This window comes from Bacillus rossius, chromosome 13 (assembly GCF_032445375.1).
Source record: "Bacillus rossius redtenbacheri isolate Brsri chromosome 13, Brsri_v3, whole genome shotgun sequence".
NCBI lineage: Eukaryota > Metazoa > Arthropoda > Insecta > Phasmatodea > Bacillidae > Bacillus > Bacillus rossius.
The window spans coordinates 26,382,922-26,455,010 of NC_086340.1; the positions used below are offsets into that span (position 1 = coordinate 26,382,922).

Consider the following 72,089-nt stretch of genomic DNA (forward strand, 5'->3'; position numbering starts at 1 on the left):
CTACAGCACTACCACAGAACTGCAGACATTAATTTTTAAATAAAAATTAAGACAATGGTTTTAGCTTGGCGGTTAAAAATTATTATATAATTAAATAACAAACATTTATGGTTTTGAAAAACTAATTTAAAGGAAGACTGATTTAAATTTGTGAGTTCTAGGTAAATTGAAAGCTCTTGTTCGTCTTTCAAGTAGTATGTCTACAGGCTTAAAACTCGGTAGGGATATTCTTTATATGACATACACATTAACTGAACATGGGATTTTCCTAAAACCAGCCTCCAAGGCGGGTTACAGGAGCGTTAAAAATTTTTAGGGCTTTAACACCTCCCCCGGCACATTTTCCACCATATAACCCGACCTATTGGATTGAAAACACGCCAAACAAAAAAAGAATACATTTTTCAAATTTTAAAAATTAAGGGTCATTAACCCCTCCCCTATCCAAAGGGGAGAAAGTCGAACCCCAGGCACATTTTGCATCATAACCCAACTTTGGAAACACTCTAAATTGAATATTACAGTTTGCTAACGAATTACATTATTAATAAATATTTATAATTTAGCTATGAATGTGAATTACATTCTGATGTTGGTAGAGACAAATCGTTAAAGTACAATAAGCGCATCGTAGGCCCTATCCGGTGAAAGCTCCCTGATAAGTACGATGCCTGCTGGTGCTTCTAGTGTGGCATCACCTATAAGCCTAAGGCTCTGAACTAAAGCACGCAGTCATCTCATCGTGCATAGGGCAGCTACGATATTTAAGCCGTGAAAGTACATTATATGGCGGAGAAATGAAGATAAAGGTGCAATGTAAGTCCCTTGGGCAATTTCAAGAATCTGTAGTGTACTGGTCGGTGGTCGTCTCTCGGGGCGTGCGCATCTCTCTCGCGGGCTGTTGGCTGGGAGTTCCCTGCGACCTATTGGGTAACCGAAGGCTGGCAGTGCGTGTTGGTTTTGTGTGCGTGCTGGGGGCGGCCTAGCAGCGCCAACTGCTACCGACCGCGTCCCGCGGGTGGCGGATACGGGAGCCCAGCCCGAGAGTTGCAATCTCGCTGGGGTGGCTGTGAATAACCAATAGCAGTCCGCGGACCAATGGCCGGCCTGCGGAGTCGTTATTACGGCTGTCGGTGTGAAAGGTAGCCTGAATGTAGCTCGGCGCGTGGCAGGAAGCAGCTTCGTCGGCGAAGGCCCGCAGGGGAGCTCGATGTGCCTTAGTAGCGAAGTGTAGACGAACTGCGGGCTGGAACTTGCGGAGCTGTGAACTGCTGCGCGCGCAACGGAATTGAAATGCACCGGAACTCTGAAGGAAGACATCAGGAACCTTCAGCTGGGGCTGCTGTAGGTGTGGCAGCAGTAGCCTCGAGCGGCGCGACCTTAAACCGTCTCGGGGATTTTGGGTGGCGAGGTTGGTTCCCTCCCCCCACCCTGGCTTGAAAAGTACTGCTGTTGACCTGAAGAAGGAAGATGAAGATGGCGCAACGTCAGGCTGCCTTTCGCTCCGAGAGCCAGCAGTTCGAGCCGGTTTACTGGCTCGTCTGCCCACTCTGTCTTAACTGTGGCTGCCTGGGCAGCTGTGGCTGGGCTGACGTGAAGTCGCCCGCCCCTGGGGGCGCATGCGCCCCTGGCTAATAATAACCCAGGAGCTCCCAACTTTAAATGCGGGCCGCAAGGCCCAAGCACCCAACTCCACCAAGGTTGATTTTCAGCCCCTCCAACTCTTCTTACCTGGACCCTTCTTCCTCTTGTCCAGTAGTTACCTGCTTGCTTATTGCATGTTAATTGATCCCCGCATGAACCGGCCCAGGGTTTTCCCTGTGTCTATGCAGGTTTTACCTGGGTCACACTTAGCTAGCTTTTAAGCTAGGCGACCAATGGGGCGTCAGTCATGGCGCCAATCGCAGCCATGGCTGGCCAATAAACCCCAATAAGCACATGATGCACGCGCCCTTGTCCTGCATGGTTAAAAACCCGCATGGTAGAGTGTATAGGCTTCGGCCTGAGACACACTTAGGTCCTCCCCTAACCTGGACCCTCCCCTACACACTTAGAATTAACTTAGGCTAGGAAAAAAAAAAAAAAAATCGTAGTGTACTGGATGTTTCATGTCTAAACATTATTACGAAAACATGTGATTTAGTCATTTTCACTCTTATAAAAATAGTTTGAAAATGAAATCCTTAAGAAGAACTACTTATCCATCCTCAGCGTGTTCTTAAATGCTATTCGTTAAACAGACCCCACGCGAGTATATTGAGCAGTTTTTAAATTGTGGGGCTTATAACATCCTATTTCTAGCTCATTGCGACTGAAACATTTTTCTCTCTCTCAATTTTGTTGTTTCCTGCGTCAAAGTCGGACACTACATTGAAAAAGTTGACGAAAAATTTGCCTACAGAGGTTCAGATATGTATATTCTTAAGGCGGTCTCCCACACTGGGTTCGATACTTAATTTCTTGTAAATTTATTTCAATAACTCTCCTGCATTTTCTAAACTCTCTTAAATTTTCGAAATTTAAGGGCCTTCCCCCTCCCCCCAGGCACATTTTACACCATGACCAAACTTTTTGCATCGGAAACACTCCAAATTGAAAAAGCATTAATTTTTGAAATTTGTAAAGGTTGGTCTTAACCCCCCCCATGAGCACATAGACTCCAGGGCAAATTCCCACCATGGCCCGACCTCATGGATACACAAAAAGCATGGTTATCACACATAGCTCGAAATTAGGTTTGATGGTGGCAAGGAACGTTTATAATTCAGGCAGCGAATTCTAGCAGCTGGCGTAAAAAAGTATGTGTGAGATTCACGTCCAGAAATTTTGGTATTTGAAGAGAGACTATTTTATTTATTAGTTTATTCATAACTCTCAGATTTTTTTTTCCCAAGAAGTCAACGTACAAATTTTATGTCCGAGTTTCGTATAATCAGTTTATTTGCAATATCATGAACAACATGAGAACACATATGAGTTGCTCATTACTGAGGTTAGATGTTTGAAAATCACTGGCTAGTACTGAGAAACTCGCTTAAATTTTTTTGTACATACATACTATCTTCTTAACACTGACCAAATGCTTAAATATACAGATAGCTATAAATTTTTTAAGTAATACTCAACTAATTTTTCATTCCAAAGGTAAGTCTGCCCCTACAACTATTGGTAGTGGTGGACTTTGCTGGGACCTGGACCATATACTTTTGCAAGGCATCATATTTTGGAGAGAGGCATTACCGTGATGTCAAGAAGGAAGGGGGGGGGGGGGGGGAGGGGGGGGGGGGGGGGTGAAGAATTTTTAACCCAACCAGGCACTTAGATTTTAATTTTCAATGACAGTTCTGCTAACTAAATTATATGTAAAAATTATAACAAATGAATAATACAAAAAATTTCAATGAGTATAGATTTTTTTAAAGATTCAAATAAATTACATTGACATTGAATAATAAACATGATTATACAATTTATACGGCCAAGATATATGGTGAATTGTGATAAAATCAAAATAGCGCCAAAAAATATGTGAAAATGCCGCATAAAACACCAAAATGCAAGTTAACACACAATATAGCATTGAAATCCAAGTTACTATCATGAAATTAATTTGTATTTAACGAAAACTTAATTCAAATTATAAAAAAAATTGTACCAAAGTGCATGCATCAGAAAAATTAACATAATTTGTTTTATTGCGCAAATCATAATGGATCACTTTTAAATCACAAATGCTCACTAATCATTTTTGTTGTTCTGAATGTATCTGTTTCAGACCAATTTATTACAGATTATTTTATCATAAAAATGCAGCATACAAATTTTACCACTATTTTGGCAGACCAAGATGAAAAAAACTTCTTTTATAAAAATAAAAGAAAAAAACCTTGTTTTAAAAATGAAATCGGGCTAAAAATAAAACTATAAAAACTTGTCGCTAACAATTTAATAACAAACATAGGGTTGTTGTTCCCCAGCTTGTCCGGCCCTGAAACTGCCCTGGCTAACAACCTTCATGAAAGCATGTCTGGCATTATGCTAGACATCAGCGAATTGTGTAATCATTTAAAGGACGGCAAAAGAAGTTTACGGCATGGGAATATGAGCCATTAATGACAAAGCTAGTTTTTCATCCCATATGAGGGTTGTCTGAAAAGTCTCCGTCCTCAACATGAAGATGGCAGCACTCGTCAACGAAGATTGGGGAATGTGTTTAGTCATGTTTTGGAATATGCTGCCTGAAATTTCAGCCAATTTGGACGTGAATTGATTTTTTAACCATTGTTTTCGTGAGTCGATTTTTGTGAAAATGAAAAGAAAAAAAAATGTGTATCAAAGATTCATTAAATATTTGTTTTTGAAAGGCAATATGCCTACGCTAATTGAAGACGAGTTGGACGGTGTGCACTGCGACTTTGCGCCATCATTTACCACAGGGATATTTCAGGCAGCTCAATTCAAACATGGTCACACCAGCTCGGGTGACGATGAACGTCTGCGACACCAAAAACCGCGAAGGGAGAATCAGCTCCAAAAAAATGCAAAGACTGTTTGTTCCTTTGGCCGGAGAAAAAACAGAGATACTGTTTTCTAGGCTAGTCATGGAATTGTCTTAATAAATTATTTTGGAAACAGAATAACATAACTACGCATCATTACTTGACAAGCTGAAGGCAGAAATTGCAAAAAAAATGTCAAATTTGTTTCACCAGAACAATGCACCAGCTCACACCTCAGTGGTTGCCATGCTGAAAATCTACAAACTGCGGTTTGAACTGCTTGACCACCCTCCTAACTCACCAGATATAAACCCAACTGACATTTTTTTTTGTTCCCTAGGCTAAAAGTTACACTCAGAGGACATACATTTTTACTGAATGAGGAGGCATCACGTTCGTAAACAACTATTATGCAGAGACTCATGCAAACAATTGTTAAAAAACAACTGCTCGTCCAAAATGGCTGAAATTTCAGACAGTATATTCCAAAACATGACTAAACACATTCCCCAATTTTCGTTGACGAGTGCTGCCATCTTCATGTTGAGGTCGGAAACTTTACAGACAACCCTCGTACATCATTGCCTATTTAATTTATCACTTTGAGGAAATCAATCTACTGAAATTTTCTTGTTGACTTAACAACAATGTTTTTTTTTTTTTTTTTTTCCAAAAAATAATAAACAACAATATTCTGAATCTTTTACAAACTTCATTCAGAGTTTTGGGGGTACATCCCATTTCAGAGTATATTATTTTATATATGTTAAATGTTTTTAGAATTTTCGAGCAGCAATGCTGCTCTTGTTGTCTTCGTAGTGTAATTTGAATTAATTTTTTTACTTAGTAATTAATATTCCTCCCAAATTTTTATAAGTTTTATTTCACTAGACTTTCATTGCTTTCTGAACTTGTGTTCAAGGGGGAAATGAGAAATGGGAAAGGCTATAAAACACTGCAATTTAAAATTGTGTTTAAAATCCTGATGGAATCCATTAGATATTTATTTTAAAAACCAAAAAATACACAAAAAACTATATATGGATACAAAATACAGATTCACCAAAACTCTTATATTTTTTCAAAAAAATAACATTGATATGTTCTGATATTTATATGTTCATGTGTTACATGAAATGTAAACATAAGATTTCCATTTCAGTTCTGAAAATATTTGGTGTCCAAATTACTCATTTGCAAGCCATATATCTGATGTACAATCTCCACCAGGGTATCTGTAAAATACAATTTTACATTAAGAATCAAAAAAATAATTGATAGCATACAAATATACAGTTCAATACATGCAATTTATATGTGTGGAGATTGGTGCATATTTTTCTACCTTATTTTTTTTTTAGTTCACATGATAAACTGTATTCTGCTTACATATTTCATAATAGTCAATGTTGAAATACACATACAAATTCTGCAAGCTGTTCACTAATAGTGTGATAGTTAAATGTTGCATGCTTTGACAGTGTTGTACTGAGCTCTATGAAGTATGAGTTGTCAAACTAGGTACATATATTTCCATCAACAAGAGTGTGAGATTCCTTAGTTTACCATATTTTAGTCTCATTACATTGCACGGAGAATATTTAATTTCTAAACTAATTTAAAGCTGTAATGATTTAATAAACAGAAAATTTAATGTGTAAGATTACATACAATTTATTTATTGAAAACTAAAAAATAGTTCAAAACTATTACAGACTATACATTACTCCAGATTTATATGTATATATACATGTGTGTGTGTGTGTGTGTGTGTGTGTGTGTGTGTGTGTACACGTAAATCTGCCCCTCGAAATAACTAATTCGTTCCAGGAAAACATAGTGTTAATCAAATACTTTTTTTCCATAACAGTACATGTAATCAGAAACAATTTGTTTTCCAATCAGGTAAGTGTGCCTGCTGGCTACCAATTTAACAAAGACACTGCTCCAGTTAAAACTAATTTACAGTACAAATATTTGTCTAAATACACTTGAAGTATATTTAAATAAATGTGAATAACACTTTGAGATTAAAAAACCTAACATTAAATTTAAAAAAATTCTAGTACCACATTGTTTACATAATATGGCATAGCATTCCTAAGTAGGCGCTAAAATTTCTGAGTTACAAAACAATAATGTTATTAATATAGGATATATATGCCAGTTCTAATAAAAATTAAAAAAGCATAAATTAACATGATCTATTATTAAAAAGATTATTTAATTTTTTAACGTAATAATTACAGACTCTGTACATGTGTAACTGCATTGATTTGCCACTAGCGTGTCCTAGTAAGCATGATGTTAACTAACCCTGGAAGCTTTTAGCTTTATTTTCCAGAGCTGCTGCTCATATGTGGGTTGGCATTAAATAAATTCTGGCTTAAGACATGGGCATCGTCTGAGATAAATATGCAATGAAAGAAGCGAATAGCTGTTAAGAAATGAGCAAAGTATTGTTTGTTGATTAGTCACATTCTTAATTCGTTGTATTTAATGCTACACAAGTGCTGTTGCCGTTGTGGGCGCACGGAAATAAAAATTAACAAGAAAACAACGCTATTTCTAATCTTTTATCGTGCTATTTCAAATCATGCCGTAGTTTATTGGCGTAGTTACTTCAAAACTGCGCTGATCAAACAGTGTTACTTTGAGGGTCGGGTGTCTATGGTGACGATTCCTTGACACCCGTGTCTGAGCACCATGACCCCCAGGTAACACGGTGGTATTGGAAGCCATGATGAGCACCTTTTCCACTTCAGGGTGACTCTGCAGTGGTTCTCTGCTGCCTTATGCAGTATGGACACAAAGTGACAACTAAACACCAGTCCTTGATACCAGAAATTAAATTTTCTACCAGTGAAAAAAATTACCAACCAGGCTGGGAATCAAACTTGAGTACCTCGGGTTTATCAGCCAGAATGATATAACCACTCTGACAACACGGTCGAACACGCTACCGTTGTTTAGGTCGATTTTGTTTCAAGAATTCATCCACCGTGTGTCAGATTTACGCTCACTGTACAATTGACAGAAAGCTTATCAACGAAAGGCAAAAGTCAGAATAAAAATATCAAAGTAAGCTTTTGCATTGCACTGCCATGCACACAGGCTTTTTATGGGGAAAGATTCAAAATCCTAACAGTGGGCTCAAAATCAGTGGGCACCAACTCAGTGTCCATCAATTTGAATCATGCCAAAGACTGCAATGGAACAGCTAAAAGAAAGACACCTTGTTTCATTTTAAAATTACATTTTTTTTTAACCCAGAATCCCTACATGGGATCAATATACTACTCTATAAATATGTGTTAAATTTCCTACATTTCAAGCAAGAAGACAAAACTTTACCAAAGGCCAGTCCGGAAACTACAAACTTACCTCATCTCGTGCGCTAGCACTGGACCATCGGGTTCTCCACCAAAATCAATAAGAAAATTTTTATCAAGTGTAAGTCCTCCCTTTTCTGTGTCCACGTCTATTTTCACAAGCCAAGAACCTCGCCTGCAAAAACAAAATGTCATATAGTAAAGAATAAAAACAATGGCTAGGTGAGATAACTTACAATAGGTGGCGTGCAAGTCGTATCCATGGAATGGGTGTCTGTCCTGAAGTTAAAAAAAAACTGGTTAGCAATTGGATAGAAAATCAAATTGCAGCTATATAAAGGAAAATCTAAATACACATAAAAATTAATGTTTGTTTGTTTGTCCCCCTATGCATTCCTATAGCATTCACCCTATTGCGATGAAACTTTGGTAAATTGTTATGTGCATGCCAGCAACATATTAAGGTTGACAGAGAACACAATACCATTTAAAGAGCAGCACTTCTTACTCTCCTGTAAATTTTTCAGTTGCGAGTTAGGCTCGTTTGGTTCTGACGTGCAGATTACGTACTCGAGTCAAACTTACTGTTTCGTTTCAGGATAAAACTGCTTGTCCCACGGGGAATAAAGCGAGGAAGACACGTACAACCGCTTCCCGTCCAAGCTGAGCTGCAGCATCTGCGGCGCGGCGTGCAGGCGTCTGCCTTTCACCTCAGCGGGTTCCGGCTGCTCCTGGGTTCAAGCAGAGACGCAGTCACAACTGCGCACTCAACATACGAGCAAACACACAGAGACCAATACTGGAGAGCGTGGCACCATGCACCACAAATGTCTATACGTTTTGCCTGGTTAAAAATTATATTTCTGATTTTTTTTTGCTTCATTTAGTTTTACAGATTTTTTTAAATACATACTACTTCTGAATATTCTGCTTATTTGTTACTGTTTCTTTTAAAACATAAATGTTAAATTAATTTACGTGCCATAATTATGTAAATTTATTTCAGTATTTTTTTTTTTTAATTTGATACAGCTTATGATTTGGAGTTGTGAAACAACTTTAGAATGCTTAGTACAATTAGGGAACAAGCTCCACGGGTGTGTTGTTGGTGCCCCTGGATTATGTTGCTGGTGGCGGCCACCAGGTGAGCGGCGAGCACGGCAGTCGTGACGGCGCGCAAGGAAACGAGTGAGGACTTGACGGGTGACCACGGAGGCGAGCGGACGTTGCAGCTGGTGGACTTCGGCTGCCTGGGACGACGATGAGAACCCGGCCTACTGCGACTGCCGGGGCCGAACGTCGTTTGAAACACCGAAACAAACCGTGAGTCACGAGCCGCAACTGGATTAAGACGTGAGAGACCTGGACTTTTCCCACCATTAACTGGTCAGTTTTTTTTTTTACTGAGGGTTTTTTTTGGTGCCGAGGAAACGGATTGAGGATCCCTGGAAGCCGAGGCAGTGAGCGGAAGGGAAACAAGACGGTGAATTTTTATGTGAGAAGTATCTTGTCTTTCGCGCGGGTGCGTGCAGAGTTGTTGGACAGCCCTGGCAGCCAAGTTGTGTGTCATGCACACAGGGCAGGTTCCACTGGCATCACAGCCTCTGGTCGGAACTTAAACATTGTCCTAATTTGTTAGGGGGCCCTGAAAAGAAGGACTGATATTTTCGTTGATCGTAACCGATCCTTTACCAGCCTGTAGCGGGCTGAATAGTTGAACACGCTTTGGCTAAAATAAACTGGAATGACGACATCAGAGAATAAAGGAAATATATGGGCGAAGAAACGTTTAAAAGAATTTATTCAATAATTTACGAAATGGTACCACCCCAGAAGGAGATATATGAGCTCATGGATTTTCACACAAAATCATAAATTTTGTGTAGTGTTTGATTTTATTTTCTTTAAAGATACCACTAAGCTTTTAGACAAAAACACTACCTAGCTAAGATTCTCAACACACAAATAGGGAAAAAAAACTTGCATCAGTCCAATAAAGGGCAGACCGCATGCCCAGTAAGAACAATGTATCTATTTAATACATATACAGTAAAGCCTCGATTAATCGAGTTAATGTGGATAAGCTAAATCATGAATAACATTGATGTATTCGAAAATCGTCATGTTTTTCAATTGACTTAGAGGTACTTTTTTTTTAATAACATTATCCCAGCTTTTTTCTTCAGGGTAAATTCTTTCATGTCACTTCATGATTCACTTAACCAGTAAATTTCATCATTGAGGTTAATTTTATTAAAGCTTCCGACAATGGTTAGTACATAAATACGAACCTTCATTAATCAAAGTTTAGTTAATTGAGAGTTGTATACCAACATTATAACATTATGACATTTTCTCACAGAAAATATATTTTTAATCACTACACAAAATTATTGGCGTGAATAATCTCTAGTGCTTAAAAATTCTTAAGAAGAAGCTATTCATATTTGGCACCAGATTTATAAAATATAATTTAACCATTTATTTATAAAATAATTTTTGTAGTCACATCTCTTTCCGCTAGGTTATTTTTTACACTCTTGTTTGTAATGTTAGTATAGAGCTGTCTGGTAGTCTCTGGTGTATTTGGTAGTAAAAATACAATCCTTTTAAAACACACCTAAAATATTTAAAAGCCTAATGACCATTGTAAATAATCCATACAAATAATTTAATAGTTAAAAATAAAAAAACTGTACATTGCATGAATTTATTTTAAAAATAAAAAAACTGGTTATTTACATGGTTATGAGTTCAATTACATAATTTAAAATTTTTTTATCCACTTGATTGGGCATCATGTAAAAACTATTGAAAGGACTGTTCTAGAACTTTTTAATAGATGTTAATATAAATTGCTGCCAAGTATTACAGATTTTCCGTATTTATAACGGATTTATACCTACAGTTTCGAGACAGCGGAGTGATGCTTATATATTATGGAAACAGAGAAAATTAGTAAAACGTCAGAAATAATGTGTGTCTATCAGTGTTTTGTACAATAAATCTTGCACGTATAGCCGGTTGTCTATTGGTCTGCTAATGTTATGGCACAATAATTTTGGCAAAATTGAATTTGGCAACAACTAGTTCAGCTTATTACATGTGCTATATAAACAAAATTTATCCTCAAAAAGAATCAAGAAATTCAAGCAAGCAATGCTTGGGTTATCAAATTTAGAAGGAAACAAAAATACCTTTTGAAAGAACTTTAAGAAAAATATAAGTCCTGATATATTTTTAGTTTTTTTAAATTAATATTTTTATAGCTTCATACTTTTTGAAACTATTTAATAGATGAAATAACTCATTACTATACCCAGTTTAGTTATTTTGTTAAGTCCAGTATTTGACGTAAATTTTATCGAGTTTTCTTTACGTGCGTTTTATTGCATGCGTAAATATGATTACTGGTGGATGTGCCTGGGAGTTAGTATCACTGGTCTTATATAAATTTAAGCACTAGACTATATATCATTATGAAATTTCACCCCTTAGCAAGGGTGAAAAGGTAGTCAGTCTACAGACATAGAATTCAGCAGCAGTTGAAAATAAAAATATATATTTTATCAGCTGAATGAGAAATAAAGTATTTATATTTCATTAATATTGCATAAGATATTAAAATTGCTAATACATATCGGTTTCTTTACTTGAGGTCCTAAACTATTTTTTATGTATTTGTCACATGCCCACCAGCATTTGAGGATTTTTGGGGTGGGCATGACACATAAAGGCCAAGGACAATGTGGTCACTATAATTTCATGGTCACTCCCCCCCCCCCCCCCCCCCATAGCAGGAAAGCTCAACCTGAGTGGAAGGACTGCGCATCCACGATTGGCTAAAAAACATTAGGGGACTGTACCACATACTTGCAGTGATCACCACAACAGATACAAACAAAAACACATTAATTTTTTTAAGTCAAATTATAATAATTATTGCAGTTACAGGCACTTCTTTAAGGGCGTTGAAATTTTTGTATGAAACAAAATGTGCACAAGAAATAGAAATTTAACCGGATGTCTTTCAACGCGCATGACCATTACTCTACACCCACGAGCCAAAATTGTTAGAATGGCAGACCTGCATGTGGTAGCATACACAAGTAGATATTCCCTTTTATGAATATCTGTAATGTACTAGACAAATTAATGTACCAAATGAAACTTTATGATGGTGAAACTATACTGGAATAATTTTATGCACTTAAATAGTCATAACAAGAAACAATAACTTTAATAATAACAATAATTTAGTAGCAAAAAAAAAATCTTATAACAAAGAAGATATGTTGAAAAAATTTGTTGATTCTCTTCAATATTAAGAATGCTGTGTCATATTTTATTTACTTGTCGAACTAAAAGTTTCATTCCAAAAGTTGCACATTTATAAACTTTACAAGAAATGCAAGAGCACAAGGATGCAAAACCCAACAAAAACAAGAAAACCGAAGTAGTTGATAAAACATACATGTCACAAGCATCATCATAACTAAAACTTGAAATTTTAAAATCGTAGAAAAATTTTCTTTATCAGGCTTTTTTTCATTGCTAATATGTATTTCCCCATAAAACATGTGAAGTTCTTTATAGTTTGATTTTCTTTCACTATATAATAGTTTAATAAGTGTGAACATGATGTATGATGAAAAGACAATCTTACCCTTATATACACTTAGCTTCTGCATCTATAAAAGTTTTTGGAACACTTCAACTTCAAATGCAGAAAGCAGAAAAATAATACAAAAATTCTGAAAGTTCAAAGTGGGCCAATGCTTGTGTTGCATTTTTGTATCTTGCATAATTTATATACCGATATATTAAAAACCGTTATTTAAAGCTTTGCGGCTTGCGCTTCTTGCTTTCTAGTGTTTCTTGCGTAGTTCATTTACATGGAGTAAGTACCATAACTTTTATTTTTTAGATAGACTGTATGAAGTATGAGAAATCACTCTAATTATAATGTTAATAACCGCGACAGTAAGCACCTTCAGTTCCTCGTCTTGTACTACTTTGACAGGGCCTCCTTTCAGAATGCTGCCTCCGAGGAACACCTGACCAACCAGTTTTGGACGGCGACGGTCCGTTATGTCGTACTGCCTTACGTCCCCATGAAGCCAGTTGCTGAAGTAGAGGAATCGGTCGTCAAGGGACAACAGAATGTCCGACACCATACCTCAACAAAACAAAAAAAAAACCAAACCTATTTTAACTGACATGTAAAACTATATTAATAATATGCAAATTAGTAATCTGCAGGCAAAGAAGCGCTTGTGTAATTACCAGATATTCTTAGTTTGTGAAATTAATAAATTAATTGTCACAGTCAGATAACATGATGAGAGGCAATAAGATAAGATTGTAGCATTGATGGACTGCATTTATTAAAATGGGAGCACCCCGAGAAAACCCAATCACTTGGCGAAACTCCAGGCGAGATGTGAGTCGTCTGACCACTCACACTTTGTGCAACCGTGCTACCATTTGAAAACTGTTCATTTAATGTATAGGATGGTGATGTCAAGGATGCAACTCGGTCAATGAGACAAAATAAATTCCCAAAGTTGTAGTTTTTCATCTAAGGCCAAACAACTAGCATCTCGGGTCGGACCTAGAAGTGAAAAGCTTATGCTGTGACAACTACAAATCACACGAGTGTCCTTTAGTCCTGCGCAAAACCAGTCTCTCTCTTTTTCTAGGTTCTATTTGCATGTTAACAAAAAGGATTGTGCCATATTTCTAACAAATTACCAACATTTTGATAAACTTAAGATTATAAAATATATATCACTCCCTAGTTACAAAATTTACATGCATCTTAAGTAAACTTTCAAAATTGGATTCATTCACAAGCTTAGCATAACGTTTGTAGACCAAGCTGCCCAAAGAAAAAAAAACTTATCAACACCACTGACCTAGAATGCTAGAATATGATTATGAAAATTAAGTTTCAAGTTTTTTACAATGGTTACAGGCTATGTTGGACCTAAAAAAATGTTTGGTTCTGTGCTAAAATATTTACATAGCCACGGCAGCCACTAACTCTGAAGGCCAAGTAATAATTAATTACACAGTCTTATATTAAGAGTACATTCTTATCACCTTTCTTTTTGAACACACTTAAAACAATTACATTTGTTACTATTTACTATGTTGGAGTCAACTCAACAGGATAAATTGTTCAATTTAATTTTTTTTGGTTGATAAAAAAAATTCTTATTATGAAATTCTATTTAAGCTGCCAAGTGTCAATAAAACCAACAAAAAAAAACTTTTAAAATATTTTGGCATAGGTATGAATTTGGTACTGAACGAACAAACAAGGAAACAAATTAACTGTGGCTTACATCTCGTAGACATTGCGATCATTAAGATGAGGAGAGTTGATATGACAATGGAGCTTCAACGGAATGAATAACTGGTACAAGTACATTATGGGCAACATTACGATTCCGGTTATTTTACTCTGCTTTAACGAAGGCAAAATTTTAAAATTAAAATGTCAGAAAATTGTTAAGATCTAATAACTGTTGACACCAAGATGATTTCTTACAAATTCCTATCTCTTTCCCTAAACAGTAATGTATGTCAGTGTCTTACCATACATTTTTGGTGCAATCCAGCCTTCTACTTGCTTCGGAGGCACACTTATCACACGTTCTGCCGCCCAGGAACCACTGTCTTCCTTATAAAACCTGCAAGAAACAAAGTGGCTGAGGCTTTATTACAATTTATCACTAATGGAAAAATTTGTTGCCCTTGCTGGAGGTATGAAGAGGGGACACCAGCAGGCCAATGAGAGTTGGCCAGTTACCGGAGACCAGACCGTGTCGTGCAAACAGCGCTGCCTTGTCTCCGAAGCTGCGTTCACGCTGCCCCGCGCGCCGACGAACTGAACTTGTACGATGCCACGCTGCCGGAACAAGTACCAGGATTAATTCTACTGGACTTGGCCTTTGCATCGATGTACTATTTAATAGACAAACTTAGCCCAACGAGCTGTATCAAGAACATAGAGCAGATCTACGTCAGAAGGTAACCAGCGTCACGAAGAATTCTTTCACTAGTCACCAATGTGATGTACCAAGGTAGTTACGTTGATTGAAGATATTCTGTAGCAAATAAAATAAGGTACATTTGAAGCGGAATAACAGAGTGAAACTGTTAGAGCGGAACAGTGTTTGTTGTAGATGTAACTCCATGCTAAAAGAAAGACGTCTTTTCAAGAAGGCAGTCACAGGTACATTGCCAACAAGTAAGGAAACAATGAAAATTGTGGCAAGCATAACATAGATCGGCTGGCTAAGGAGTACGCAGCAGAACGTTAGTACTCTATGTTATGAGAGCAACTAACACTATTCCAGCGCTTAACAGAAACGTCAGCCCGTGAACGACTTTTGATGTTGAGTGATAAACGCAGTTTCTTGGCGTTAATGGTTTGTGTGGGCTAGAAGCGTTCTCCGCAGTTGCGAAATTACTCGCCACGCAAGAAACAGAGGACGTCGAACAAGTCACGGGACCAAGCCACAGTGCGAGTACAAAGACAATGTTTGCCTTGGGGCATCATGGGAACAAGTTACCATGGTCATCTGTCGAGAGCTGGCTACTAGACGGTCCACATCTTGCCAAGTACGTCGTCATTCCTGGGGGGCCACGACCAGGGGACAACCAACGCAACGGCGAGTGCTACTGTAATCTGCACCCACAGTGCTCGAGGGGTGTCTACTGAAAAGATATTGCGGTAAGACAGTTAGTTGCACGGAATTTAAGTAATGTCTTCTTTTAATGAACTTGAGTCATGTTTTCGTAGATTTTAATAAAGCTTATACGTTATTTTAAAGGTAATTGAAGTTGTAATATAATAAAATGAATATAGATGTTATTGCTGCTATAACAAATTTTGAGGTAATTTTTAAGTAATATCAAGTAATAGTACAATTGTGTGTTCATTTATTAATGTTGGAAACATTAATAGTTTTCATTAAAGTAAAGTTGTAAAATAATATTTCAGAGGCTTAAAAATTTTATTGAGTATTCTTTCTTTCTGCAAATATATTGTATTTCTGTATATTGTATATATTTTAAAAATTGTTGTATTTCTGATTGTTTTGAAAATAAACCAATATTTACGCTTAGCACCTTTCTTGCTCGTTATTTAAGAGCTACGTCTGGTGTTGCATCTCCCCTGGTACAGTGCCCGGCAAGAATTTAATTCTACATTTTAATATACAGAATTAAACTGTTCAGGAGAATTGTGTTGCATTTTCTGTTTTGCCTTGGATTTTCGTATTATTACGAAACTCAGATTAATTTACCGCTATTCATCACAAAATATTGCCTCTACCCAAAGTGTAAGAAGACCTGTGCAGAAGATTTCCACTAACCTGAAGATATTGGAATGCAAAGCACAGCCAACGTAACCTTGCGCCTCTTTGGGGTCGTGAAGGAATCGTACTTCCAGAGGCGCTATACCATCTTCTCCTAGGTCAATAGTTTGTACCAACTTCTTCTCTTTCCAAGAGAAAAAATTCAGCGACTGGCCATACAAATCTGTAACACAGGAGCACTGCCAGGCAACTAAACTAAAAAGTAATTTAAATTTTTTTTTTAAATTTCTGAAGTATTAATTGTAAGTTTCAAGGCCAATCCTATTAAGTTTTGACCATGATAGCTTCAAACTCTTATTTATCAATTCATTTGCATTTGTTGGACATACCTGAAAGTCAATAAATCCTTGATTGGTAGAAACTGTCTAGACAATGAGGCCAGAATAAAATTATATTTTATGGCTACCCACTTCATAATTTTTTTTTGTCTGCTGCTCAAAATATTTAATCTTGGTTAACATGAAGGAAAAAATCTAAAAGTTTGCCAAAGGCAGTCTCGGTTCTTCACCCAGTATAGTTAAGGAGCTAAACTTGCACAAAGACTTAATAGTTGCTGAATACAATTTCACTAGTTGATGTGTTTATTATTACTTTTGCTTGAACAATCACAATATGAGGTTTATGAATGGAATAACAAAGTTATCATTTTCTGTGACATTTTGCATCAAAATCAAAGGAACTCCTGTTGCCTTGTCATTTATGTCATGGTAGTGGCTAAATGTTCAGTGACTAAATTTTCAGTGACTGTATTTGAAAAATGTTGGTAAAAATAAAGTTGGATCATATGGAAGATTGATTGTTTGAATAACTACAGGATACGAGGCTACAAGTATATGAGGCTACATGACTCTTAACTGTCTTTGGGCCCATTCAGTGCCGATTAAAATAACCAATCACTGTTTGATCAAGCTAGGTCATGAAATGGAATGGTAACTTTACAAGAAACCTTTTTTAACTTTTGCAGTGAAATCAATTGCAATTACCTCAGCTGTCAAAATTTGAAAAAATCAGAAAGACACCCAATGTACCGAACAGTGTTTGTAATTAATGATCTGTTATTTTCTTCACTCCTAATAGATTCGGTGATATAAATGTTGTTTTTTCTAAAACAAAATACTAACCCAAGGATAGTTTTGTACTTTTAGTGAGTTCATATTCATATCAGATATTTTAACATTAGCTTGATTCAATGAAGGACAAGGATTTTATTATAAAACCAAACCCTATCTCCCTTAAAAATAAACCTCCCTTAAGTGTTGGATTTCAGAAAGTAGCAAAGAGCAGTTGATAGTTCTTGGATATATATTTTATGCCATTCATCTTACAAATTTTTTTTATATGATAAAACTAAACTTACTCAATTTCCACCCACTTTGCAGTAGAATTGGCAGAAAAAAAAGAAAAGAAAAAAAAATAACACGTACAAAATGTTTCTCTTTAAGTATGCAATTCTGAGTTTCGTAACTTTTACGTTGGTGGATTCTGTGTCTTCAAAATTTTCTCTTTCGAACCAAACCTGGAACCATATGTGTGTGTACAACGCAGTGGATGTTGTTCGCAAACATGGGTATTCTTTAGCATTCAGTCAATGCTAAATTCTCATATCATCATAACTTCAGTGTTAACAAGGCGTAAACAGTGGGTTTACAATTGAAAATTAAGAATTAGTACTTATGATGTACTTATGCTTATAATATACTTATGATATGACTGCTTGAATACTAATGGAATGGTTTATGATTGTAGTGTAGGAGTTTTGATGGGTTGTGTGAGAATCATAAATGTTAACTTAAGAAAAACCAGAGATAGTTATATTTATATTTTTACTAAAAGCATCAATTAAGGCACACTAGAATGGGTGGGTATGAAATTATGTTTTTTTTAGAAAGCAGGTTTATGATATAGTATGAAGCTTTGGGGTGAAACATTATAATTATGTAAAACTTATGTATTAATGCAGCTTGATCACTAACTCTGATCTAAAATTTACCTGAATCGGTTAAGTATTAATAATGTGATTTAGTTACATCATCCAAAATTTCAAACGTTTACATTTATATTAATAGTGGCTCAATTAGTGCCGGATTACTGGGAACAAGATAACAGTAAATTGTGATAAAGTCAAAATAACACCAGCATGTCAATAATACACCACTGAACATTGAAATGCAAATAAACACACCATTAAGCACCAAAATGTGCCAAAACTCATAACATTGATCAGCATATTTAATCGAAACTCAAATCAGATTACAAAATTATCATCTTTTAATATATTAAATTCAATTAATGTAAATTATTTAGCATTCTGTTAGTACCAAAATGTATGTACTAAAAAAGATTGGAAAATTGTTTTTTTTTTGGTATTGCAACTGTTATTAGTAACTAATTTTTACAGAACAACATTGGAACATATATACAAATGCACGTATACTTGCCGATTTATTTTTATTGTTCCCAGTAGTCAGACAAGCTTATTATAAATTATTATAATGTAAAAGTGTATTACGTTATCAGTCAAAATGACACTGTTTTGGTGAAGCAAGTATCATTGAACAAATAAGTGTCATATTTGTTGAAAATTGTGCTATCTTTATAAATAAACAGAGTTCATAAAAATAAAATAACACCAAAATCTTGTTTAAAAAACAAAAATTTGCCTAAAAATAAAATTATAAGATCTTGTCTCTATGGATTACATAATGTTCCGAACCACATAAAGCCAGATTACAGACCTTTCACTCTATTTAAAATATAAAAAAATTATATTCATTAAACAGAAGCATAGAAATAATATTACAGCAGAACTCACTGGATTCAAAGATGTGGGCCGGTCATGGGTTCTAACATGCTTCAATTACAAATAGGTATGTGCAAATGTTAAAATTTCAAATATAAAAAAAATTATTATTTAATTTTATTTCAAACACTTTCACTTTGAAAAAAATAACATTTCTTAGTATTCAAAGTGTACAGAAGCTGTTTCATATCACCTCATATAACAATCAAAATAAAGGTTGAGAAATCACTGTCGAAAATTATAAACGAGTACACTAATCCCTCAGTTAGAACGTCTTCAATTTGCGCAAATTCATTTAGCGCAATGTTATTTGACTGCCCCAGTCTTGAATAGCACCTCTGTAAATTTCAGTTAGCGCGAAATCTCCACAGGCGCATGACGCCACGAAGTCTGCTTCAACTCGGTAAACAACAGATATACCATGGCATGCAGATAGCTATACGAAGGGGGAAAATAAATGCACGCAGGTTTGACTATGCTATCAGCTGTTGTACAAACATCAGCTATAGCAAGTTCATTTGTGGCTACAGAGTGTAAACGATCAGATGTTTTTACGTCCGTGCGTATGCTGCCATTCCGTACCGTTGTCGCCCGGCCACAGACCGAGCCGTGATGAACTTCAATCCAGCCAGTGGCAGGGAACTCACACAAGCACAAGCAAAGTCTGCCCATTAGTCTGCTGGTAACTGTACGTGCGTAAGCACCTGCAGTTGGCTTCCAAGTGAGAGCATAATGCAGTGTGTACAAGAGTTTGAGACAAAACTAGAAGTATAACGGCGTACAGAATGTCATGAAGGTCACACTTATGTTGGTCGCACTTTAGTTTTACGCAAGCCAACAGTGCACACAATCGTACGAAATAAGGACTACGTATTAGACGTTTATATAAGTCTGATGCTATTGGTTGTACTAGCGGGAATATATTTGAGATTAGAAATCGGAATAGAAATGAACAGATGGTTCACGTGGAAAAGGTTGTTAAATGAATGATGCAATGAAAAAAAAAAATCGCAGGACCTGACAGGATTGGAGTGAACCAAGCAGCGAATAAGCACATTAATTTTTGAAAAATTAAAATGTAAATCTCCGGACAGTAATATTGGTTTCACTGCTAGTAGAGGATGGTTTGGGAAGTTCACAAAAAGGTACACGACGTGAGTTGAAAGGTCATGCCCGGGCAGGCAAGTCAACCAGCCACTGACGATAACTATCTCCTGTTACGCGGTGTTGTATTTGTCATACAAAGTATTCGATAGCAGACCTATAACAATAAACTGTGTGACATATTTACTGTTGAGTGTTATTCTTTCCACTAATATTACTTAAAAAATATTTCCCTACACATTTTGGAACACATTAAATAAATAAGCCTGCTATTTATGGAGACTAATGCTTCACAATATGTGATTATGAATAACATGGACATTTTTAGAAACGCAATAGTCATGCTAAGTGAGGGCCTGGTGTACATACCATTTTCAATTTATTAATGTATCTGATATAACTACCTAGCATTTATTTAAACATGTATACTGTAAACAGCAAGACTGGTTTGAGTTCAGACTGGGAAACAATGCACCCTTAAAATTTTTTTTTATAAGTAGAAATAGGGCAAGCAAACTGTAAACAAAAATCCCTAAATATTTGAAACTAAACTTCTTTTGCTGTTGTGTTCACGTTTTTTTTAACCACTAATGTGAAATTTAATGTTGTTAATATTGTTCTCAAACTATGATAAAAAGTTGTATTAAATAAATTCCCCTAAATCATTATTTAAATTCTATATCTGATTTCCAGGTTATTTTGAATTCAAATCAAACTAAAAAGAGCCCTTTAAACAGAGACAAAGGCTAAAGTGACTGATTGGTGTAGGTAGCGAACCTAAAACCCTTTTATTACTTCTACATAATTAAATTTAAATTGAGCTTTATGTCTCAATGAAGAAATGATCCGAGACAGTGACTCTCACTAATACAATTTACAAACCCAGGGATGCCGAGCAACATTGGCCATGCCCAGGGGCGCAACAACAGGAGGGGGGGGGGGGGGGGGGGGGGGCAAGGGTATTTTGCCCCCCCTCTGAAACCTTGAGGTGGGGGCAAACGGGGGCAAAGAAAGTGTTGTACAAGTCGGATATGTTATTTCTACTAGCTTTTTAATCAATTTTTAGATAATAAAACTACTTAAATAGCACCTTTTCTACCTTGAAATACAAATTTTCCCGGGGGAGGGACCCCCCGCTTCAATAGGGGGGATCAATGATTCTTTATAAAAAGGTATACATATTGCCCCCCTTTGGAAATTTAGTTGTTGCGCCCCTGGCCATGCCATATATAGTCAACGTCTTTAATCCGGCACCGATCAAGCTGCTTGCATTGCATAAGAGTTAAAAACAATAAAATTTAAAAAAAAAATTTGAACAGAATTCATAATGTGTGTGTGAAAAGATATACTTACTCTTGTCTATAGTATGCTCGGGTATGAACCCCTTCTTGAAACTTTTCGGTGCACCCCACTCACTGGAAACCATGATATCGTGGTACGGTTGGTACCAAAAGTCATACCCAAATTTTGCCTTTTTTTCTCCAGCTGTCCACAAACCTGAAACAAAGACATACAAATGAAACATGCCATCATTAGAAATAAGATTGTATTGATTTTTTTAACATAATTTTTTAAAACAGCAAATTTTTGTTATATTCTGTTGTTTATTCATTATTATCAATTATAAAGATAGTATATTCAATTAATAATATTTTATAAGCATGTCTAAGGCAGAACTATTTTGAATATAAATAAATTGCCACAGGTTTGTGATTGTGAATAATGTACAGCCAGGAATATTTAACATGAGTTACTAATAAGATTACAAGCTTAAACAAACAAAGATTTATGTTGGTACAAAATTCATGCTGAATAAATTATGTTCATTTAATTTTATAACTAAAAAGATTACAATTTTGTGATTTGAATTAACTTTTGTTCAAATGCTGATTAATTTTATTTAAGCTTCATTTTGGTGCTTTATGGTTTATTAACTTGCAATTCAACATTATATGCTGCACTGACATGCTTTTCGGCGTTACTCAGGTTTTATCGCATATAATCTTGTCCCAAGCCATCATACATAATATGGAAATTATTTTTAAACCTGACCCTCCACCTGTAAGCAAAATTATTTCTTAGGTTGTTGTATTTGAACACCCACTAACCAGATATAAGGAAAAGCTATGAATAAAATGAATGTACTTAATTATTGTGTAGGCTTTCCACAGATTAAATGTTATAATTTTCCACTATATTATAATGAATTTATAATAAGTCAATGCCATGTGCGTAAAAGCGATAACACGTTGGAAAGAATTACATAATTTTATCCGTGTTTTTCTACTGATCACAAACAAAAATAAATAAAAAAATTCCAGAATGATGAGCCTTTAAGCCCAACACACAAATATATAGCTACATACTTATACACAAAGTAAGCCTACATTAAAAATAACAAAACCAAAATAAGATTTGCAAATTCTCAGAACGTACATATACAACTTGGTTTAAAACATAAAAATTATAAAAACAGAGCTAAAAGCAAAATATAGTTTTGGATTGGGTTGTAAAAAATACTGAATAAGTACGCAACTGTCCAAGTATTAATTAAAATGACAGTCAGAGAAAAACAGACCACTGAAACAAGTTCTTTCATTTCCAGCGAATAATCTTAAAGCATTTGGATTTATGAATTAACTATCAAGAAAGACACTATCTCCACACATCACTTAGCAAGGAAGCACGCATCTTTCATCAACTTCCTAAATTTTGGAGGATCCAACATTTAAAAATAAATAAGAGTTTAAATAAAAATAATAACAAGCACATCCTGGCTAAAGCTGTGATTCATGACAAGTATGGGGACTAATAGACTAAATCATCTAAGAGGCAATGCATGTAGCATGAGGAAGGAAAAGAAATAAAATCTTACCTTTGACTTTGAAAGTCGACGCATCGACAAGTACAAAGTCTCCCGTACCGTTGCCGGTGTTGTCGCCCATAGTCGATATCATTATTTCTCCAGAGCCCAGACAATGGGCAGTGTGGGGAGCCGTAACATTCAGATTATGCAGTTCTTCTGGCTCCAAAACCTACCAAAACAAAAAAAAAATAAAAAAATGAAAGTGTTTGTTTTTTGATTTTTGAATTATTATAATATTTTCCGATAGTAAATTAGATTCTAGAAAAAAAAAACCAAAGGTAAAAAATGTTTTGTCTGTACAGTAAAACCTTGTTTATTTGGCCCTCATTGATCTGGATCTCTGGATAGTCCGGATCAGATTTCTAGACATTTTTAGTAAATGTTCACATAAAAATGACAATTGTATTCTATATCTATGCAAACAAAAGATGACTAGCAACCGATAATGTAGCTGACCGTACTTCATGCAAACGCCATACATTTTTGAAAAGAAGAAAGTTGACAAATTCTTTGTTAAGATATAATGTGAAAATTTATTTTTTATGAACTATAAACAATATAGGGTATGTATACTATGTAATTTTGTTAGAAAACATATTTTTTATAATAGTAAATGGTAAGTCAGTTCATTTAAAAATTATATTTTGCTTATTACCCATATTACATGGATTATCTGGATTTTGGATTGCCCGGATTACCTTTGATTCCAGGTAGTCTGGAAACGAGGTTTAACTGTATTTCTGTACAAACTTATTTAACTCAATTACTTAGGAACAACTTAGGAACTTAGTAACCCAGGAATACTTTAGTCTTTATTTTTATTGTACAATCTCTAACAGTTTGAAATATATTATAATAATAATACACCAAAAATTTATTTCAGTAAACCCATAACAACAAAGAGAAAAATTTGAAATATCAAGGATTCCAACCATATCCACAAAAAATTGGTTGTCTGTAAAGTCGGTTTACGGACGATAGTTTAACGTGACGTCATAACAAAACATTGATGAAATGATTACATACTTTTATGAATAAAATTGAATCATTTTTATTGAATTATCACTATTTTGTATGTATACAAAGAAGGAGTGAAATGAAATCTACAATTTAATTGATAAATTTACTTTTATTTGCACTCATTAATTCAAATCTGTTTATTACTTTAACGAACAGATTATTTTAACTATAACTTGAGGGCGTAAGGTGTTGTAGTGAAAATTATCGGTGAAATTTAGTGGGCGCCACCACGTGAGTGGGCACGTGGACCCGGCTGGAGACTCTAACCCAGGGCGTTACGTGGCCCGTGTGAGGCGAGATATTAGCCCTCCAGATGTTACACGCAGCTCTCGACCCTACCTAAGCCCGCTCTCAGCGTCTGGCACGCTTCTAATCCGCAGTGGGTTCTCAGGGCGTCCCACACGCCGCCGGCCAGGTTGGGATCCCACGTGGCCCCCCGAACACAAAGACACGTAACACAGTTAATTGGTTTATTCTACTCACGCTTTACGTCCGTACACGCTCCGTCACTGATACAACTGAGAAAACGTCCGAGGCACGAATCCGATTAGGTGAGGAGGCGAACCACGCACGTGGCCGCCCCAAGTCGTTACTTATTACACTGATGTTATAAAAAACTCAGTGGAGTGACTATTTAATACTTATACAGTCTCTCCGACCGAGAGAGGCCCCGAGGATGAAAAGAAAGTGATTTGGATAATTTAAACTATAGAATTACTAATCAGTGAATCAACGGTGATGTCCTCGGGGTGTCGGCAGAGACGTCCGCTCTCGGCCGGCTGTAGAAGGAGACTGGGATGAGCTCATGGTCTGCAGGTGGCAACATGGCGCCCTTCGCGCCGAACACAATTACCGTTACACATTCTGCGATTCCGTGCCCCGGCGAAAGTTAAGTAAATCATAGATTAACATTAAAAATTATATAAAAACTACTGGCAATTTAAAGTACATTAATATTTACGTAGTTATTGAGAATTTATATAAAACATTCCTACCCTCGTCCAAGTCCGTGCCTATTCGGGTCCGCCCGGGCAACGTCTATAGTTTTTTAAGTAACGTAACATTTAAATTAAAGAAATACATGGGTAAACTGCAACAAAACACTGGGGCAAAAGAATGAAAGAAAAAGGGTTACAATATGAATCAACACATTTAGGGGTGCAGCGCACTGCAGCTAAGCGCCCTCTTGCTGTAGTTCGTGGCGCGCAGTTTGAATCGCACACGGCTACGTACGTTACGACACAAATGCCGGGTAGGAAAGGTGTTGGGGAAGGAAACGGAGGATGGTCAGGCTCGTGGGGCGAAGCCCCGGCTAACGTCAAACTTTTATACATGTTTGCTATTTAACTTCTTCCAATCTGTGTTATTCTGTTAAGGATAGGACGATGATAGGAAAAGTAGGAAACGAATGGGAGTGTTTCAAGGATGATGTGAAGGAAAATGGCTTACCCAACACCAAAATGCAGTCAAAAATAATATATTTGCGCCATGGACTCTGCAGCAATGCTAGGAGGAACGGGTTAGCAAAGAGCAATGAAAATGTTACATTGAAATGCATGAAAACAGAATTACGCCACGGACTCGGTCGCAATGCTAGGAGGTTCAGGTTAGCAAAGAGCAATATAAAATGAGCGTAATGGGACACAGCGAAGAGGGACAATGTGCATAACGGGACACTTATTCGTGCATGGAGCCGGCGTTCATTGATTTATTAGACGTCAACGTCAAAAAACCCATTTCCATTTGCCACAATTTATAAATAAGTAGTTAAAAAATATTTTTTTTAAAAACTTGTAGGTGACGGTTATAATTTTATTATTAAATTTAAAATAATCTACAATAAAAGCAGGTTCATCAAAAGTTCATTATGTGTTTTTTTTTAGTAAACATTCTATTGCTTAGTCATAGTTAATCTGTGCAGGTATTTTTCTTTCCGATGCCACCAATACCTTTGCAGATACCTTGTGATTAGCCGAAAGATAAATATCAGCTGATATCCAATACCAGTATCGCGTATCAGAACAGCCCTAGTTTCAATGTAATTTTTACTTTAATGTGCACATTAAAAAATAATAAATGTTGATCTATCATGTGAAAATAACCTGTGTGAATTATTCTTCCCACTCAAAGAAAGTCACGAGCACAGATAGTGTATGATACATAAGAACACACATTATGTATTGGAATATTCGTAGAATATTTAAAGGAGGGGCAGAGAGGAGATAAAACATATGTTTAATAATATGATTGAAAATGTTAGGTAAGATTCTCAAGCACAAAGTAAGTTAAAATCAATACTAGTGATGGGTCAAATCCCCATATTTTTGAATACTAACCACGAATCACAATTCGTATCTCCAATATACCTTTAAAATCCTAATCTATGTTTCAAAGGTAAAAAATTAAATCATGTACCAGAATTTAAAAAAATATATACTTATTGTCAAAACATTCAACCATTACCTGTTCATTTCATCAACTAAGTTTCTAGAATCAATACATATCCTAATTTTATTTATATATATACATATTACTAAAAGTAAAATATTTTCGGAAACTGTAGAAGTTAGGTACAAAGGAAAATACAAATAGATGTAACAAACTTTAAATTGTCAGTGTTAAATTTTTTAATTAACTGAATTTCCTTCAACATTTTTCTTTAAATATTTTCCCCACAATCTCAAATATACGAATACTATATATTTGATGGTATTCAAAGATTTGTGCATTTGTGGATTTGATCAGCCAATCCCTGATCAATACACAATACATTTAATATAATAATTAGCTATAAAAAACATTGCACTGAATTTGCTACAAAATGAAAGTTAACTAACCAAATAAGTTCAACAAAATGCAATTTAATACAAATTATGACACTGAAATGTCAGTTAAAATTTTATTACAATTTTTTTTTATTTCCTTTATTTTGAACAGTTCTTTCCTAAGCCCAAGATAAGTGTCATTTTTTCTTCCCCATACTCATTGCACCTCTGTTTCAACCACGGTCTAAGAAGGGGAGGTCTGGACACTCGCCAGATAAAAGTGACAACTTACTGTCTCCATAGTTCGTTCGACGTCCGCTATTCAACTCTAGCGCTAGGTGTCTTGCGGTGGAAATATATCACTAGGTGTTATGATGAATTTGTCAATTCTCGTGAAAAACAAACAAGAGGTAAATAATATACGATACAACGATAGTTTAAAATCATCGCCGGAGGACGCTCAGTAACGTGATAATCGGGCATAGGGCCACGTTTCCGCAAACTAATATGTTAATATCTATAAAACTTAAAAAAAAATACACTCGTTTAAAACGGTAATTTTATGCAAATTACTGGAAATATCGCAATGCCGTTTTGCAGAATAATCAAGAATCATGTAAGGAAGTAAAAATAAGTTTTTTTTTTAACTTTTTTTTATTTCCATGGTGGCCCTCTACTCCATAATCACAAACGTAGAGAATTACGACAGTATTTGATGCACTGCAATGAATTTTAATATAATTACACTATATTTTAACATTTAAAATTAAAGGCTGAATCAAATTACATAACTTGGCTGATTTACGTATTTGAATAACAATATCACACCTGCATTTACAATACATTATTTGCTACACAAATAAGTGCCATCGTCAATGTTTTGTGTCTCATGTCAAGGGTTGACGCTTCAGCTTGGGTGCATAGTAGGGACGTATTTTTTTTTAAATTTACATTGCATTACAATATCCAAATAAAAAATATATACTTTTTATAAGTTGTCGAAAACAAACAAGACGCACATTCACAGCAAGCAAAAATAATGACTTCGACCACATGAATGCACAGGTATTGTAATGTAAATTACAAACGGCGATTACTCCAAAACGAGTTGGAATTCTGTATCTGCGCCTTTTGAAATAACAAAGGAAAGTTTAGAGCACTGAATAATTTTTTTTTGGAATTTTTATTATTTTTTTTTAAGGAAGAGACCGCACTCGTTTTGCAAATTTTATATTTTAATAAAAAATGGTGTATTGTCAAACTACTTACAAACAGGTATTATCAGGGTTGTGCTGGCCATTAATAAAATTCGACATCATACATTCCATTTTTAAAAAAGTCGGGCCTATACAAAAATAAGTAATCTTTAGACTACATTCATACAAATAATAAAATTTAACTTACTATTCCAATGACGTTTACGAACTGATCTTTGTGTTCCTTTTTTTTTGTGAGAATGTCGTCTTCCACAAAATGTTTTTCGCATACATAATGGGATCTTTTAAGTACAAACTTGTCTCATTGAATTGCTTTCTGCCACAATTGCCTAACATTGTCATCATTGGGAACTCGGAATATTGCAACTTTCTCGTCCGACTTTGCCTGATAATTTGTTTTGCACCCAGGTGCAACACAATGGTTAGGCATTTTCACAATTAAAATAATATACGCTTATTCTCTTTACTAACAATCAATGCTCCTTGCTCACAATGAAGTTCCCGGCTTCCCGCAAACGCCAATGTGGAAACTGTACTTCGTAACCTAATTTATGAAATAATTCCCAAACTTATAAAAAAATAAACACATCCAATTTAATACTGTATCGATATCTGGAGATGAATGCATTTTTAACATTTAAATGAACATTTAAATGATTATTATGTTGAGTTGTTCATAACAACAAAGCTTAAAATACCACCGCAGAACAACCAGCGCTACAGGTCAGATGGTGGAGCGGAGAGGAACTACGGAGACATTAGGTGTGCCACTTTTGCATGCTGGCCTGGTTGGGGAGTGTCCAGACCTCCCCTTCTTAGACCGTGGTTTCAACCAAACACTTTGTCTTTGATTTTTGCAACTTTGAAATCACTCTGTTGTAATCAATGTTTACTTCATGGGTTCTGGTCATTTACCATTAAAAATAGTGACAAAAGATAGACAGGCAATACTAAATAATATATCCCTACATGGCTGAGTGCGTAGAACGCATCGTTACAAAAAATCAAATCTAACACGCCAGGGGCTGTGGATCACTAAGACAACCTGGGTTCCTGAATGGTATACGTTACAGAGGTGGCTGTGAGACAGTTTTTTTCCCCCTTCCCAAGGCAATCCACCACTGCTACAATTAGTTAATTTACAAAAAAATTATATGTCCTTGGGATGTTAAAACCTTATTAAATTTCCTGCGGTTATTTATCTGACGATGGTAATTCAATAAATTACCACAGTTTAAACAGTTTTTTCTTTTTAATATTTTCTGCATCAAAAATATTACTTTTCACCATTAAACTTTATTTATTAAAACCTCTCAAAAGTATTTTTTTTTCTTCTGAATATTATTTTTAATCTTTGTAATGCTTAATAACATGCTTAGTCTTGTACATCTTGTACAGTATCAATTATATCTATACGTATTAAAGTTCAAGTTTAATGTTTGTGTATATTTTTACCACTTTTATGAACTACTGTAACAAATTACCAATATGTAACCTATCCTGTATATAATGACACTTGTCTGGTCTTATTTATGAAAATAAAATAATTTAATTAATTAAACTCTTTAACTTGTCAATGAGATGTATGAGAGTTAGTACTGAGTAAGTTGCATAAAGCATGAAAAGTTTATCATGAAAAAGTTTCCTGCTGCCTAAAGTTAGAATACCGCAGACAAACACCCTTATAATGTTATGAATAAACCCATACCTAGAGACAGTTGTACACGATGCATTACGCTCTTGAGTTCCCTGCCACTGGCTAGACTGAGTTCATCACTGCCCGGTCTGTGGCCGGAACGATACGGCACAGTGGCATACGGGCAGATGTAAAAACATTTGGTCCTTTACACTCCATAGCTGCAACTGAACTTGCCATAGCTGATGTTTGTACAACAGCCGATAGCGTAGTCAGACCTGCGCACGCTTCTCTTTCTCCCTCGAATAGCTAACTGTATGCCACGGTACATCTGTTGTTTAGCGAGTTGAAGCAGACTTTGTTTTTGCCTGTGGCGATTCCGTACTAACTGGATTTGCGCAATCTGAAGACGTGCTAAGCGAGGGATTGGTATATATGTCTTGCTATAAATATATCTCTCTCTCTATATACATATATATATTAGGGTGATGCTTAAAAATGAAGGTTAAAAAATTTAATGGTTCACCCTCTCATTTTATTCTCCCACATGTAAAATGGTCTAGAATTTTTTTTGGCTGTATTTAAAGTGAATTTAGGGGTTGCTACCAGCATTTAAAGTTTATAAAATTACCAATATTGCAGCACATGAATTTTTAATATAAGGAAGTAAGTAATTTTAAAATACTTGAGCAACCAACCACCACTTTACATGTTAAAGGGAACATTGTTGTGCTGAGACTCCCCTCCAAGCAACCTCACCCATCCCCCTCTGCTCAAAATTCCCCCTTTTCTCCCCTCCAACCAACCCTCAGCCGAGGTCATGTGTGAGTTGCCTGTCAGTACCTGTCTGGGCAGTGTGCCTGTCTGATCTGTGCAGTTGTTCATGTAGCTTATCCAGAGTGTTTTTAAAAGTAATTATGATTGTGAGTGTGTGGTTAAAGTTGGTTATTGAAAGTGATTTTGGTTTGTGAATTTCTAGTAAGTGTTTTTGTATTCATTGTTTAAATAGTAAACCAAATAATTACACAACAAACTAAAAAATATCATTTGCTTGAAAAGTTTTTATCTATGTAGGGTGCAAATTTATGAATTTAAACTGAAAAGTCATATAATTTATGGTTACTAATTTTATAACTATTAGTATTTACCATGGAACATAGTAAAAACTCTGCAATTTCTACAAGCAAAAAAGACAGAAATATGGTTGGTCGGACAGATGTCTGAAACGTTCATTCATACCAAACTTCCATCTAAACGGGAAGTACTGTCCGTATTTTTTTTTATTGTAAAGAACAAGTAATGCAAAAGATTCGTGAAGCTGCTTATTCGACCTCTAAAGATTTGCTAGCTGTTTGGAATAAGGCTAGGATACCTACCAGACAGCAAATACAGGTTGTTGATAAAGTAGAAAAGTTATTCAAAGAGTGGCAGAATCTGAAGAAAAATAAAGAGAACAAATCTAAAAGATCAGCAGTATTAAGACTAAAAGAAGAAACATGGAATTACAATTTAGATTACTTATTTGATGTAGCGCATGCAAAGGCACTGGAAATGATTCAAATTCAAGAAGATAGAGACTTTTTAGTGTTGCAGCGTGAAAAAGGACGTCCAGGGAAAATAGGTGGCATTGACAAGAAACTATCCAAGAAGGAAGAAGAGCAAGAGCGTAAAAAGGCTCGAATGGAAGTGCTTAAGGCAAAAGAAAGTGATAGTATTAAGGCAATCATGTGTAAATCAGAAATTCCTAGCATTTTTTCCGATGATAAATCCTCACATGATTACGACAGTGACTTTGAGGGGCCTTCAACATCTAAATCTGGGAAAATACAAAACATAGGACTAAAGAAAAGAGGAAGAAAAAAGCTGCTTAACAGAGAATTGACTACAAGCTTGGATGTTGCAAAAATAAGTGATCGCAAAGCAGCTCTTGTCCTTACATCCACTTTAAATCGGCTGTGATGTGACCATGCAAAATATAATCTAAATTTTTCTTCTTTACGCCGCCAGCGAGTTGAATGCAGACAGAGCATAGCAGAATACATAAAACAGGAGTTTTCAGCTGCTGTACCTTTAACTGTGCACTGGGATGGGAAAATGTTAGAGGATATTACAGGACAGGAAGTAGTCGACCGTCTTCCAGTTTTAGTTTCAGGGAAAGAAGTGGATCAGCTCCTTTGCATACCAAAACTTGAATCTGGAGAGGGTGAAAAAATATCATCAGCAGTTTATGACTCTCTCGTATACCTGGGGTATAATTGATAAAATGAAGAGTATGTGTTTTGATACAACTGCATCTAATACTGGATCACGCAAAGGGGCTTGTATTTTACTTGAACAGAAAATGGATAAAGAAATGCTTTGCCTACCATGTAGGCACCATATTATGGAAATAATGCTCGAATCAATCGTACAAAACCAATTAGGACCTTCTTCAGGGCCAGATAATATGTTATTCAAGAGATTCCAGAAATGTTGGTCATCGCTCAATAAAGAAGAATATCTAACAATTGAAAATTATGTAGAATCTACGGGCAAGATAAAGAATCTTAAAGATGAAATAATTGGCTTTTCTCAAAAACAACTAAGTGAATATCAACCAAGAGATGACCACAAGGAACTGTTGTAGCTATGCATAATATTTCTAGGAGGAGTTCCAGAAAAAGGTGTATCATTTAAGAAGCCTGCAGGTCTTCACCGTGTTCGATGGATGGCCAAATCAATTTATTCTCTGAAAATATTCTTATTTAGAGAACAATTTAAATTGACAAAGCTCGAAGAAAAAGGATTGCTTGAGATCTGTATGTTCTCAGTCATTATTTACATAAAGTTTTGGTTCCAAGTTCCATCAGCATGTTCGGCACCAAGGAACGATTTAGAGCTTCTGAAAGAGCTGAAGAAATATGAGGAAGTCAACAGTGTTTTAGAATAAAAGGCATTGAACAAAATTTGTGGCCATTTATGGTACATTTCTGAAGAACTGATTGCTCTATCTTTTTGCAACAAAGAAAAAAATGGTGTAAGAACTGAATAAAGAAGGAGCTTAATTCTCTCCAAAGCGCATCACTGTTGACCTGGACACTATTAATAAGAAAGGGCTAGAGGATTTTGTCAGCAATAATACAAAACGATTCTTTTCCATCGCCGGAATCGATTCAAAGTTTATTGAAAAAAAAGTTGGGATTGGAAGAAAGATGAAGAATATGTCAATATGAAAGAAATAGTTAAGTCATTCAAGGTAGTAAATGATACTGCAGAGAGAGGAGTGTCCCTTATACAAAAATATATTAAATTCTTATTCTTAATGAAGACCAGAAACAGTACATTTTATTACTTGTAAAATCAATCAGGCAGAAGTATCCAGACTACAAAAATCCACATTGTTGTCTGCCTAGTGGACTATAGCAGTTGGTTAGGTTTCATTTGAATAGTTTTTAAAAGACTCTGTGTCTGTACGTATTTTTATTACATCATTACTTTAAAACAAAAATTTATACTGTTCGTTAAGAATCTAAATATATATATACACACACACACACACACACAGATATATATATATATATATATATATATATATATATATATATATATATATATATATATATATATATATATAAAATTAATTTCAGACACTTTATCACAGTATTACAAGACCATGTTTGATATCTATTTGTAAGGAAATTAAAATAAAAAGAATTATTTGCCAAATTGTGTTTTTTTTACCATTTATCAGTTATTTTATTGTGCAATTAAAAACCAAATAGAGATAATTTTAGCATTTAAATCAGGTTTTAATAACATTTTTGTACTGAACAACCACAAACAACTGGGTTGTAATAAAAAAATATTAATTCCCAACAAAAAAAAATTTTTTTTGAAAAATTTTTATTTTGCAATATTTTTTATAACTTCAAAGCTTGGTAGCAACCCCTAAAAATTGTCCAAAAAAATTGAAAAAATTATATTTTGTTTCTCTCATCAGGTAGAACAAAATGGTAGGGTGAACTAAAGCAAAAATAAAAATAATTTTGTTTTGGTCTTTTAAGCATCACCCTAATATATATCCCTTGCTCTTATCTCGCTATACATCTGTATATCTCCCTATATCTCTCTACGTCTATATCTTCCTATCTATATCTTTATCTTTACAAAACATAAGACAAACACACAAAACACTTATTTATATATATATATACACCTATCTATATTTTTTCTATCCTGTAACTTGTCACCGGTGTGACACAAGTAGGTATATAAAAAACATGCGTGTATTTGAATGCCACATTGTGTCAAAATTTCAAAGCAATGGGTGAAGAACTTTCTGACATTTTAGATCTTGAACAAACAAACATTTATATTCTTTTTACATTGATGTTAATGTGAAATGATACCTTGAAGTTGTAAATATATATACATATATTTTTAAAATAGACTAATCAATATTTTTAAATGGAATAAATAGAAAAAATGACTGCTGAATAAGTACGTAGTTCCTTGTTTTCTACAAAATAATTTGGACATGGACACAGTGACTGTGCTTCGAGGGTTTAACAAGCGTCAAATTCCCAGTGAAACATAAGCACCTCCTGCCCGTACCTTGTGCAGCTTGGGAGCCTTCGGGTCGGAGCCCGTGTCGACCACGTAGACTCTGTCGCTGCCGAGCGCGGGCAGGACGAGCCTGTCTCGGCTCCGGGCCGCGTCGCCGTGGCAACTGCTGCAGACGTTCCAGCCCGAGTGGTGCAGCTCGTCGCCCACGTGCGTCACTCGCAGGCGGTGGACCACCTGCCGGGTCGCAAGCTGCTTCAGTTACAGTGGAAATAACTCATTAACCAATGCCAATCATTTGTAAACTAGCTGAAGTACTCGGCGTTGCCCAGGCTGAACACATCATAATATAAGGAACGTCACTACCGAGTTTCAAATTTATATGACATACACTTTAAAAACTGGACATTTTGATTTTAAAGTCCCATTGATTGCACAATCTCTGTGCATCAAAACTACGCATCAACAAAACAGGGACACCAATTTTCAGCTTCGTTTTATGTGAAGGCAGGTAACCCCTAGGCAAGACGTAACGGACGCACAAAACGCGTTACAAATTCAAGGAAACGCCATCTATGATGAAGTTTTAAACTAAACTGTTATTAGCACCTTTAGTTCGCTAGCAGCCGCGAGATTCACTCGGATGGGTTTAGCCAAGGAGAAGGATAGGACGTATATGACCGTGTGGCGGACATAGAGAAATGACACAAACCCTATGACTTACCTTCTATGATGTGTTATTATAAAACAGAATTTACCCCTTTTAAACTCCTTAAGCGATGGAATTTTGAAATTATATATAGTACAAGTCCTTGTCAGAATTGTAACGGGAGAGGAAAATGATTGATGGTCCAAAAAATAAAAATTAATTAAAAATAATAAAAATAATTTTAGTAAAAGAAAAAAAAAGAAACAAATTAAACACAGAGAGAGAAAAAAACAATAGTTTAGGTTTGCGATTTAAAGTGATAAAAAGTATTTAAATACTAACTGAACTCTTATGAGGGTACTGATTGCTTCGTTGTTAATATCACACGGGTGTTTTTTACTTGTATGGGAAAATTAAGAATGATAAGGCATCTAGTGCGTGGCAACAATGTTAATAGGCAATAGGAAATAAACTTATAGCGCCTGCGGCATTGTCAACACACACGTTGTACGTGTACTGCATGTTGTATCTAACCCCCACCAATGCATTTGATTCTAAATTGGACTTTTAGTATGGACCCCTAATGTTATTGATAATAAAATATAGCTTATAGCCTTCCTCGATAAATGTACTATCCAACACTGAAAGAATTTTTCAAATCGGACCAGTGGTTCCTGAGATTAGCGTGTTCAAACAAACAAACAAACTCTTCAGCTTTATAATATTAGTATAGAAGTATAGATATAACATGACTGTATTTGCGATATTCTCAAATTTTATAATTTGTAAAATTGCAATCATAAGGAAATAAATACAGTATATTAGCAGTGTATGTCTTAATTTTTTTATTATAATATTTTTACATAATTGTGTATACACAGTAACATGTCCACCTTGTACAATTCAAATTCAAATATACCAACATTGCAACCACGGATGTATTTTAAAAGGCACGACGAACCTGATGCAATAATTTTCTCACAATGCAATGCCAAAATAATTTAAAAAATGGTTTGAGCAGGCTTTAAAAGGCAAAATTATGGGTGCTTCCGAATACCTCACTAAATTACACTTTAGTTAAAGGAACTTTCAAGTATTTGCAAGGAACCTTATAGTATCGTCCATCACGGGCAGCTCTAGAGCGGCGCAAGCCGGGCAATCGCCCAGGGCACCGCGGTTAGCGGGGACCCATGTCAGTATTTTTCATTTTTGTTTCACTTGTTTCTCTAGTGTTCCGTAAAAATATGCAAATAAATGGGAAAGGAAAATCAAAATTTTATTAGCATGTAATCCGAAGTACTCGTCAATAACAATTTCAATTCACGATTTCACATTAGAAAAAACATTCAAACATACAATTGCCATGTATAATTACGCGATGCCACCGGAATTTTATCATAAGCATTTATAAAACTGACACAAGGATAATTTATCAGGAAAGAACATTAAAATTACTTCAGATGAATTAGCAAACCCATCACGAAAACTTAAGTTTCAAGTTGGCTTAAAATCTTGTTTGAAAGATTTTATTTTTCAAATTTTCCAGGTGAGGCCCTCCATAGAAGTAAATAGCCCAGTGCCCCGCGAAGTCTAGGGACGAGTCACTCGCGTCCTTTCATGCATCATTTCGGTCTATGAGAGGTTGGTGGCATTACACCATATTCACCCGTGTATGGGTCACATATTTCATGCTGATTTTTTAGTATAAAAAATGTACTGCGACACATATGCAATTTTTTTTACTTTTGGTTATAAAAATAATAACAATATTATACAGTGTAGTTTGAATATGTGTGTAAATAACTAAACTATGATGAAAGGGAATAAGGGTACAAAAATTGCAGCCTTCTACTACTTCTCGTTATAAAGTGCAGGAATTGGAGGTGTAGTAATAATGAACCCTCGGGGGGGGGGGGGGGGGGGAAGAAGTGGGCCGCCTCAAGACCTCTCGTAGCAAACACACAAAGAGCCAAGGGTCAACACTAGAGGAGCTGTACTGCTTACATGCCAGTAAGCTGAGGAACGGAACACTTCATTTGTATCCATGGAACTCAAGTGAAGACAGATTACATGGTGCGACCCTTATTCTAGGGCGACCCTTATGGTGAAAATGTTATATATTTTGCCCAAAATTAAAGATGATGTGACCTATACCCAGGGGCAACTCTTCTACTGATAAATACAACAATTCAGTAAAATTGCAATTACAGCTGCTTACTAAATCCATTCATGTTTATCTTTTACTATCAAATTATTTTCCCGAGAATGGTAAAATATAAATGTGACTTGAAAACAATGTGTGAAAATTTTTTTAAAATTCAAACAATTGACACCAGACGAAAGTTTTCTTTATTGATACAACTGGTCATGATAGTGTTAAAAGAATTTCAATAACCTTTTACTGCTAGTTTCTCATAGAACACAGCCTTGAAATTAAAGTATTCTTTCATCGCGCTGCATCGGTAAGAAACAAATCCTTAATATTTGTAAACGGTATGTATATTACCTTTAGTGTTACAAACTCTTTTAAGAACTTAGTAAACATTTTAAAACAACCAACCATACGGTAATTTTTTTTTGTTACAAAAACAAATAATAAACATTCCTGTACTTTACACTGCTTGGCTGTGGTCACTTACGACACTCATCCAGGTTGAATTCATCTTTTTTTTTTTTTTTAAATTCCCATAGTTTTGTATCAATTTCTTTGGGTCTCCCTAGGGAGTTAGGTTTGCAGTCAACACTCAGAATGTAAGCATTTGTTTTAAAAGTACTGTAAACACATATACTCATACAGTAAAGGCTCTTTGTTCTGGCACGTTCAGACCTCTTACATGCCAGATTATAGAATTTAAATAATTTTAGTGAGAATATCAAAGAAAAAATTAATATACAGAAAATAATATCTGGAGGAAATGACACGAAGTCACAAAATTGTAATTTTTTTTCACGAGAACACGTTTTTGATTTGTTTAAACTTTATTATCAGATTAATTTGCTAGTAACAGGAATTGCTTTAACCTTGGTATTCTTTATCAGATGAAAATACTATTTCTTTTAAAAATAGATGAAAGATTTATGTTTCGAAAATGTGCCAACTGTATATCATAAAACCAGGATATTTAAAACAAGTTGTTGAAGTTGCTATTTGGCAAGAAACAAATATGAATGTTACTATTTCAAAACAAGTCTCCACTAACAAAATGTGTTCATCAACTTAAGCAGCTTGATAAATACCATATTACAAAATTTTGAGCCGAAAATTTCAGGATTAAGGGCCTAGCAACCAGAGCACACACAAAATATCCGAGTAGTGTTTTTTTTACGAAAAGCATTTACGAATATGTTGCGGGTGGTTGAGAATGATGTTTCCGTATTTAATTTATAAACTGTATATTTTCAAGAGTAAAAATGGCTAAAATGCGTGTATTCAGAAATATATTTTTAGGCAAGAAATGCCCGGTACAAATTCTTGAAAGCACTCACGTGACTTGCAGTACAACTTCATCTTCATTTTCATGTTATGGTAACCATTCAGACCTCACAGCTGCCCCAAGCACGGCAGGAAGACTGCGCGCCAGTTCAGAGGCGAAACCGTGCTAGAAGCACCAGCAGGTGTCACGCGTATCGTCTCGCCTCACTAAAAAAAATACACGCATGACTAGGTGAGCCACTTACAAAGCGGGACTGTACCTGGCTGTATGTAGCGCTGTCTGGATCCACGTCTACGGTGGCAAGGTAGTCCGGCTTTCTGGACGCTTCGGCATCGGGCTGGATGCACACCACATAGAGCAGTTTCTCCCTTGGCCCGTTCCTCAGGGCGTCCAAAGGGCTTTTGTATCCAGGACCACATCCGCATCCTTCAAACACAGATCAGACCATGTTATAAAATACACAATTTTTTTGGTTATATTTTATTTCTATTTTTTTTTATGAATCATGAAATTGCTTAAGTAAATATTAGGGTCATTCAAATAAAAACAGGAATTTGGTTCATTCGACTCAAGTAGCAATGTGAGCGGCACAGCGTGCTGGGAGAATGGAGAGGGATAGGCATGTAAATGGCCTTCACACCAGTGGCGTAGCCAGGATTTGTGTATGGGGGGTGTTAAGAAGCATGCAAACCCCCCCCCCCCCCCCCCCCCCCCCGGCCCGTATTAAAGCGGGGGGTCCGGGGGTCCTCCCCCGGGAAAATTTGGATTTTAAGGTGTAAAATAGTGCTATTTTAGCGGTTTTCGGTACTTAAATTTAAATATTGTAATGGTAAAATTTTTTATTAAATTTAATATGAAATTTGTTTGAGTGATTAATAAGAAATTAATTAAATATTTGGTGCTAAGGGGGGGGTTTGAACCCCTAAAACCCCCCCCTGGCTACGCCCCTGCTTCACACTCATGTCAGTCATGTCAGTATCACTATGATAGTACCAGCGTCAGTTGTGCAATGCGATATTATTCGTTTTCTCGCCAAAAAAGGTGTGAAATCGAGTGAAATTATGAAGAGACTCCAAGTACAGTTCGGTGATGGTACTTTAAGTAAAACCAAGTGTTCGATTGGGCCCAGAAGTTTTGAAATGATTGAAATAAAGTGGAAAATCAAAGCTACGTAGCGTCATTTAAATTGTGCTCCACAGATGTGGTTTTATACAAACTGTTATGTTGCAAGCATTTGCTTACTTTAAGAAATTCATCATCACATCAGTAAAAATTAATAATTTTTACAACTCACTAGGCATGGGCCTTTGAGAGGAAGGTTTAGAAAATGAGGAGGAGGGGGAAATGGGGGGATGGAGCGAAATACCCATGGGCTGGGCTCCAGGTATGGCTGGTTGAGTTTCCAATTTATTTTTAATGTTTGGGTTTACCTAACATGTAATGTATAGAGGCAAACATTTATGGTTTTATTTTTAGTCCAATTTCATTTTTAAAACAAAAGATTTTGGTTCTATTGTTTATATTTTTATAAAAGATCTTTTGTAATACTTACTCCACTGAATACTGCATATTTTTGATAAAATAATTTATAATAAATTGTTTAAACAGATCAGATACATTCAAAACAATAATCATAAATTTGCGAGCGAGCATTTGTGGTGCACAAACAAAACAAATACTTTAATTCTCATGCACTTTCGTACAATTTTTATCTCAAAATAACATTCCTTGAATTTCAAACATTAAAAGATATTTTTAATTCCATCATATAACTTTCATTTCAGTAATATGTTGTGTTTTGGCATGCTTTTCGGTGTTACCTACTTCAGTTTTATCGCAATTCACTATGAAATCTTGCCCGTAGTAATGTCATATGCAGAGATCACCTTTACATTTATGGCCAGGTAATATTTACAATATTTATATATATTTTTTTTAATTGTGAAGTTTAAAAAGTTTTACATTAGTTAATGGGGGGGGGGGGGGGGGGGGCAGACAAAAATTATTCACTCCCGGACCCTTGGTTGGCCCTGCTGCTTGGCATGTGCAATTGGTTGCACACTCCATTGTAAAATTAATAAATATTGCCGCCGCCCGTCTCTCTGTGGGAGCTGAGGGGGAATATCTAGCGGGTTGCAGTGACGTGTATGTGGATTGAATGTCCGGTGGGCGCCAGGCTAGCCTGAACTAGACCATGAACTAGACCATGAGATGAATCGTGGGTTCTTTCTGCCCCAGCGTGGTCCGCTAGATAAGTCGGCTTACGATGACGACGAACTTACTGTGTTGGTGCTGGATACGCCCTAAGCAATATAGGGGGTTGCATGCCTGGCTGATGGGATTACAAGAACACTGAAATTACACACGGGGACGTTTCTGAGTAACTTTATTAGTCGTTACTCACGAATGACAAGTTACGTTGGTACACGGTACAAGTTCCGGGTTACCCAATGAAAACACTAATTAATTATTACGCTACGATCTAACTCCGCGGCAGTCTTGCGGGTTAAAAGTTCACTGGAGGCGGCCAGTGCCGTATGTTACCATGGGGGGTCGCGTGATGGCGTTACGAAGCTTGGCGTTACAAATTATTCGCTCGTGATACCGGCAGGCATTTGCACGACATGTTAATTAAAAAGTTCACTGGAGACGGCCAGTACCGCAAGTGGAGCCAGTGGCGCAGTTGCACTCGATGCTCTTTAAGCCGGTCGGGATAGTCCCGGATCCGCGGAAAAAGGGCTCGGGGACACGTGGGCAGCTAATAAAAGGAAGTTTTGGGGTAATTACTCACATGGCAGAATGAGTGATCGTTGAATTCAAAGATGATGGCCGCTCACGGAACGTTAGTTGCGCCCCGGGCCTGAGCTTGGAGAAGACTGCCGGAAGATGGCCGCCGCGCGGGGTAGCTTCCGGGCTACCCCCACCACCCCGCGCCGCGCGCCAAGACACTTATATCACCTTACAACTATAAGTTTAAGTAAAAAAATCGTTCCAGGTACTTAATTACAAATTAGTATCTGGAAACTAATTGCTGAGGGCTTGATATATGACAAACTAGCAAGTAACTGTTTGAAAATATAAGTCAGTGGACGACTGTTGTTTACACGTAATTACACTGATGCGCATTGATTAACTAAGTAATTAAAGTGTTGGTGGTGATTGAAATTAACGGGACTGATCATTGTACTTATATTATGTTTATAAGTTATGCATCGAATTAGGTCCCGTGGCGGAGCTCTCACTTGACTCGTCCGGGGTTTGGAGAGGATGCGCTCCGAAAGGGCAACCTGCCACTGATCGGGTGAAACCGGCTTAAGGGTAGCGTCGGTACGACGTCAAACGCCCCCCCCCTAGAGAAGCCCGGTTTTGCCGATTAGTCTCCGACGTCACTTGGTATCTTCAGCCAAATACAGCACTTGAACGTGTGCTGCATAGATATGGCGGCGCATGGGGACGCCGCCCCAATCCCTGCGATGTCAGCTGGGCCGGGAGGCGGCGTCGCGATGAACGAAGCGTTGGCGCACGGGGACGCTGCCTCAGTCCCTGCGAAGGCAGCGGGGCCGGGAGGCAACATCGCGGCGCATGGGGACGCCGCCCCAATCCCTGCGATGTCAGCTGGGCCGGGAGGCGGCGTCGCGATGAACGAAGCGGTGGCGCACGGGGACGCTGCCTCAGTCCCTGCGAAGGCAGCGGGGCCGGGAGGCAGCATCGCGGCGCATGGGGACGCCGCCCCAATCCCTGCGATGTCAGCTGGGCCGGGAGGCGGCGTCGCGATGAACGAAGCGTTGGCGCACGGGGACGCTGCCTCAGTCCCTGCGAAGGCAGCGGGGCCGGGAGGCAGCATCGCGGCGCATGGGGACGCCGCCCCAATCCCTGCGATGTCAGCTGGGCCGGGAGGCGGCGTCGCGATGAACGAAGCGGTGGCGCACGGGGACGCTGCCTCAGTCCCTGCGAAGGCAGCGGGGCCGGGAGGCAGCATCGCGGCGCATGGGGACGCCGCCCCAATCCCTGCGATGTCAGCTGGGCCGGGAGGCGGCGTCGCGATGAACGAAGCGTTGGCGCACGGGGACGCTGCCTCAGTCCCTGCGAAGGCAGCGGGGCCGGGAGGCAGCATCGCGGCGCATGGGGACGCCGCCCCAATCCCTGCGATGTCAGCTGGGCCGGGAGGCGGCGTCGCGATGAACGAAGCGGTGGCGCACGGGGACGCTGCCTCAGTCCCTGCGAAGGCAGCGGGGCCGGGAGGCAGCATCGCGGCGCATGGGGACGCCGCCCCAATCCCTGCAATGTCAGCTGGGCCGGGAGGCGGCGTCGCGATGAACGAAGCGGTGGCGCACGGGGACGCTGCCTCAGTCCCTGCGAAGGCAGCGGGGCCGGGAGGCAGCATCGCGGCGCATGGGGACGCCGCCCCAATCCCTGCGATGTCAGCTGGGCCGGGAGGCGGCGTCGCGACGCACGGCTCGCTGTCGTCTAGCACATAGTCCTGGAGCCACGTCGGCGGGTGGCGCTCCCGTCGTGGCCTTCCCGTAGCAATGCTTAGTGGCTCGTCTGGTTCCGTGATGACGGGGTTCGCGTCGGACATGTTCCCGTCAAGGTCCCTGAGCTCCGACGGCGTCGCCTCCGTAATTCGACACTGGCCTGACCAATCCCGGTCCGTTCCCCCTTGTAGGGCCACGTCGTGGGCGATGGAGCTCTCCCGGTTTGGGGAGTGTTCACGTCCGGCGGGTTCGCTGCGGGGCGACGCGACAGTGGCTGCCGGGTCGGGCGGCGGCGTTGCGGCGCCTGGCTCGCCGTCGTCGAGCACATAGTCCTGGAGCCACGTCGGAGGGTGGCGCTCCCGTCGTGGCCTATTCGTGCTCCGGCTGGAATCCCCGTCGGGGCCCATGAAGACCGTGGCCGGGTCGGATGGGGGGGTCCCGGGCGTTGGCGTCCCGGGGCCGGACGTGCCGAGCCGATTGTCCGTGCTGGTTCCCGGGCCGTCGCTTGGGCGTGTCACGCGGACTTCGCCTGTGGGACTCGTCATATTCCCGTCGGGGGCGCGGTCGGGGACACAGCCCCGACGCCGAGCAGGGCGGCGTCGTCTTCGGCGGGGGCGGTCTACTCTCTCGCCAGGCGACCCCTCGCCCCTCTGAGACGCGGGCCCAGCTCCGTGGCCTTCTTCGCCTGCCGTCGTGGGGGCGAAGCAGAGCCTCTTGGGGCGCGTGGTGCCCCGTTGAGCCCCTTGAGGGGTAACGGCCTGGTCCGGGGTTCCATTTGGGTTGGGGTGGGGCTCGTCCGCGGGGCCCATCCCATGCGGCGTCGGGCTCATGGTGGCCGGAGTTGTTTCATCGTCGTCTCGGGGTTCCACTGGGCCGTCGTCATCCGCTCCATCGGGCGGCGGGGCACCCGGTACGGCCGCTAGCCGGAGGTCGTCTCGATGAATTTTCCGGACATGGCGACCACCCAGGTTGATCCGGTACGAGGTCGCTCCCACGCGGCGTTGGACAACGTAGGGCCCCCGCCAACGGGGTGCGAGTCCGGCGCAGTAATTCCGCGGGGCGGTGGACAGCGGGTGGACCCGCACGAACACCAGGTCTCCCGTCCGTAGAGGGGGTGGTGCCCTGGTGGTCTGGGGGGTGATATGTTGGGTATACTGTTCCTGCTGTTGCCGGGCGGCATCATGTTCAGCTGTGCGCCGTTGGTCGCGTTCTCCCCCTCGCTCCTCGGGGTGGGGGACGCCGTGGGTGGCCCACTCGCCGGGCAGAGGGAGGTTGTGGCCCTGTACCATCTCCGCAGGTGTCATGCCGGTGGCGGCGTTCACGCGCCTCCGGACGCAGAAGAGCGCGTCGGCGACGTGGCTGTCCCACTGAGCATGATCGTCCCCGAGGCGGAGTCGTAGCTGGATCTTGAGCTCTTGGTTCCGGCGCTCAGTGGGGTTCGCCCTTGGATGGTAGGAGGGCGTCGTGTGGTGGTCGATGTGGGCCTCACGACACCAGTCCCTCCAACGTGCACCCAGGAACTGGCTGCCGTTGTCCGTCAGTGCGGATTGGGGGTAGCCCCAACGAGGAAGGAACTCGCGGGTCAGTAGGCCGATGATGGTTGCCGCCCGGGAGTTGCCGCAGGGGTAGGCCTCGGTCCACCTGGTGAACATGTCCGTGATGACGATCAGGAACCGTTTGCCACGTGGTGAGCGCGGGTAGGGCCCCATCACGTCGAGGGCGATGGTCTGGAATGGCGTCGACGGTAGGCGGGGTTGTTGTTGTTGCACCCCGTCCCCACGCCGAGCCTTGCGCTGCTGGCAGACCTCGCACCCCTTGATGTATTCACGGACGTCCCGAGCTACCCCGGGCCAGTGGTAGTACTGCCCGATGGCCCGGTGGGTCTGATCTGCCCCCGGATGTCCCGCGAGGTCGTGGTCATGGTGAAACAGCAACACGGCCTCGCGGGCCTCCGGTGGCACGTAGGTCCTCCATGTTCCCGTCGGGTCGGGAGACCTATTCATTATCCTGTCCCCTTGGAGGAGCCAGGTCGTCTGCCCCACTCTCTCGGCCGATTGCCGACGGCGGTGGGCATCAGGAGATCGCTGTTGGGCCTCTAAGACGCGGCGGTCTACGTCGGCGGCCGTGTTCGGAGGCGCGTCGTCCGTGGCCTCGCCTACGATGTTCTGAGCGTAGGCGGGTTGTTGGGCGCCTCGTGCCGTGGCGTAGTCTGGGGGCAGGACGTCTTCCCAGTCGTGGTCATCCACCACCCCTTCGCTGGTGTCGGGTTCACGGGAGAGCAGGTCGGGGAGCTGGTTCTCGACGCCGGGCACGTGCTCAACGACGAAGTCGAAGGACTGTAGGAGCAGTGCCCAGCGGATCAGTTTCCCCTTCCGCCCCTGCATGGTATGCAGCCAGGTGAGGCAGCGGTTGTCCGTGCGGAGCGTAAACGGACGGCCCTCCAGGTGTGGGCGGTACTTCTTAATCGCCCACACGACGGCGAGACATTCCTGTTCGTTGCTGTGGTAGCGTGTTTCGGCTGCCCCAAACTTAGCGCTAGCATAGTCCACTATTTGCCGCTCCCCTTGGTCGTCGACCTGGAACAGTACAGCGCCGGTTCCGAGGGCGCTGGCGTCGGTCTGTAGGACCAAGGGCCGGTCAGGGTCTATGCGCGCTAGTGTGTGGCATCGGGTGAACTCCTGTTTTATCTCGTCGAAGGCCAGTTGGGCGGGCGGGGTCCATCGATAACGAGTCTGGGGCGACAACAAGTCTGTAAGCGGCGCGATCCGTTGCGAAAAATTAGGTATATAGTTTCGCAGCCAGTTGATAAGACCGACGAATTGCTGTAGCCGTTTGCGCGTGCGTGGCACTTCCGCTTCAGCTATCTGCCGGAGATGACCCGGTTGTGGCCTGTTGCCGTCCTCGCTAACTATGTGTCCCAGAAAATCGACTTCGGTCGCCCCAATGTGGCACTTTGCGGGATTAGCGGTCAAGTGATTGGTGGCCAGTCTCTCCATCACCAGCGCCAGATGTCGACAGTGGTCCTCCCACGACTCCGAGAACACGATGACGTCATCTAAGTATGCCAGGGCGAACTCCCCGATGTAGCCCTCCAGGACCCTGGTCATCATGGTCTGGAAGGTGGCTGGGGCGCACTTCAGTCCGAAGGGCATGGCTCGGAACTGGAATCGGCGTCCGTCGGGTACCGTGAACGCCGTTTTTTCCCGGTCCTCGCGCCGTATCGGCACCTGCCAGTAACCGGACTTTAAGTCTAGCGTGCTGAATACACACGCTTTCCCCAGTCCGGCCACGGCGGCCTCGACGCTGATTTGAGGGGGCGGGGCACTAACAGTGACGGCGTTCAGGGGGCGGAAGTCGACGCAGAACCGGTTCGTACCGTCCTTCTTGGAGGCCAGAACGACACAGGAGTTGTAGGCACTGTGTGATGGCTCGATAACGCCGCTCAGTAGCATCTCAGTGACTTGTTCTCGGATGGCTCGCTGTTCGTGGAAACCATAACCTCGTGGTGGGTCGTACACTGGTTGATCAGAGGTGGTCGGGATACGGTGTTCTGCCACCGTGGTGCGTCTCAACGGGCCTGTTGTCATGAAGACGCCCGGTCGTCCCGACAGCACTCGGTTTATGTCGGCCTGGTGTTGTGGAGGGACATTATGACGGATGTCGGCTAACGTCGTGATGGTGCCTTCCGGCACGGGCGTCTGTCCCATAGCGTAAGCCACGTAGCGTTCCGTCCGGCCCAGGTTGAGTCGGGCATGACGTAGCTCAAGCACGGCGTCCTGGTCAATTAACCACGGCATGCCCAGCACGACCTCCTCGTTCAGATCCTGCACTACAATGGCCTTTACCCTGGTGTCGAGCTCCCGTAGGCTTACCTTGATATCCGCGCGGCCGATCATCCGTCCGGTGTGGGCGGTGGTGGCCAGGCGTAGTTCGCCCTGCTCCGGGTGCATTGTGCCAGGCGGCACCAGGTTGGGGCGCACGAAGACCGCACTTGCTCCGGTGTCGATCAGTGCGGTGGCTGGGTGTCCGTTGACCTCCACGAGCACACGCATAAGACCGGCGGGCAGGCTGTGCAGTTGCCCCAGGGTCGGTAGGGGTTGATGGGCGCTCGGCGGGACAGCTGGTGCCACGGCCGGGGGACTCAGTAATGGTCCCCCCGGGGCCCGTTTCCCGACATGGTGGGGGCGAACGGGGGTGTCTGTCGCTGCGGGGGCGGGTCCGGTCGTGCTGTGGGTGGCGGTGGGCCGGGTGAGTCGTTCCTCCGGGGGCAGTCGTTGTGCCAATGGAACGTGCCGCGCGGGCAACCTAACCTGCACTGGGGGGCCCGGGCTTCGGTTACCCTAACGTCTGGCGCTCGTCCGGCTGTCCCGCGTGACTGCTCCTCGTGCCCGCGAACATCTTGCGTCGCCTGAGGCGGTGGGGGTAGTATCGAAGGTCGTCGCGGGGTCGTGGACGCCTGATGACGCTGGTTCCCGGCGCCGAGGTTGTTTTCCGTGGCCTGTGCTTGTCGAGCATAGTCCACGACGGACGTGGTTTGGTATAGCCGCATGAATGGCTGTAGGTCGTCCCTAAGCAGTTTGGTCACGACTGGCAGTGCTTGGGCGGGATCCTGGTTAGGCGAAATTCGCCGAAACAGCCTGATCTTATTGGCTACGAATGCCTCCGCATCTTCACCCTCTCGCTGTCTAACCCCATAAAACTGCGCCGAGCAGTCTATGAGTGGGCATCCGGTATCGAACCGGTGCGTAAAGCTGTCGGCGAATTCGGACCACGGCATTCCGAAGCGCCCCCACCTGGTCCACCAAGTCCGCGCCGCGCCGCGTAGCTGCCCGCTGGCCCTCTCCGCCCATTCGGCAGGGTGTGTGCCATTATGCGTTAGCCGCGATGTGCATTGTTCGAGAAACATGCTTGGGTCCTCGTGTGGGGCCCCTCCGAATTCGGGTAGCGACATCGCCTGGCCAGTGCTCGGTCGTGCGAGTGTGGTCACCGTGGCCCAGTCAGGTATGTACCGCGTGGTGTCTTGTAACTGGGGCACGTGTTCGGCGTGATTTGCCGCTGGGCAAACAGCCGTCGCTCCGGGCGCGGTGAGTCCGTTGTTAACTTGTGTCGTGGGTTCCGTTTTCCCCTTTCCACTTAGGAATTGTACCCAGGCGGGTTCCGGTCCGGTTAATAAATCCATATTAGCCGGTAATCCGCCGCCCTGGTATGACATGATGTCTAGTGTTAACACGTAACTTTCGTCTCGTATGCGTGGCCGTGTGATGACACGCACTGTACGTGCCTGTTTTGTTGCGTGTCCGCGTGCGCGCTACGCCGGGTCGCGAGCTAGGTGCCCGGACTGTCGCATATAACAGAGGCCGATAATGGTGGCAGCTGGAGCTGCGCGCGCCGATCCAAATCGTCGGTGGAAGGGGCTGCCGCGCCGGCTGTGTGAAGCGAAGAGCGAGAACGAACGGTGGGCAGGAGGAATGCCCGGAACACCGCACAAAGCAGAGAGCGAAACGGTCGCCGCGGAGTGGGGGTAGTGTGACGTCGCCCGCCCGCGTCGCACGTCCTGCTGGAATGTTGAATCTTGAGGGGGTGGGGGGTGGAAAAACCTTTGTCTGCCTTCCACGTCACGCCCGCGACTATTCGCCCTTCGCTTTCTAAAAATGGTCGTTCTCCGTCGTAATTTCCTACTTTTCCTGCGAATTTTTCGAATTTTTCTGATTTCGTTTTTCTTGTCACGCACCACGCAGGGGCGCCATTTGCCGCCGCCCGTCTCTCTGTGGGAGCTGAGGGGGAATATCTAGCGGGTTGCAGTGACGTGTATGTGGATTGAATGTCCGGTGGGCGCCAGGCTAGCCTGAACTAGACCATGAGATGAATCGTGGGTTCTTTCTGCCCCAGCGTGGTCCGCTAGATAAGTCGGCTTACGATGACGACGAACTTACTGTGTTGGTGCTGGATACGCCCTAAGCAATATAGGGGGTTGCATGCCTGGCTGATGGGATTACAAGAACACTGAAATTACACACGGGGACGTTTCTGAGTAACTTTATTAGTCGTTACTCACGAATGACAAGTTACGTTGGTACACGGTACAAGTTCCGGGTTACCCAATGAAAACACTAATTAATTATTACGCTACGATCTAACTCCGCGGCAGTCTTGCGGGTTAAAAGTTCACTGGAGGCGGCCAGTGCCGTATGTTACCATGGGGGGTCGCGTGATGGCGTTACGAAGCTTGGCGTTACAAATTATTCGCTCGTGATACCGGCAGGCATTTGCACGACATGTTAATTAAAAAGTTCACTGGAGACGGCCAGTACCGCAAGTGGAGCCAGTGGCGCAGTTGCACTCGATGCTCTTTAAGCCGGTCGGGATAGTCCCGGATCCGCGGAAAAAGGGCTCGGGGACACGTGGGCAGCTAATAAAAGGAAGTTTTGGGGTAATTACTCACATGGCAGAATGAGTGATCGTTGAATTCAAAGATGATGGCCGCTCACGGAACGTTAGTTGCGCCCCGGGCCTGAGCTTGGAGAAGACTGCCGGAAGATGGCCGCCGCGCGGGGTAGCTTCCGGGCTACCCCCACCACCCCGCGCCGCGCGCCAAGACACTTATATCACCTTACAACTATAAGTTTAAGTAAAAAAATCGTTCCAGGTACTTAATTACAAATTAGTATCTGGAAACTAATTGCTGAGGGCTTGATATATGACAAACTAGCAAGTAACTGTTTGAAAATATAAGTCAGTGGACGACTGTTGTTTACACGTAATTACACTGATGCGCATTGATTAACTAAGTAATTAAAGTGTTGGTGGTGATTGAAATTAACGGGACTGATCATTGTACTTATATTATGTTTATAAGTTATGCATCGAATTAGGTCCCGTGGCGGAGCTCTCACTTGACTCGTCCGGGGTTTGGAGAGGATGCGCTCCGAAAGGGCAACCTGCCACTGATCGGGTGAAACCGGCTTAAGGGTAGCGTCGGTACGACGTCAATATAATACTCATCAAGTCTGGGATGTTAGAGAACAATGTGTGTTTTAATGAAGGCTTAAACTGAAAGTGTTTTATTTCATGACTTAATTTTTGGTGTTACAGTGTATTGACTCACATTTCCATGTTATTTTGACTTGTTTATACATATCAGTTACTACTAGCACTATATTATGTTATGTACATTTAACATTTAGTTCCAGAGCAAATGGATAAGAAGCAATAGTTTTTACTCTTTTGTCACCAATAATTTTTTTTTAGCCAAAACATCTAATAATGCGCATGCGTGAAATAGCTTGCTTAAGTGAACAATATGGTAAATGTAGTTAGATATAATTTGGTTCATGCTTAAAATGAACATTTTTGGGAGCACCGCTAAAGATCTTAGTATCACTCATCATTGGGATGCTAAAAACGTAGCGTTTTTAACATGCATGCTCTAATTAAAATAGGTAAAAATGAACCTGTCAAATAATCAAGAAAATCTAACAGAATACATGATTTGATAGTTAAGGTCGTTAAAGGGTAATGTAAACAAGAAACCATGCGTTTTCATGCATAAATTTGTATTTGATATAAATACACCATAATTTGCACCATAAATAGTGCAATATTTTTATCTTACTTAGTTTAGAAAGTTTTTAAGTAATATATCTGCACTATTAAAAGAGAAATTCCCTTCACAGAACCAAGTTTACAGATGTCAACATAATATTTTGTAAACAAACCTTACGTAACGACAGTGGTAGCAACCACAACTTAACATAATTCCCCTTCTTTTAAATTTTATAGGTTTATAAATTATCATAATTAAACTTTATATTTATAAAAAAAAAAGCTATACAACATTAAATGTAATAAAAAAAACCTTCAAATTGGATTCACTGTGTTCATTCACTTTTATACTGTTATTCCTCCAATGCTGAAACTACCTTTTCTTTTGTAGTTGGCAATAGACGAATTTATAACTGATGCTGCTGATTAGTTACTGAAGAAAAGTGAATTAAGGCCCGTCTACAATTGCAATGTCCTAACCTCTGTCCTAAGATTGCCTCACGTGACTGACGTCATGCGTGGTGTGGGCGATGGTCCCTGGTCCGAATACATTGGTCAACTTGAACTTTTTGTTCCAATATGTGTCCTTTGGTAGTATCTATCATTGAATATATATATTCAATGGTAGTATAGAAGAATGAACACTCGTGGTTTTTGTCGTTTCCGGTTTTCGTTTCAAAAGGTAAACAGAAAATAACGAACATTTATTAGCATTTACGTACTTTTAATTTACAGAATATAAATAAATAATATCGAACAACCACAAATTTCACAAGTTAACTAAATATTCAAAACTTAGCTGCGTACACATTTACAAAACATGAAAATAGTAAACAAAAACAATCGAAAAGCATTTTTATTTTGGCGCTCTGTATTTACTGCGCTCTGGTGACTACTTTAGAAATCAGTATATTCGGACCGCGATTCGGACATCGGACAACGCAATTATTGTAGACAGGGCTGTTTTCCACGCGACAATGTGACGTCATTAACATTAGGATAAGGTCACGGACCGCCCACAGGTTCGGACTATTGTAGACGGGCCCTTTAGGTAGCAAAAGTGAGAAAAAAAAAAATTATAAAAAATGTGACACTCGAAAAGTTTCTCTTTCCAATACGATGAACAAGATGTACCGCGGGGTTGTAGACTAAATATGGATATAGAACGGCTTATTAACCAAGAGAACTGTCAAAATTGAGATTAATGGCGAACACAAAAAATGATAACTACGTTTTTGAGGTTATAAAATTTCGAGCCCAAATTTCAACACAGTGTTTTGATATTTAATTAGTGGTGTCTTCCTCTTGTTTTCCGAAACTGCGATCCATTCAACAGCTTCCTTAGTGTTCCAAATATAATCTCTTCGTTAGTATCTGAGCGGCCATTCGCTTGGTGGTAAGGTTATATCACGGCCTGTCTCGCACTGATAATCATGTTTCTTGAGGCTATGCAGGCACCTTCGATTTCCAGGGCGTGAACAAGAGCATCGAGAATGTTTTTGTGGCGAGCCAACAGAAGAGTTTGCTGCACCTCTGCATATACGAGCCCGTCTATAAAAGCACTAGTGGCTAGCTGCTGGCGGAACTCTGTTGGTGCTTCTAAGTAGGCGAGGTGCACGAGTCGCTCGATGTCGGCTTCGAACTCCTGGAGGCTTTCCGAAGATCTCTGTAGACGTGTCTTCAGGGCCCATGTGTCGGTCGCCATACCTCAGCTCAAGAGCCTCTATTAATATCCCATATTCTTTCTGATCTGTAACTGGTATGGTCTGCTGCAGCTCTAGTGGAGATCCTCGCAGGGCCAAGACGAGTGTCGTAGCCTTTTCTTCATCGTCCCACCCATTTACTTCAGCAGCTGCCTCAAACTGTTGCCTGTAGACAGCCCATGACGATTGGCCATCAAAGGTGGGTGGCTTGAATTTTGGGAGACCAGTTGCACCTTCCACCTTCACGTCTCCAGAATAACTGCTCCTTTTCGTAGCCGATTCAGCTTCTTTGATCATCCGACGGCACTCTTCAGTTACAGCTGCTACTTGCTGCTCGGTGGTCTGCTACATGTTGCTCCAAGCACTGTACTTTTCCTTCCAACTGGATGCTGGTTTCATCCATCTTCGTTTTCATATCTTCTTGTGCAGCAACTATTTTTTTTCGCATATCTTCTTCGTTTTTCTTGATGTCCTCTATCTCTGCTTTCATAGCATTCTTCATCTCCTCCTGGCAGTTATCAATTTTACTCTCCATTTTCTCCTGGTTAGTCTTCATTTCTTCCCTATTGCTCCTAATTTCATTCTTCATTTCTTCCTGCCACTCTTCATCTCGTCCAGTCTATTTTCCAATTTTTCCTGGCTACTCTTCATATCTTCCCTGTTACTCTACATTTCATTCTTCATTTCAGACAGGAATGTCATTAAATTCTTTTGCTCGTCGGCAGCCATCTTTCTTGTCCACATATACTACAAGCCTAACACTAATGTCTTAGGACGACAATGTAATTTCCTCTACGAGCTAACCAAAACCCCTACTAAACACTAACACTAATTTCCAAACTACTACACTAAAAACTAACTACAGTTCCTAACACTGTTGCAATCTCGAAAATCTAATTAAATTTTAATGCACAATAAACTTATCCTAAACTCTTTAAATTAGGGCTATCCCACTTCTGACACCAAGAATGTTACGATTTACCACGGATTCATAAAGGATAGCCCAATTAAAGATTTTATTACACACACACAGTTTTATTGATAGCCATTACTTATGTCACTTACAATTAATCTTCTAAAATGACAAATAATCAATTGCACTTAAAAATAATGTTTCTTCCTCAGTCACACGTTTTTACAATCCACACACCTCTCTGGGCCGCACCTCTGGCGCAACTCTCGCTGCAGCACCCCTCGTGGATCTCCGCCGCGGGACTCCGTCGCCACACTCCACCGCCGCCGATGCACTTCCCTTCGCCGAGGATCCACTCGACGCCTTGCTCGGAACCTCGCTCGGGACTCCGCCGCGGGAAAACTCCCGACTTCACTGAACTCACTCACTCCCTGCCCTGGAACCTTTGTCCATGGACTTCGCCACTCTGCCGCACCCGCGGCACTATCGCCCCGGAAACTCCGCCGCGGGAAAGCTCCCGCCTGAACTCTCGCTACCCACTCTCTCCAAGGCCGGCGTCCCGGGCACATATATAGGCCCAGAAACCTTCCAGAACTCCCGAGCGCGGCTGGGGCCAGTCGCGTCATTCCGCGCCGACCCGACGGCAGAAATCTCTCGATACACGTGTTGGCGGCTCGCGTAACTCCGCGGCTGTTAGGTGTCAGTTACGTGTCAAAGGCAGGGCGCCACGCGGGGATTGGTGGGAAGGAGGGGGAAAAGCGACAATCCTTGTTATCTTCCAGGCGCGCGCGGTGCATCTCATGTTGCGGCAGCCGCCAGGCAGCTCTGCACTTGCACATGTCCCGGCCTTGCTCACGTTCGTAACAATATGTTCAAAATAAATAGCTTTTACACTTGTGCACACGCTACACCTCTGATAGTACTGTGCAAGCACTGCAAGTGTTATGACAATGTAATCACTCTCGCATTCGCGTAATGCACACAAATAATTATATAGATATTTTTAACATTACTGTTGAGGGGGAAACCATTTTCGAGCATTACGAAAATTCCAATCGCGTGAAGGGGAAATAGCTAGATATGTGGTGGGGGAAACGAGAGACAAGGGGAATATTTAGGTACTTGGTGGGGGAACTGCTAGAGGCAGGTCTGGAGGCCTTGGGGCAACAGGAGAGGAGGCCCCCTGGCCCCAAATTATTTTCCAAATAAAAAGAACAATTTTTTTCAGTCGAGTTTTGCAATAAATAAACTATTGTGAAATCAAGTAGATTCTCTTAGTATTTAAAAAACATACATAAATATAATCGGAGACAAGAATTATATGAAATTAAATTTTAGTGTTAATGAATGGAACCTTCCGAGCTTTTCTCGCCGAAAAATCGTTGATGATTTCACTGAAATCCAATTCCCGGAGTAAATAGCTTTCAATGCGCAGGAGAGAAAGCTTCGATAAACGGTTTTGTCCCATCGCGGTTCGGAGCCTATTTTTTATAATTTTCATTTTTGAAAATGAGCGCTCTCCAGTGAAATTTGAAACCATCAAAACCAAATACATTCTCAATGCAATTTCAAGGTTTGGAAATGTAGCTCTGAAATTTTGATCTGCGAGAATTTGGTAGTAAAATAGTTCCGGAGATTGGTCTTTTCCATAGTCCTTTTTGTATGAGTCCGTTTGTGGGGGCCCTCCGTTTGTGGAGGCCCCGGGGCCCCGGTTGCCCTCCCCTAAATCCGGCCCTGGCTAGAGGAGAAGGAAGGGAAAGGTAGAAATGATGCAACATGCTTGCACACTTGCACATACGCTCTTGCACACATGCACTCTTGCTATCTTGCTATCTTGCATATTTGCTCATTCGCGCACTTACATATGCGCGGTTGTTTCTTGGGGGTGGCGCGTCGCACTATCCCCACTCCGGGGCCGTTGGCGCCGGTGGTGATCGCTGGAGCAGCCTTGAGCGGGCTCCACGTGGCGGCGTGCGGCTCAGGTTGAACCCTGCCATGCTGCAGGGATAGGCGGGTCGCGGCGGTAGGGACCTGCCTGCTTCTGACGCCACCCCGACTTTAGGGAGTGTTTGGGCAGAGGGCAACACAATGGGGTTTCAGCTTATTGTTGTGCACCGTGTCACTGGCCATATTAGCAAGAAATTTTTGTTCTTTCATGTACGTATTATTATTTTAATTACTTGTGTAAATCAGTATTGTTAAACAATATTAAGTGAGCATTGTTTTAGCTATGTAACTAAATATTACTGCTGGTATAATGCTTTCCACGCTTAAGTTTTACATGGATGATTATCTGTCAAGAATTATAATTTTATATGCTAAATCACACACCATATTAAACTTACGAGCCCACGAGCGTGTAAATATGGTTAATTACAACTAAGAGGCGTGAATATTTCTCGATAAGAGTGTAGCTGTAGGCGACTGTGGCTCAAAAACGTAGCACTGAGCTAGGTCCTATTCGTATGGCATGCTGTCACTGTCACGTCAGATACCTGCCACAGACTCCACACATACATATGGAAAATTACTGAAGCTACATAAACCATCTAATTATTGGCAAGCTTAAAGTTTAAGACTTATTTAAAATCGAATTTAATTGTACTTTGCGCAAGTTTGTTTTAAATTTTCATTACATTACAAAGTTGTCTCTGAAACCTTTGCGCTCTAAGGCGTGAATCTGACAAGGACAGCGCTAATCGCGCATTGGAAAGAGAAAGTAAATGCCCATTTAAATGCACACTGCTATCTAAGAATGATATGCGCTAAAGCATATCTCATCCTTAGTTTGCCGTGTGCAGTCAAAATGGGCATTTACTCCTTTCCCAATTCATATTTGCTATTAGCGCTGTCCTTGTTTCCGTGTAACCTGTTGCCATATATACGCCAAACATCACAAAAGTTCCAGACAAATTTTTAAAACACAATAAAAAAATTTAAAATGTACTTTTAAAAATTCTTTTGTTAGCGACAATTTCGAATGAGAATTTTGGAATAAACTTTATTTTTTGTATTTAATCAATATCATCAGCTGATAATATTCAATTCTTAATTCTAATAAAACGTAATTGAAAGACGAAACCGTTTTTGCAGTCAAATTTTTTAAAAATAAAGTATTATTAGAAATTTTGGCTGTTGGACCATAGCACATAAGAAATGGATTCATTTTATGAACAGCGACTGACTGCTACAAATAGTTTGTCCAGTGAAATAATAATTGTTGTTATTGGATTTATATTTTTTTCTTTCAGAATGTATACAGTTGTGATAATACTGCCAAAACACTCTATTCGGTGGCCTTAGATGCGGTGAACGGGATTCTGGGTTCGAATCTCACGTAAGGCACGGGTGTAAACTATGCACTGTTTGAAGATTTACTTGAGAAAACTATGAGAACGAAACGATGATAGTAAAGATGCTAAAAGATAATCTCATAGACATACGCCATTGCTGGTGCCTTTGCAATGGCGAATGCCCATTAAAATCTTTTAAATTAAGCTTCCCCATTGCAAGAAGAATCATTCAAAGAACGTTAAAAATGAAATCGTGTCCGGTTTGTTTGGCAAAAGTCGTAGACAATTTATAATAATAAAATACTATAGTGTGTTCCGTGCGCGAGTGTGCATACGGCAACCATATAACTGAACTGAAGGTCGCTATGTAACTGTTAAATTGGAGAAAGTTCGCAAAGTGGGTTCATAAAACTAAAAACTCGGGTGGAAATTGAGGTAGTTGCGTTGAATGACTTAGGCTGTTGTTGTCCCAAGCTCACCGTCCCGGGAGGCCGGATAGAGCCGGCTGATAGAGCTATCTTCTGCTCAGTGCCATAGATTGTGATCCTTACCCACTACTTGCTTTTTAGAAGCACATTATGCTGGAATCAAAATATCACGAAAGACATTTCCTAGATTTTAGAAGTAAATTTAGAAAACAAAACCTTGACATAATAACCAGTCGAACCATCTTTCGAAACCAAAATCCTGACGCTCATTTCGGTAAAGTTGTGTCCTCAAAGCGATTGAAATAGAATATTATTTTCTAAACGGAGTCTGTTACGCTCGCGAATATCGTCGGTCTGACGTCACAGATTAGTCGAACGTGATGCTGGGTTGGAAAGCAATTGTTACTCCAACAATACTGTTATTTGAATGATTGTTGTTATCCCAGTAGCACATGTTGTAGCACGGAATCTAGCTGCACGTGACGTAACAATAACTTTGGCATAGTTTCTAAACTACGCACAAACGTAAGAAGCAAAATATTCAGCAACCACATTTTAGAGTACCGGATCTTAAACTAAGCAAGGCACAATAATGCAAAGCAAGAATTGTTCAACTTCCAGCTTTCTTGCTTTTTGGCTTGCTTTTCCCACGGTCATATTTGAAGAGAAGTGTTTCGATAGTTTTTAAAGACGCAGAAGGTATGCCCACGATGTTCTTTTTATTATATACGTCATACACTTACACACGTTAAACTTTCACACAGTTAAAGATCAAATTAAATGCCATTTATTTTATTTTCGTGATTTACTTGACATACCAAAATAAGATTGGAGCAAAAAAAGTTTTCTACCGTTTTATAATTTTTAGTGACAGGGTTGGTGACGTTTTACGACTTGCGAATTATGAACAAATGTAATTTTCTTGCGTTGGTTGTGTGTTGCGTAGTTTATAAGAACCATTCTACAATGACACGGAAACGTAGACGGATCACGTAAACGGAGATGGATGGCCCGGAACATTTCACTATTGCGTCTGCTGCTTCCATGTAACAAATGACAACAATGAGATCGTATTTCAGAATTACGAAATTTTAATTTAATTAAAAAAATATATATAGTATGCTTTAAGATCATAGTACGGGCAGAATTATGTATATAATATAATAAACGGCAAAGTAATAACAGAACACTAGATATTCTTGTACTTGAAACATTTTTTAACGTAGTTAGAACATAAACAAACATGGCTACCAACTCAGCCAAGTACTCGGCTTCTATTGGCCGCACGGAGCAACGCAAACGGACAAAGGTTCAGAATTAACGAGTTAATTCGTACGGGTCCGCCTCCGTCTGCGTGCTATTGCATGAATTCTTGTTCCGTGAGATCCGTCTCCGTGTCGCTGCAGAACGGGCCTAAACACGGCGCGGCGTTTACCTTGTGTCATGCTGTCGCTTCACGTCCACCAACACCAACCGGGCAGCAACACAACACACGCTCTCACGGGAAACTCCTGCAACGCTAGCCCGTGCGCTGACGACTGACGAAGACAAGATGGCTTGTTGCGAGGTCGCCAGTGCCGCGCGCGCGGTAAACAAACGTCATAACGGAAATTTGAAGTGCGAAGCTCGTCGGTAGGGGCAGTGGAGGGGAATGCGTAGGGGAGGGGAGGAGAAAGTTTTGTTGCCTTAACGATAAGGAGGGGGAGGGGGAAGAGAGCGGCGTGTCTGTTTACTTTCCGGTTCAGGGTGTAGAATAGAAGATATAAATACTTCCAATCATACCATCGAATATTAATTAATTCGTTTCATTGACTCACATTAAAGCACTTCGAATTTTGGAGCCATTAAAATGCGAAAGCAAGATTCAAGCACTTACTTGAACTGTTTCAGTTACTATGTTTAGTGAAAAAATATTTTTTTTTTTCATAAGTTGTATTTTTTCTGAGTTATTTACAATTTCTCAGCAAAAAAAAAACTGCATCACTCCAAATTTACAAATTTTAGGTTTATATATATATATATATATTTTTTTTTTTTGCCAAGAACACCTTAAAATAATTTAATCAAAATTAATGAGTTAGGTTTTAAGACAAAATAATTTGCCGCAAAAGCACTTCAGCCATTGGAAATGAGAGACTGAAAATTCTTAATCAAAGAAATTGAGAGCCTGTCCTATTGCGATATCTAATATATAAAATTCTCGTGTCACAGTTTTCGTTGCCATACTCCTCCGAAACGGCTTGACCGATTTTGATGAAATTTTTTGTGCATATTCAGTAGGTCTGAGAATCGGCTACTATCTATTTTTCATACCCCTAAGTGATAAGGGTTGTCCACCCCAAACATTTATTTTTTAATTTTTGGACAAAATTTTTTTATTTTTTTTATAATGTGGCACTAAAAAATACATACAACCCTAAATTTTCACCCTTATATCACCAACCCATAATTTTTAATAGAATTTTATATTTTTCAACCCTGGTCGATAGCTGATCAATTAACACTTGATCAACCTTCCCCGCCTACAGCGAGCTCATTACCTGGATTAACACATAGACCACATATTAATATGAAATTCCACCCCTAAGGGAGTGAAAAAGTGATAATTTCATTTTATAACAGAAAAAATTATAGGTCATAGACATACAAATAGTGAGTGAATGTCATTTCTTTATGTCTGCCACACGATCATACACATAGAAAGGTCTGGAAAATTCATATTTTTCTCCTTGGTGAGACCAGCCCGCTTAGTGGAGCTCGCAGCGGCTAGCAAAATAAAGGCGCTCATAACAGTTTTGTTCTTAACTTTGTCAATAAATAGAGTTAGTTGCCTTGAATTTTAAACGCACCATCGATTGATGCGTTTGTCATGTCTTTAATTTTCGTTTGTTTGTGCCGTATGTGTTCATATACCATTCATCCAATTGCGATGAAATTTTGGTGAGTTATTACGCGCATGCCCGTGAAGGTTTCTGAGACGGTATAACTATTTTGCAATAGTTGGAGCACAAATCGTTTCAAAAAATGTGTTTTTTTTTTCATATTATTAACGGCACTTCGTCTGTTTTTGTTGTATAAGTGCGCACGCATGACACAATTTATTTAAATATAAAAGAGAGACAGAGATAGAGTGATATGTATAGAGTGAGATAGAGACGGAGAGATAAGTTGAGATAGAGCGAGGTAAAGAGAATGAAATGGGTTAGATAAAGAGATATATAGATGATCTATATAGAGTTTTATATATAGAAGAGATAGTAGGAGGTATATATGTATATATGTAGATATAAAGAGATAAATAGAGATAGAGAGATACATTGATATATATAGATGTAGATAGAGATAAATATATATTTATAGAGATGGATAGATGATTTGTATATGTGTAACTACTTCAAACATATTACAAAGCAAAACTGAATGAGGCATTGCAATGCATGCCGAGCATTAGCTAGATAATGGAATCTTTTCAATATTAGTAATCTCTTATTTTCAAGCTTTTTTTCTATAGTGCTTTATAGAGTCTAGACTACATACAGACTACCAATTTTTAGATATATATACAGGTAAATAACTATACACTGGCAGAACGTCTGTCGGGATCTAAAAGTGATATAAATTATTTTGCACAGTTGACATTCAAATTAAGAAGACAATTACTACATCTGATTTCGAAAAAGGTACCCTTCACCCTGTGTTCAGCCCGGGCAACGCCGGGTACAGCAGCTAGAAATTCCCTAGAAATAATTTATATGGCAAAACAACGTTTGCCGGGTCAGCTAGTTAACTATAAAATTACCGCCGCTTTAACATTTAAGTGAATTCACGTGCATTTCAAGGGAGTGGTTAAAATGGAAATTGACTGCAATTCGAAGAAAAATTTCTGCTGCTCTTTTTTTTTCTTTTTTTTTTTTTCCTTGACAGGTTAAATAAGCCGTGAATAGTCAACCTATTAAAGTTTGAACAGAGAGAGAGAGAGAGAGAGAGAGAGAGAGAGAGAAGGGAAGGGGGGGGGGGGAAGAGAGAAAGAACAAAGGGTGAGGTTTTTCTCAACCATTTTAATTCAAACTGATCTAAATGTATTCGAAGGTCAAGAGCGGGATACAAGTTTATTTCAATAGTTGATAACCTAAAACTACGTGATAAGATAACATTGCTTACCGCTTGCTGTTTTGCTTGAAGTGACTCTTGCTTACACTACTGTATAGGATAGGGGAGGAAAAAATTAACAACCAACCACATGGCACCACACATATATGTAGTATGTAACGAGCAGTATGTGGATTTTAATCGAACCAGACATTTTGATTGAAAACAACTACATATAAGAAAGTGGAGCCAGTAGATTATTTTGCGAAACCATTTCACTCCAGGCTAGGCTCAACATGCCTTATAAAGGTACGTGTACTCAAGCCTTTTTGGAGTGTCCGTTGGACGTTAGCGAGATCACATACAAGGCAGGTGAAACGTGATTGGGCCAGGGTCGTCAAAGGGCGTGTCGAGAGCCCTGCAGTCCTTCAATAACGCGAAGCAGATGTATAGGTGCTTGAACTCTACTTTGATACCCAATTAATAGCCTACACTCGGAATAAATGTGGCTCTACTCAACAGCGTTATTTAAAACTTTCTGCTTGCCTGATAGAGTGCCGTCCAGATGTACTATCAACCCAGTGCGTCGTGTGTAGAGCGTCTGGTCTCTTTGTCAGACAAACAAAATTTACTGTCTTAAATTTGTGAAACTACTTAACTGAGTGAGTGTGTTTCGACAAGACCTGTTTTGTTTGATGTGTGACATCTTAGCTCACGGTTAGGGCCATGTAATTTTAGCGAAAATATTTCCAGACCAGCTGTGTGTCAAAACTCTGTATGACTGTCTGTGTCTCTTGGTTGGCTGGGTTCATTCCAGGTGCATGTCTACTGTCGGCGCACCAATCACAGCCCTCCAGTGCGGAAGCAAATACTTCCTGAATGGCCCGGCCAGACATGGCGATGGCTTCTCTCGCAGACGGCCGCCAATCACAAGGGAACAATCGCTAGAGAGGGTAAACCTTTTTGCAGTCTAATAAGCAGTCAGATTTTTCGCGAAAAATGCATGCCCCTACTCACGGTAAATTGCATTTGGTGAGAGTTCACAAACACAAAGGAAATGAATTTTTAACAAGATGGACAGTAATTTTATAAAATTCCTTGTCGGAGTTCAGGTCCAAAGCCGGGGTATAGTATTTTTTTCAAGTCATTTTCCTGTTTCATCGGAGCCGTTTCGTTATATGTGGTTTAAATTTTTCTCTCTGCAAATCGAATGATTCGACGTACTGCTCCGGCAGCGAATTCTAGCGGCGGGTACTGAAACTACGTGCGATTCGCGTCAAGAAATATAGTCGAAAACACCATTTCCGTATAATTATCATCTTCGGAATTATTTTAAAGAATTCTGTACGTCGAACTTCGTGTCCGAGTTTCGTATTATAAGTGTATTTGCAACACGAGAACACACGAATTTTCTCGTTACCGAGGTTAGATGTTACACATAATTGGCGATTGCTGTGTATTTACGAAAAAAAAACAAAAAAAAAAACATACATTATGATAAATATACGAAAATTATGTTTTCGACTACATTTTTTTTGAAAGAATCACACGTAGTTTCCATATCCGCCGCTGTAATTCGCTGTCAGAGCAGCTACGTCTACTATAGCATTATTTTATTAGGAAACCGAAATGTTAAAGTATATAATGAAACGGCTCCGATAAATGAGAAAATAGACAAAAATAAACCCCGGTTTTGGACCTGATTTTCGACAAAGAATGTTATTCAAATTTTGCCCATATTGTTAAAAATCATTAAACAATTATAATGTAAAGTTTCCCTTTGTATTTGAGAACTTTGGTTTTCACCATCCGCCACAGATGGTTACACATTTCCGTTCCACGGGGGGGGGGGGGGGGGGGGCAGTTGCCCCCCCTAAAGCCCTAGAGATTCAAAAAATGTAGCCAAATGCAAAAAAAAAACTACATTCTTTTCCCACAACTTGCATCCCCCCCCCCCCCCCTAGGCCTTCGGCTGGCGACGCCCTTGACTCCTACCAAATGCCGTATACCGTATACCGAGAAAAGTTGCATACCTACATAAAAAAGTTGTAAATACGTACGTATTCGTCTCTTTTTCTCGTAAGGCAGTACCCGCTGGAAGTTTTTGGCGACGTTCTGAAACATATTGTAAATGTCGTCGGCGGGAACCAATACGAAAGCGATGGCCGTCAACATTGGTTAGGTCAAGAGACCTGGGAAAGAGGGGGGGGGGGGGGGGGGGGGGAGGATATAAACATTTTCCACCCACTAATGATAGTCTGGAGGAGGGAATATTCTTTTGAAAAATTTAATTCATGAACTTTTACCTGCAGTTTAGTTACTTTCAGTAAGTAATCTTAACTCTTTTTTTCGACATTCTTAAAAATAACTCAATTTTTTTTCAACACACTACTAAAAGTGCCTAAAAATTTTTTTTTTTTTAAATCTAACGTCAGCTAACATTTTGTTGCCCCAAAATATTTCAAACTCACAGTATTTAAAAGCATTCAAGAAAGTAATGGGACGAATCCTCTTTTTTCTCAAATCCGAATCTCGAATTAGATTTTTAAAAGAGGCCTTGAATTAAAATTTAGATCTCAAAAGTCAGTAATGAGTAAATTTCAATTTTGAAGGAACACTGAACTTATTACAAGTTTATTTTTAAATAAAGATGGATATTTACATGTTTAGGTTTAAACTATTTAATTTTTTTTTGTTTCATATATATTTTACTAGAAGTTCGAAACACAAATTATGAGATAATTTTAGCTTGTGGCATATGCAAACATTACTTTGATACATTCTGTTAGAGATAATAGTCCAGTCATCTTAGTAAGTTCACCTCGGAATTTGAGATACCCAGCTGTAAACTCGTATAAACTTGTATTTTGACATCCTAAAAGTTGTCTCAAAACCTACATATGGTAGGGTGTACGCGACTATTTCTAAGCTCAAAGGTCACAAAAATCGATTATTTGCACATTTTATTTTTGCAAATATCTAGTTTCCTATGGGTTTTTCGCTATTTGTATTTATCATCAATATTGTAGAGGAATAAATGCCCTATAACGTTTGTTTCAAAAATATTTTTATTCGTTGAATCGTTTTCAAGATAGAGGGCGGAGAGCGCGCGGTTAGAGCATCATTTGTCAACCGGTAGTCCCGGTCAAAAACACGCCATATACAGTTCATTAATTATTGATAAATAGATAATTATTAATAATTTTCATTTCTAATTAACTATTACATTATATTTAATAAGTATTTTACTAAAGTATAAATTTATTTAATAACATTTACCTGCCCGTGTAGTTATAGAATTGTTAAAGGAAAATACTTAAATTATATTTAAATTCTAATGTAATTTATATTAATAACTTCTTAAATAAATAAAACAAAAGAAAGAAATTAATAATTAATGTTTTTATTAAAAAATATTATTCCATACATTTATGATTGTGGAAATTAAAAATATTGAATAAAAATTACAAGAACTACAACTTATAATTGTTATTATCTTCTTCATCGTCGTCTTCCGACCGCTGTAGTATTTCAAAGTACTCTTTATCGTCTTCAACGACATTTGTCTCCAGGTCTTCCATGATTTCAGGGTCAAAATTCTGTCTTCATTGACATCGCTCTGATATGGTAAAGCATTGAGACAAGCTTGCCCATTACACTGGCCACAAGCTAAAGAGCACGGTAACCTCGATTTCCTGCATCCACATCGCGAACCACAACCACTCTTGCAGTTGCAGAATATTGTGTTGAGCAATTATTTTTTAATTTTAGGAATTGGTTATAAGTGTTATTGAATAGATAGAAATTTTATTAATGAAAATTTTAAATATAATGTAATATTTAATAATAAATGCAAATTATTAATAATTATGTATCACTACATAGTATAAAACAAAGTCGCTTCCCGCTGTCCGTCTGTCCCTATGTATGCTTAGATCTTTAAAACTACGCAACGGATTTTGATGCAGTTTTTTAGTGGATAGAGTGATTCAAGAGGAAGGTTTATATGTATAAAACATGCATAATATAGTAGAAAACACTGATAATTTTAGAGGTTTCTAATGTGATGTAAATAAACACTTTTTTTTGCGCTTACATTGCAAACGCTGGCTGAACCCTACGAGATAGATCAAAATAATGTACTATAGTATCGTACACCTTAAAAAGGTCTACAAAAAAGTCCGCGATGGTATAGGCCTATGTCTATCTCTTAGGGATAACCCACAATAAAAATTTTATATCCTTTACTTTTTACGAGAAATAATGGCTTATTTACGAAGCGATTTTAAGCAATCCTTATCCAATTAAGTACCTTAAATACGTACATTGTGCATTTAATATAGATCAATATGGCCCTGTACAGCATGTAATTTAAATTAATATTTTCGAAGATATTACAGATGTATAATGCAGGGACATAGCGGTTGCGGCGGTACCGGCCTTGTGAAGCCGGGGTGGGTCGCTAGTTTATCAATAATAAATTAATAAACTTTATATGGCGTGTTTTTGACCGGGACTGCCAGTTGACCTTAAATGATGTTCTAACCGCGCTCTCTCCGCCCTCTATCTCGAAAACGATTCAACGAATAAAAATATTTTTTAAACAAACGTTGTAGGGAATTTAATCCTCTACAATATTGATAATAAATACAAATAACGAAAAACCCATAGGAAACGAGATATTTGCAAAAAAAAAAGTGCAAATAATTGATTTTTGTGACCTTTGACCTTAGATTTTAATAGTCGCGTACACCCTACCATATGTAGGTTATGATACAACTTTTAGGATGTCAAAATTCAAGTTTATACGAGTTTATAGCTGGGTATCTCAAATTCCGAGATACTTACCTAATTTTGACTAAGATGACTGGACTATAAATAACTAACTCCTTATCTTCAACGCAGGTACTAGTGTTTGAATGTCTAAAATACCCTCCTTCAAATATTTTCCTCTAAACTCATATCTTTTGAATTTTAAATATTTGAAGGTATTAAAGGATTTTTATTGGCTCATACTTGATTCAAATGAATCGATAAAATAGGCTTGTATTTAATTTTTAAGGCTTGTTCTCACATACCAGATTGTTTTTTTTATTTTTTTCAACATTATATTTATTCAAAGGCTGTTTATAAAATTTCAACTCCATACCTCCTTTGTATTTGTTGTTCAGCCACAAAAATGTTTTCAACAGATATTCACTATGTGTAATATCCCGGGTGTAAACAAGTCGCTCAAGTGATGATAAACACGAAGCCTTGCGCACCTTTTTTACACTAAAAGAACATCTGTTGAAATTATTTGTGGCAGAACAACAAATTCAAGGGGGGTATTTACTTGAAATTTTAGAAATAACCCTTGAATAAAAATTAAAGACAAAAAAAACAGATGAAGTATATTCAGTATCCCCCAGCGATGTGCAACATCAACCTCGGTAACGTACAAACTCAGGTGTTCTCATGTTGCAAATACACTTATAATACAAAACTCAGTCAAAAACTGTAACGCAGAATTCTTTAAAATAATGCCGAGCGTGATAAATATACGCAAATTGTGTTTTAAACTACATTTCTGGACGCGAATCACACGTAGTTTCCACAACCGCCGCTAGAATTCGCTACCGGAGCAGCTACGTTGAATATCGAGCCATTAGATTTACAAAACGAAAATTTTAAACTACATAAAGAAATGGCTCCAATAAAAGAGAAAAAAAAAACTTTAAAACATACTAAACTCCGATTTTGGACCTGATTTTGGACAAGGAATTTTTTATTAAAAATACTGCCCCGGTATTGTTAAAAAATTCATTCAACATTTAATATTGTGAAGTTTCTCTTTGTCTTTGTGAACTTTATGTTCGCGCCATCAGCCACAGATGGCAGCGCACGTGTTTACACATTTCCGTTCTATTTAAGGAAATTACTCCCACGAAATTCTGTGTGACGAGAAGATGTCACACAACAAAAAAAAAAATCAACACGGCATTCCTGTGAACTGGAGTCAGGTCGACGCCGCCGAGTCGGGGAGGTGCCGAGGGGGAGGGGGTAAGGGTTGTTTGCGTTATCTCTCCCCCCCCCCCCCCCTTCGACGCCTTAAGACGTGCTGGACCACCCGAGGTCAGCGAAGGCTATCGCGGGCCAATATTCATCGATCGACGTGGACGACACCTTGTTTGCCTCGGGGCCGTCTCTCTCTCTCTCTCTCTCTCTCTCTCTCTCTCTCTCTCTCTCGCTTTCTCTCGGCGGTGACGCGGGTCGCCATAGTGACCAACAGCCGCGGTGACCCGATTTTTAACACAACTCCTTTCGCACGGGTGTACAACCCCCCGCCCGTCCTTCACCCGCGCCAAGGACACACACACGCGCTGCAATTTAAAAACAAACGGAACAGAAATATCCACGCAGAATCACAGATATTTATAAATTTTTCACATTTACGTGTGAAAACAACATTATGTCACTACGAATTACTGTTCGCAGTAACACAGTGTTCGGATTATTACACGGGCATTGTGCCGTTTCATGTTTCGGCACTCATAAAATAGTAAAAATATTTTTGTTTTCTGTACCTAATAATTATTTTATATTGAGTCTTATAATGTTTACTTGTGTTTAATTACATTTTAAACCTAATTTAGTTTTTTTTATTTAATTTTATTAATGATATTTACTTTAAATTTTTGTATTATATTCTATTAAGCACACAATCCTATTTTTCGTTTGGCTTCAGTCAAAGCCTTCCATTTCTTCGCCGGATGTTCTGTGCTAGCCTAAGAGTTTTTAGTAACGCCCGCCTGTCCGCCGTGTCCCGGCGTGCTGTCCACGTGATTGTCAGCAGTTGCTTGCAGTTTCTCCTCGCTCCTTCACGTGATTTCATATAAAAAATCTGTACTCTAGACCATTTTTTTTTCCTAGAGCATTTTTTTTAGTACCGTCCACGCAACCTGGTGGCAGTTCGGTAAGCTTCCGATGCTCCATTGTTTTAGAATTACTTACCCGCTTCGTCCGTTGTTCTCGGCGTTCGTCAAGATGGCTCCAGTCAGTGATGGTGGTTGATTAATGTACTTTTTCGCACCATAGTTTTTTTTTGGTAGACATCTCACGTAGAAGTGGTGTTTTTATTTGGTTTTAAAAGATGACGTAAAGTCAGTGTAAATTTCGTCAGCCTCCGATTTCGGTAAGTCACGAGAAAGCATGAGAGAGAGTGAGAGTATTTTTTTGTTGTTGCCTTTTTTTATTTAATTTTTGTTTCTCTGCAACCTTATGTTGCAGGAGGTTAACGTTTTGGATCCTCTTCAAGTTCTTTACGTTTTGGGTTATTCTTTAACCTACCTTCAAACATTATGTATTGAATCTACGTCCTATCGGCCCGGGAAGCATGGTTCTGCGCCGGCTGCTGTACAAGTTGTCGTCTTGAACATGTCACGGATATTTATCATCTTCAGCTAAGTCCGTTCCTTTTTGAATGAATTATTATTATTGTTTGTCGTCCAAACGTTTCGTCACCTAACGCTTACAAATGAAAAAGACTTTCGTCTCCTAATGTTGGGCAAAAGATTTTAATTACCTAAGGTTTCCAAAAAAAGGACTTTAATTACTTAAATGAAGTATTTTTGTATAATGTTTTGTTTTGTTCCTGAAGAAGTTTTTAATCTACATTTAAAGTTATAGACTCAATTAGTAAAATCTTAATTATGGATATAACATGATATTTAAATTTATTATAAAAACTAAATAACTAGTATAAAGTAATTTTTTAACATTATTAGCCTGTAATTTGGGTGCACCCTAGGTTTACTATTGATAACAAATATTCCATCTTAATGATAATTTTATGACTTTTGTTTACCTCTTCAGATGAGTCATTGTTTTTTTTTGTTTAGCTCTAAATGTATTTTCTAACTAAATATATCACCACTTATAGATGAAGATACGTATGTTGTTATCATTTATTAAGCAAAGTTCCTCTGGACTTACGTAATAATAATTAATGAGGTGTATTCTGTTGTGAAGCTGGTTTACCCTGACACGTTTCCAGTCAAACATTTTACTTACATAAACAAATAATTTTATAATATCAATATTTATTTCATTATAATTTGGTAGCAGTAACAAGTCAAAATCAAATAAACTAATAATAATAAACAACCAGTTGTCACAGCATTCATGCTTTGTGTTGTCCCAATACCTCCGATGGTTAAAAGTTATTTGTAAACCATTCGCTGAATAGCTTTCAATTTTATTAAAATAAAAGTAAAAACTGTGCATATTAATAAGCACAATAAAAAAAACAAAGTGAAATTTTTGAATATTCGATTATCTTTTTCATGGTTTAAAATCGTTATGCTTAATTGGAACATCAATCTATCTATAATATAAAAATGAATCGCAAAATGTGTTGGTAAGCGCATAACTCAACAACGCCTGGACCAATTTGGCCAATTTTTTTTTTTAATGTTCGTTGAAGTTCAAAGATGGTTTTTACGGCGAAAAAAATTCGAATAATTTCCGGAAAAACCCTAAAACCAGCCCTTTTCTTTTTCCCATACAAACGTTTTCTAACTAAAACGAGCACTCATTGTTGTTTAAACAATGTAGGTATGTTCCTAACGTCAAAGAGTCAATTTGCACTTTATTACCTCTGGACAACGTTCAATCATATCTATCAAAACAGTGTGCGTTGGAGCACAGATAAATAATAAAAAAAAAATAAACCGAAATCGAATAGTTCAATTTGGTCGGCTTCGCGATATTATTTCATTTGTTTTACTTTAAAATGCATCAGTTTTCAAGTCATTACATCAGTCAAACAAAACCAGCGTTACCAAAAGTATTTCATAAGTTTAAGTTTTTATTATTTCTTTTCCCTATTTTATATACGGCTTGAAGGATTTGACTCCAAGTCATATCAAATTAAAAAAAAGTTGAAACAACAACAAACTGTCAATGTCAGTGTTTTTTTTTCCCTTGGATTTTAGGTTACCTATCCTAATGAGTTTGCTTTTGTCAACTTATACACGAAACAAATTCTTACCTATATAGTGATTTGTGCAGTGTTTATTTACCTATGATCGCTAATTATTGCATGTGACAAAATAATCTATAATATAGATATGCCTCCTATTAGACGAATCAATTTAGGTAGAAGAACCCGAAATGCTACAAACCAAGCTAATTACCGATCTAATCATGCACTACAATGAAAATAAAAATTATTATGTTTCACATGATTAACAATAAAGTGATTACTTATTGTTTTATTTATCTTTTTATTTATATGTTTTATTTAATTATATTTCTTATTCACAACACCCTATCACCAGGGTGACAGTTCTGTTCAGGAGAATTTTTTGCCCCGACTATAAAATATGTAGGAAAAAAAAAGTCACATTACAAATCATTTTGACAGGACTTTATTGCAATTTAATTAGGCAGTACGAAGTCTGCCGGGTCAGCTAGTTAAAATATAAAATTATGAACCAATTTTCGTAACAAATTCTCTCAGTTTTATCACGGATAAAATATTTCATACTTCCAAAAATTACCATAGTCTTGTGTTGTACAAAGTTACAATATCTTTTTTGGAGTATCACAAACTATTTCATGGCAACTGTTTTTCAAAGGTATGCACGTATGCAGCAGACGATCAACAACTAACACCGTCCTGATTGCGGTCAAAAATGGGGATTCTTACCTGATGATGGAAGATAGTGTGAATCATGCAGGCCTAAACAAATATGTTTTTAAATCCGACTCCTCATTTAAAAAATAATGACTGAATTAAGACCTAACTTACTGTCGACAGCGGAGATAATTAGAAACGATGAAAATTTAAGGGGGATTGGGTCCTTGGATTTTTCCACCTTTTTGCCATAATTCTTGTTTTGAATTATTTTCCCCAATGTCTTGGCAAGTCAAGGCATAAATCAAATCTCCCAGAGCATCTATACCTTGTCGCAACCACACGTTTACCATCAGGCCCCAGTCTGTAAGCGCCACGAGTAACTAACTTATCATTTTACGCAGGCGACTACAACTATCATGATGATCACACCAGTTCACAAGTGTTGACTTCAACAAGAAGCCAAAGCTAAGTCCTATGCCATTACGAAAAAAAAAAAAATTCAGCGTGGAAGCCTCATTGCAAGTGGAATAAAAATATTTGAAACTGCAAGATGGCGAGGCCTGATCCCGGTTAACCTAAGGTAAATCTGCCCAATTAAGTCCACTTAAAGTTCAAAATTTGACTAAACTCAGGAAATTAACACATTTATCGATTACCTTAAGTCACCAGTAGAGACCTGCAAAATTCGCGGATTCAGTGACCTCCAGGATAGACTCTACTACACTCTACACACTCGGGCAAATGCCAACTGTTCATTGGCTGCTGACTTGTGAGTCGTCTCGACCGAGTGTCTGTGATTCGACACTTCTTTGAGCGAGGGTCTCTAATTGGCCCTCATTACTCCAGATTAACAGTGAACCAGTGGTAGAAGCAGCGCTGAGGTATAATTATTTGAATTGTAGCATATCACGAAATGAATCCGCGAATTTTGCAGGTCTCTAGTCACCAGATTGGTCACCTGTTAATTGTTTTTATTACTTGTCACAGACCATAAAATTTTTTACCAAATAATATTCGTATTTACTTGAATAGTCTGTAAACAATTTTTTTTTTCCAGAGACGAGATAGACCGGCAACTTCTCTCCAAGACACCGCACCGCCGCTACAAGAGACCCCAGCAATGCCGACAGGACGTCATCATCGGGGCAAGCCAAGTCAATGGGAACCCCATCAGAGGTGTTGGCATGACGTCACCAGCACCGAGGGTCCTCATGGGATCAAGTCCCGAGGCCAAGAGTGAAAGCTCGCTCGGTGAGTTACGAATAAGACAAAACGTCGAATGAACGATTAAACGCCGAGCTAGAGTAAGGCGGCAGCATGGGGCATGCGACTGGTTCGAGTTCCCGGACGAGCGACAAACACTCGTCTGACGAGTAGGAGTAACCCAACGAGTGGGAGCAAGCAGACGAGTCGGCAAAAAGGGACGAAGACCTTCGGCCTCATCGACAGGGGACGAGACACTCGATTTTATTTTTCCTAAACTAACTAAAACTAAGTGTATTTTGGAGGGGTCCGGGTTAGGGAGGGACCTAGGTGCGTCTCAGGCCGAAGCCTATACGCCTAGTCATGCTGGGATTAGCCATGCTGGGAGAGGGTCACATGCATCATGTGCTAGGAGGGGATTGGCCAGCCATGGCAGCGATTGGCGTCATGACTAACTCCCCTCACTCTTAAATCTAGACTATAACTAGAGATAGATTGGGCCCAGGTAAAACCTGCATAGACACAGGGAAAACCCTGGGCACATTCATGCGGGATGCAAATTGGCAT

The 72,089-nt window shown here is 39.6% G+C and overlaps 1 protein-coding gene across 2 annotated transcripts; it reads right to left on the bottom strand.

Moving 5' to 3' along the window:
* Positions 1 to 5,467: 5,467 nt before the first annotated feature.
* Positions 5,468 to 58,201, bottom strand: LOC134538394 (methanethiol oxidase-like). Of its 2 annotated transcripts, XM_063379687.1 has the most exons (12): positions 58,044 to 58,201; positions 54,750 to 54,943; positions 38,514 to 38,680; positions 34,223 to 34,408; positions 23,001 to 23,160; positions 21,479 to 21,622; positions 16,219 to 16,384; positions 14,435 to 14,529; positions 12,823 to 13,010; positions 8,417 to 8,562; positions 7,884 to 8,006; positions 5,468 to 5,734 (listed from the first exon to the last, which is right to left on the bottom strand). In XM_063379687.1, the coding sequence occupies exons 5-12, from the start codon at positions 23,080 to 23,082 to the stop codon at positions 5,686 to 5,688; spliced, it is 993 nt and encodes a 330-aa protein (XP_063235757.1). In that variant the 5' UTR covers positions 23,083 to 23,160; positions 34,223 to 34,408; positions 38,514 to 38,680; positions 54,750 to 54,943; positions 58,044 to 58,201; the 3' UTR covers positions 5,468 to 5,685. The 2 variants fall into 2 exon arrangements, with proteins under 2 accessions (XP_063235757.1, XP_063235758.1); XM_063379688.1 differs by lacking the exons at positions 54,750 to 54,943; positions 58,044 to 58,201 and adding an exon at positions 38,307 to 38,419 and having other exon boundaries at positions 38,514 to 38,602.
* Positions 58,202 to 72,089: the final 13,888 nt, after the last annotated feature.

Excerpts from the sequence above, each read along its gene's own strand:
- LOC134538394 (XM_063379687.1), bottom strand. The coding sequence starts at position 23,082 with ATGATATCGACTATGGGCGACAACACCGGCAACGGTACGGGAGACTTT. Across the intron at positions 14,530-16,218 it reads TTGCATTCCAATATCTTCAG|GTTTTATAAGGAAGACAGTG; the intron begins GTTAGTGGAAAT and ends TGTTTCTTGCAG. Across the intron at positions 5,735-7,883 it reads GTGCTAGCGCACGAGATGAG|ATACCCTGGTGGAGATTGTA; the intron begins GTAAGTTTGTAG and ends TGTATTTTACAG.